At 39.3% G+C, this 72,089-nt stretch overlaps 3 protein-coding genes across 11 annotated transcripts in view; all 3 read left to right on the top strand.

Moving 5' to 3' along the window:
- The window catches only part of lyst (lysosomal trafficking regulator), a 103,816-nt gene extending 82,778 nt beyond the window's left edge, over nucleotides 1–21,038 (top strand). For 4 of the 6 annotated variants that reach the window (XM_061960704.1, XM_061960713.1, XM_061960722.2 and 1 more), the window contains 19 exons: nucleotides 1,066–1,211; nucleotides 1,297–1,393; nucleotides 1,512–1,573; nucleotides 1,650–1,705; nucleotides 1,789–1,941; nucleotides 2,234–2,478; nucleotides 6,337–6,403; nucleotides 6,486–6,642; nucleotides 7,977–8,117; nucleotides 8,219–8,436; nucleotides 8,512–8,742; nucleotides 12,783–12,972; nucleotides 13,041–13,177; nucleotides 13,259–13,357; nucleotides 15,596–15,735; nucleotides 15,806–15,903; nucleotides 18,499–18,655; nucleotides 18,730–18,801; nucleotides 18,876–21,038. In XM_061960704.1, the coding sequence (XP_061816688.1) occupies nucleotides 1,066–1,211; nucleotides 1,297–1,393; nucleotides 1,512–1,573; nucleotides 1,650–1,705; nucleotides 1,789–1,941; nucleotides 2,234–2,478; nucleotides 6,337–6,403; nucleotides 6,486–6,642; nucleotides 7,977–8,117; nucleotides 8,219–8,436; nucleotides 8,512–8,742; nucleotides 12,783–12,972; nucleotides 13,041–13,177; nucleotides 13,259–13,357; nucleotides 15,596–15,735; nucleotides 15,806–15,903; nucleotides 18,499–18,655; nucleotides 18,730–18,801; nucleotides 18,876–19,014 (2,605 nt within the window). In that variant the 3' untranslated portion in view covers nucleotides 19,015–21,038. The remainder of the gene's footprint in view (nucleotides 1–1,065; nucleotides 1,212–1,296; nucleotides 1,394–1,511; nucleotides 1,574–1,649; nucleotides 1,706–1,788; nucleotides 1,942–2,233; nucleotides 2,479–6,336; nucleotides 6,404–6,485; nucleotides 6,643–7,976; nucleotides 8,118–8,218; nucleotides 8,437–8,511; nucleotides 8,743–12,782; nucleotides 12,973–13,040; nucleotides 13,178–13,258; nucleotides 13,358–15,595; nucleotides 15,736–15,805; nucleotides 15,904–18,498; nucleotides 18,656–18,729; nucleotides 18,802–18,875) is intronic. The other 2 variants (XM_061960732.2, XM_072916020.1) reach the window with 2 other exon arrangements.
- Nucleotides 21,039–27,498: 6,460 nt separating this feature from the next.
- On the top strand, nucleotides 27,499–50,729 carry LOC133606595 (guanine nucleotide-binding protein G(I)/G(S)/G(O) subunit gamma-4). The gene is made up of 4 exons (XM_061960694.2): nucleotides 27,499–27,582; nucleotides 27,666–27,720; nucleotides 32,622–32,728; nucleotides 49,168–50,729. Exons 3-4 carry the CDS (start codon nucleotides 32,630–32,632, stop codon nucleotides 49,294–49,296), a joined length of 228 nt encoding a protein of 75 aa, XP_061816678.1. The 5' UTR covers nucleotides 27,499–27,582; nucleotides 27,666–27,720; nucleotides 32,622–32,629; the 3' UTR covers nucleotides 49,297–50,729.
- Nucleotides 50,730–64,252: 13,523 nt separating this feature from the next.
- The window catches only part of b3galnt2 (beta-1,3-N-acetylgalactosaminyltransferase 2), a 57,549-nt gene continuing 49,712 nt past the window's right edge, over nucleotides 64,253–72,089 (top strand). For 3 of the 4 annotated variants that reach the window (XR_009815274.1, XR_009815278.1, XM_061960672.1), the window contains exons 1-3: nucleotides 64,253–64,495; nucleotides 64,755–64,881; nucleotides 65,141–65,241. Coding sequence is in view for 2 of the 4 variants with exons in the window: in XM_061960672.1 (XP_061816656.1) it covers nucleotides 64,387–64,495; nucleotides 64,755–64,881; nucleotides 65,141–65,241 (337 nt within the window). In the remaining 2 variants the exon portion in view is untranslated. The remainder of the gene's footprint in view (nucleotides 64,496–64,754; nucleotides 64,882–65,140; nucleotides 65,242–72,089) is intronic. The other variant, XM_061960658.2, reaches the window with a different exon arrangement.

The following is a 72,089-nucleotide window of genomic DNA, read 5'->3' as shown; positions in this document are numbered from 1 at the left end:
ACTGAAACAATACAAAATGAATGCCATTGTAAGGTCATAATACTAACACAGACACTTTTAAACATTTTAGCATATTAGCTAATGCTTACGATGCTAGCTTTATGACATTGTGATATCATGTACAAATATGCATAAAAACACTCCTAGAGACATCACACATGGGACAGTTTAGTAAGTAAGAATTGTTTTAGTTATTCTGTAAAACGTACAAACATTGCTTGGAGTGATGAATCAAGAATCTTTTCGAGCAAAAACGATATGGACTGTTTCACTTCCGGTTCAAGGCATTAAAACTGGAAGTACATTTTCAACCCTCAACACCTGCAGTCAGCGAACTTGTTCAGAAGTTGGTGCCATAGCACAAACATTAACACACCTTTTTGTGTCTCTGCTTGTGTTTAATGAAAACTATTGAACACAAAACATTACGGCTGTTGGCAAGGAAAAATCTATGAATTAACCGCACTTTTTTACCCCCTGCGAACCCGAGAGGGACAAGGGGTAAAAAATGGATGGATGTTTTATAAGCCACAGGGTGCAAAGCGTAGGAAAAAAGTAGCGTCTTATAGTCTGGAATTTACGGTAAGTTAGAACGATAACCCAATTTGTCCTAGAAATGGCAACAGCGGAAGATGCATGTGCATGTATGAGCCAGTGTGCTCCACAACAAGAGGATATCGAAAAGGAAGGAGCTTATTGACTGCAGCTCAGACTACAACGGAAGACTTGCGCACAACACTTTGAGAAAATTTCTACAATATACTGTATGGAGATATCCGCTGACTTCACAATTGGGAAAACATTTCACTAACGGGGCAAATTCCAAACAGCTCGTTTGAAGGAAGGCAAGATTGTTTTATAAATATTTTTACCATGCCTCCATGGTTTGATTTCAAATTTTCGGGACTTATGCAGATCCCGAATACACAAAAACAGATACCAATATGTGAGAAAACGTTGGTTTTGCATAATAGGTCCCCTTCAAAGCATTGTCTCCTGACACATTGTTGTAGTGTATTCAATGGTCAAGGCTGTGTCCGAATGTCATCAAACATTCCATTGCAGTGCCGTTTGGTACGACCAGACATCCTACCCGACATCCTGGCAGTTGGACCCGACCGAAGGCCCGAACCGTGAACGCCGACGGCTACAAAGATGCTACCTCACCATCCCAAACAAATACTTGCTCACAGACAGACGTAAGCCTGAAGGTGAAAAACCTCAAACGCGTTTAAAGCGTGTCAAAGCTCTTGCATTTAGTCAGAGATCTCTATCTCATCCGCTTGTGTTGTTTAGACACTGTGAAGCCTCCGCTGTCATTCCTGTTTGAGGATAAGACGCACTCGTCCTTCTCTTCCACCGTGAAAGACAAAGCTACTAGCGAGCCCATCAGGTATGTCCCTCGTTTTGCTGGCTTTTTGGAATACAGGAAGATCTACGGAAGACTATTTCATGGCTAATTAAGCGGTTTTGCTTTGAGATGAGAAGAAACGTTTTTTTTATATCCCAAGGTTCACCAGGCGCTGCATCAGTGTTGCCCCCTCCAGAGAGACAGCAGGGGAGCTGCTTCTAGGTAAGACGACGTGTTCAGTAGTGCACAGACTCTGGTGTGTAATGATAAATCTCACTTGTCTTGTGTTGTCTCACAGGGAAGTCTGGAATGTACTTTGTCGAGGACAATGCAGCGGATGCTCATGACAGCCAGGTAAATCCTGAGGGCTGCTGTCGCCTACGCAGCTTATGGCAGATGGCAAAGCAAGAGTTAATATACAATATGTGTTTGAACAGAGCCTCCACGGTGAGACTGAGGCACCTTCCTTCTCTTGGACCTATGAGGAGATCAAGGAGGTGCACAAGCGATGGTGGCAGCTGAGAGACAACGCAGTGGAGATTTTCCTCACCAACGGTCGAACGCTACTGTTGGCATTCGACAACAACAAGGTAAAGCATGAATAGAAAACCTCCGCCACGCTGTCTCTCCCAATAGTAAAAAAAATCCTAAGAAAAAGCCTTGACAATGAAGTGTTGGTATATAATGTGTGCATAGGGCAACTGATTTAAATACTCATTCTCTCCAGGTTGTCCAGCCAAATACTGTATTTAATTCCCTTTTTTTTAAAAAGGCGCAACATGTACATTTGTCTGTCCTGATTTTTTTTTTTCCATCAGCAAGCAATTTCCGAGTGACTGTTTTGTCACTGATAATAACTGTATGATACTTTACTCTCTCAAGTTTCGCGATGATGTCTACCATAACATCTTGACCTCGGATTTACCCAACCTGCTGGAGCACGGCAACATCACGCCGCTCACACAGCTGTGGGGATCGGGACAGATCTCCAACTTTGAGTATCTCACACATCTCAACAAGCACGCCGGCCGCTCCTTTAACGACCTCATGCAATACCCAGTGTTCCCCTTTATACTGCGGGATTATACCAGTGAGACGCTGGATCTGCAGGACTCCACCATCTACAGGTCAGTGCTGTCTTGATTGCACTCGGGTTCCAAATTACCTGGAGTTTAAACTACTGTTTATTATACAGTATTCTGACTTCCATCATAAATATATACCGTAATTTCCGGGTTATAGAGCACCGGTATTTAAGCCGCACCCACCAAATTTTAGAAGAAATAAATATTTATACAAATATCGAACCATAAGTTACAGATATATATACCGGTACGAAAGATTTTGTAAATGTTTATTCACATACTATAATTGTTTCCAAACAGTGCCTTTCACATGGGAAAGGAAAACATTGGATTTAAGAATGGCAGACTTTATTTGAAGTTTAACACTTTTAATTAAAACATAAAACATCAACAACAAGTCTGTCTGCCCGTCTTTGCCTTCATCGCCATCAGTCAAAAAAGAATGGCGGATAGCTACAGTGGCTGAGAAAGGTCACAACAAATGCAAACGCAAGACAGTATCGTAAATTAAAACACAACAATGTTTAGCTACAGGACAATTGCAAAAAGCCACAACAAATACCAATGCCACAACACAACAATACAAAGCCGCAAAATAACTTAAAGCCACAAAGGACGCAACAGTCACGACGGTAGTGACAGCGGACCAAGTTATGGTGACGGACCAACTCTCTAAACATAGTACATTAGTAGTAAAAAAAAAGTTATTTATGACTAAAAAAGTGTTCACACTTAACTCACTTTCCAAACTTTGTTCATTACACTTTTTTTTAACGGTAAGTAGCTGTTAAGTCGCCGAAACTTGTCCGCTGTCACTTCCGTTTCGTCTTTGTATTGTCGTGGTCTGGCTGATAGTTGTTGTGTTAGGGCTTTATGTTGTTGTGTTGTGGCATTTGCAATTGTTGTGACTTTTCTCTGCTATTGTAGCTGTTTATCAAATTAGATGTTTATGCATTTAATTATGGATACAAACAAGCAAGTAAACAACAATTAATGGCCACATTAATTGTTGTTTACTTGCTTGTTTGTATCCATAATTAATTTACACCAAATTTACTTATGAGAAATAACAGGAATATAGGAAACTTCACCTGCAGTGTCCAGTATCCAGTATTTTAGTCACAGTCACATCGGTTGATAATTTTTTTGCAAAAAAGTTACTGAATTGATTTCAACTCACTGAATCACTGAACTGTATCGGCAACCACAAATTCTAAAGCAAATAAAATCTTTGTTAACACGAATCATTACACCCCTAGTGAATTCAATTGAGTTAATTAAGTACACTATTTATTTATTATCGATATAAATATTGCATAAATCCTTCACTCGCTGTTATTAACCTGTAACACACACTCAAACACTTACTACTCCTCTATGTGATTGTAACATATAACAATGGTACTCACAAACAATGAAGAACTTGATGCAGGATGATGAAGGCAACAGTGGCGCCGTCACTTGTTTTCTTCCGAGTGGGAAACAAAGTTATGAAGAGTTGTTGACACAGTCTTTTTAAAAGACACTGTTACCATCGTCCATGTATTCTTTTCCGCTTTGCTTATGTAGGAACCAAGATTTATTGAACTGTAATGGTTGCTAGTAGATAGTAGCTCATAGCTAAGCTACCCTATTTTCGCATAGCAATGAGGAGGTTCACATTTTCTGCGATGCTAAGCTGCTTCCTTTGGGGCTTGGGATTTGTGCCAAAAGCCTTAGAATGCGCACAAAGTTTACACAACATATGGCTTCAAATGGTAACCACAAAAAACTTGTAGCGCACAAGCAGCTGAGCTCCTGTACCTGGAGCTTAAGCAAAGAGAAGGCTTTATTAGGCTGAGCCAATCAGCAGCCAGGACAGGGATCTGTGATTGGTATGTTTTCACAAGATAGTGTGTCGTGTAATCACTGCTGCATGCTGTGGTCGGCTGGTAACATCAAATAGATGTTATAATAGACGTTTATAAAAATACAGAGTTACAGTTTTAAAATCAGCAATCCACTGATACCTTAGTAAGTCAACCGCAAGGTGGCAAGGGAACACTATTGTAAACTACTGATTCACACCCTAATCTAAAATGGAAAAAACTTCCTGCGCCTTTTAAATTGTCTTTTTTTCCTTCATTGAACTCCTGAAATCCCCAAAATGTTGCACAATATTCAAATTTATTGAGACGACTCGCAACTGCTTTTAATCATCCAATTAAGAGATGTTCAAAAAACTTGACTTGTTTGTGAACGTCACATCTCTTCTAGGGTATTGTTTACATTTTACCAATATCGGTGCCAAATCAGTACTTTAGAAATAGTGACCGTGCTTAAGCGGTGTCCAGGTACTAAAAATATTATAAAATCGTTTTAAAACAATGCATTTTATTTATATGGTATTTTTCAACATGCAAGTTGAACATAATTGTAATTTAAATACTGCACTTTTTTGGAATCGTTCACAATCATTATGAAAGACATGACGACGGATGAATTTTGTATTTTTTTTTTGCACTCTAAATATTAAATACATTTGATCAAAAGTCCGCTTACAATGAAGCCTTTAGGAGGCGCTCTATTCTGCCTATAAAGCCCTTAAAAAAACATCCAAACACCTGAATTGGGGTTTTATATATATGATGTAAGTATATACATGTAATGTAGTAACGGGCACATTTATAATAACATTTAATATTTACGTATTTTAATAATTGTAAGCATACGCGGAGCATTAATTTAAAAAACACATGACGTTTGCTTATTTTTTTCTTCATCACCGATTATTACTCACTGCAGTAATTAATTTTTTTGTCCTGTCCAGCCAATCAGGCAAATCATATTGTTGATGGAGATGCCCATATTTGCTGTACAGATTTACTTTACAAAAGAGAAGTGTGGGATACTTCTCTTGTTGCCCTATTTGTATTTGACTTTATTAAATTGATTTATTATAATGGTTGGCACTGCCGGAGGGGATAGAAATAAGAAAAAAGAAAAACAGAGGGGGAAATTGTGAGGATGAGACAGAGAGACAACAGCAGAACAGGATCAGCAAATACGATATGTACAAATATGATACGAAAAGTGATAGCAAAGAAGCAGTCAGTGAAGTAAATATTAATAATACAGAAATTACAATGAACATTATTGCACTACAAATGGAGCAATAAAAATACTAATAAAAATAGCATTATTGATAATGACTAATAATAATAATTACCTCTATTATCGACAATACAATTGTTTCAAATGCAACAATACATATACCGGTATGTAATGATAACTTGAATTACAAAAGAAAGCAGATAAATGGAGGGGAAGAAAAAGAAGTGAACTGTGTTAACATTGTAGATTATGAATGCATTGAACCCTCATTTATCACTTTTACTCAGAATTATTATTATAACTCAAATATTTTCATTGCTAGGGCATAAAAAAACATTCCAAATAAGTGTTTCAACATTATGAGAGATCTGTCGACGTTAAATAACACCCACATGGTCACCTTTACACTTGTAAAGACGGGACTGGATTCTGCCTTAGGCTGAGCCAATCAGTGGCCACAATATTGAACCGTTTGCTCTGATTGGTTTGGTCTCATCCAGTGGCCAATACTATTGTAGTATTGATATCCTTATTTCATTAAGCCATTGTATGTGTATTTGAGGCCAAAAAGATATAAAATATGCTTTATTAAAAAAAGCTATAGAGTGAAGCCGGAAACTTCGAAACACGATGTGGCGACTGACATTTAAAAATGTTGTCAGTAATTGTTTGACAGTCAGCCATTTTCTTGTCATTTCCAACTAAAATGGACCTTAACTCAGTATTTCGTCAAAGCATGAATAGTTTTGTCGATGACTATGACTTTAAAAGTTTTGCATGAGAACATATTCATATTTTGTTGTACAGGAATTTGAGCAAGCCAATCGCCGTCCAATCGAAAGAAAAAGAAGATCGCTATGTGGACAATTACAGAGTAAGAGCAGTCCTGTCTTCATTGGTCACATTTTGTTTGTGAGTGTCAGAAGCTTTGACTGTGTGTGTTTATCATGGTGTAGTATCTGGAAGAGGAGTACAGGAAGGGCATTCGAGAGGACGACCCCATGCCTCCTGTCCAGCCTTACCACTACGGGTCGCACTACTCCAACAGCGGCACTGTGCTCCACTTCTTGGTGCGAATGCCACCCTTTACCAAGATGTTTCTGGCCTACCAGGGTGAGATGCTCTTTGTAGCCTTTTTTTAACTGTTTTTTGAGTGTATTTTAACCCGCCCTGTAAATGTTAAGTAAGTATCCATAGTTCTTCAGCAACAGATAATCATAGGGGACAGTCTACATCAGTTTTTCTCAACTGGTGGCTTGGGGGCCAAATCTGGCCTGTAAATGACACCAGACCGGTCTGCGAGTTCAGTTAAAAAATTTAAGAGACTAACATTTTTGCATTAGATTCCTAAAAACACTGGAGCACTTTTATATAGAGGATCTTTGACAAGCTTTTTTGTAGTAAGTCGTTGAAAACAGCAGAGCGGTCCTTTATGCAACCAAGCAAAAATAGATTTGCAACAAAAATTGTAATTGTAACCAACAAAGTTTTGGTTGCAAATATTTTTTTGGTTACAAATCCATCTTTTGGTTACTTTGCAACTTTAAAGTTGTGGGCGGGGCCTCCCCAAAACAAAATGTTAGAAGCCTTTTTATTGGTCATTTGTGGGAGAAATACAAAAGACTAGTGGTGTCCAATACTGACCAAGTGAAAGGCTTCCAACATATTGTTGAGAAGAGGCCTCGCCCACATAATTAAAGTTGAGTCTGACCAAAAAATAATACTTGCAACTATATGTAACTAAGAAATGATTTGGAGGCAACAATAATGATTTGCAACCAAAAAGTTTTTTGTTTGATATATATTTTTTTATTTTACAATTATTCTTTTGCTCACAAATTTTTTAGGACTGCAAATCTATTATTTTTGGATGTGAATATTTTTGTTTGCAAACATTTTATTTGTTTTTTAATTCCTTTTTTGTTTGGTTGCCTAAAAAGACGCACATTTCTTTCAATAGTTGCATTCACAGGGCTATTTATTTTTTAGAATTTAGTAACGTTGACAAAATAAATCCACAAAAATCAAATGTCCACTGCAGAGGTTGCTGGTTCTCCGGAATATACGAAATAAGGATAATAGTGAAGGGAGAAGTCCGGCCCTCCAGTCTTTCTGGAAATGTGGCCCCCAAAACAATTTAGTGAATAGCCCTGATCTGCACATATTAAAAGTGCTTTTTAGTGCTTACATCCAACCGTGTTTTCCCAGAGTCATGAAAGGTTACTTTGTCTTTTATATTTGTCCTTCATCTCTTCTTCTCCTGTAATTACTTTTTTTCATCCATCCAATCTCTCCTCTGGTCCTTTCAGATGTTGTTTTTTAGTTTTAGGTTTTTTTTATGTGACCGTAAATGTATTCAGCCCTACGTGGCCTCTAAAGTCATGAAAGGGGCATCGTTCCAATCACTGAATCAAATTTCTAATTAGATTGTCTTTGGTCTTAATCAGATCAGAGCTTTGATATCCCGGACCGAACGTTTCATTCCATGAACACCACGTGGCGTCTCTCCTCCTACGAGTCCATGACGGATGTGAAAGAGCTCATCCCAGAGTTCTTCTACCTCCCTGAATTCCTGGTCAACAGAGAGGGTCATTATGTCTACATTCACTGAACAGCTGATCATTAGGGTTTTTTTTCCCCATCCTCAGCCATTTCCTCCAAGCTGATTATTGATCCTTTCTCTCACCAGGTTTTGATTTTGGCGTCCGTCAGAACAGCGAGAGGGTGAACCATGTCAATTTGCCTCCCTGGGCCCGCAACGACCCGCGTCTGTTCATCCTGATACACCGCCAGGCACTGGAATCGGACCAGGTGTCTCAGACGCTGTGTCAATGGATCGACCTGGTATTTGGACTAAAGCAGAAAGGCAAAGCTGCGGTCCATGCTATCAACGTCTTCCACCCAGCTGTAAGAACCCCTTGTTGTTAATCATGTTTAATCAAAAATATTAGCCTAATAAAGTATCTCTGTCAACTTTCATAGACTTATTTTGGCATGGACGTTTCGTCAGTAGAAGATCCAGTACAGCGAAGAGCGTTAGAGACCATGATCAAGACGTACGGGCAGACTCCTAGGCAGCTTTTCAACACCTGCCACGTCAGCAGGGCTGGTCCCAAACTTATGATGGAGGGCGAGCTCCCGGCTGCTATGGGTCTCCTGGTTCAGCTTGCCTTCAGAGAAACCCGAGAGCAGGCTAAGGAGATCATCTGCCCCGTAAGCACAGCGCTAGTTGGCAACAGTTCAGTTCTGTCTTTGAAGTTCAAAGGTTCCATATTACATTATTATATTTTCAACAAATGGTATTAGAGGTTCAAAGGTTCCATATTACATTATTATATTTTCAACAAATGGTATTAGAGGTCCCACAATACGTCAATGGATGTTGGCTGTCATCCATGCAGAGCATTCTCACAACTCATGCTCGTATACTTAGATTGGTCAGACCTAGGACTTGGATTGGAACTACATCTGACAAATCAAAGTCTATGAGCATAAAGTGATGAAGACTGCTCGAATGAGAGACGAAACGTCTTCTAAGGCCAACCGAACACTCCGGTTGCGATCTGTTGAATGCTCTGAGAACGTCCCATAATAGTGTGTTCAAAAACTAGCCTCGATGCTGCAATTTAGGCAAGTGTTTTTAGTTAGCGCTACTGGGAACATGCCGTTTTGTGTGTCTATAGCTTTAATGCTAATGAGCTGTGTTTTTCCATGCCTGTGTCTGACCGCGTGCTACATATAAAAATGTAATAAATGCCATATATCAGGTACAACAACGTAACATTAAGGAGCATCAGGGGCGTCGAAGTGAAGGGGTAAGTGGGGATGTTGTACCAGGGTCCCAAGCACAACGAGGGCACTGGGCTTTTTTTAAGGATGAATATTTTTTTGCTGTCATTTGAATTAGCAAGTCATGACAAAAAGACGTCATAAATGTTAGTGTAAATTAACATAGCTGTGAAAGTTCAATAATAAACTTGCTTGAATCAAACTAAGAACGTCTAACTACTGACATCCGTCATCAAAAATGCAAAGTGATTTGTTCTACCCAGCTAGACCTAGCTTCGAACACTTCACTCAACACAGATATCATAACGCCATCAAAGATCACCTTTAAACATTCAAACAACAGCACCAACATTGAAATAGAAAAAAAGAAAAGTAAAAATATCATAAATCTATCTATGGAAGCATAAGAAAAAGTTATGTACAAGTTCCACTTTTGCATCTTATTGCCCTTATTTTTGGTGTGTTCAAACACCCTAGATCAGGGGTCGGCAACTCGCGACTCCGGAGCCGCATGCGGCTCTTTGACCACTTGGTGGTAGCGGGGGTGTATAATGTAGCCCGGAAGAGTTAGGGATGCATGGGATTCAGGGTATTTGTTCTGTTGCTGATGTTCTCCCGAAATGTGTTTGTCATTCTTGTTTGGTGTGGGTTCACAGTGTGGCGCATATTAGTAAGAGTGTCAAAGTTGTTTATACGGCCACCGTCAGTGTGACCTGTATGGCTGTTGACCAAGTATGTCTTGCAGTCACTCATGTGTGTATACAGAAGCCTCATATAACATGTAACTGGGCTGGCACGCTGCATGTACTGGTTGTAGAGGGCGCTAAAGGCAGTGCCATCACGGCACACCCTTATTATTGTCGTTAGGGTGAAAATCAGCAGACATTTGAGAGAATAGTTGCCCTGAAATTCGGGAGTCTCCCGGAAAAATCGGGAGGGTTGGCAAGTATGACGCTGTCAAGCGCCATTCATATAAAACTCGTGGGCCGCACTAACATTACATTTTCATATTAAGGTGCGGGACGCGTCGCGTGTCTGAGACCCCTGGTTTATACATAGCACAAAGCAAAAGAAAAGTGTTATTTCATTTTAAATTTCAAAAGAGTTTTGTGGCTCACATTGTTTTCTTTAATTTGTGAAACGGGTCAAAATGGCTTTTTGAGTGGTAAATTTTGCCGACCCCTGCCCTAAATTAAAGTTAGACACAGAGGCGTCACTAGTTTTTAAACACATGGGGAGACCTAAACCCCCAGGAGATGCACTAACAATAATATAATCATGATAATAACGTTAGGGCAGCACGGTGGAAGAGGGGTTAGTGCATCTGCCTCACAATACGAAGGTCCTGAGTAGTCTTGGGTTCAATCCCGGGCTCGGGATCTTTCTGTGTGGAGTTTGCATGTTCTCCCCGTGACTGCGTGGGTTCCCTCCGGGTACTCCGGCTTCCTCCCACCTCCAAAGACATGCACCTGGGGATAGGTTGATTGGCAACACTAAATTGGCCCTAGTGTGTGAATGTGAGTGTGAATGTTGTCCGTCTATCTGTGTTGGCCCTGCGATGAGGTGGCGACTTGTCCAGGGTGTACCCCGCCTTCCGCCCGATTGTAGCTGAGATAGGCTCCAGCGCCCCCCGCGACCCCAAAAGGGAATAAGCGGTAGAAAATGGATGGATGGAATAACGTATTATGATTTGTATTATCCACTGATGATAATCACATGTGTATCAGATAGTCTCTACTTCACACTATGAAAAAAGGAAAATGTAGACCTTTTTTTGTAAAATATATCCTTGCAATCATTTTAGTGCATGTACTGTGCATCCGAAAAGTATTCACAGCAGCTCACTTTTTCCACATTTTGTTATGTTACAGCCTCATTCCAAAATGGAATACATTCATTTTTGTCCTCAGAATTCTACACACAATACCCCATAATGACAATGTGGAAAGGTTTTTTTTTTTTAAAGAAAGCTAATTTGTTAAAAAATGAAAATATTAAAAATCACATGTATGTAAGTATTCACAGCCTTTGCTCAATACTTTGTTGATACACCTTTGGGAGCAATTACAGCCTCAAGTCTTTTTGAATACAATGCCACAAGCTTGGCACACCAGTTTCGCCCATTCCTCTTTGCCCATTCCTCTTTGCTGCACCTTTCAAGCTCCATCAGGTTGGATGAGAAGCGTTGGTTTTCATCCAGGATGTCTCTGTACATTGCTGCATTCATGTTAGTCTAGTCAGGGAGGTGACCAAGAACCTGATGGTCACTCTGTCAGAGCTAAGGAATTCCTCTGTGGAGAAAGGAGAACCTTCCAGAAGGACAACAATCTCTGCAGCAATCCATCAATCAGGCCTGTATAGTAGAGTGGCCAGACGGAAGCCATTCCTTAGCAAAAAGTTTGCCAAAATGCATCTGAAAAACTCTAAGACCATTAGAAACAAAAATGTCTGGTCTGAATGCCAGACATCATGTTTGGAGGAGACCAGGCACCGCTCATCACCAGACCAATACCGTCTCTACAGTGAAGCATGGTGGTGGCAGCATCATGCTGTGGGGATGTTTTTCAGCAGCAATAACTGGGAGACTAGTCAGGGTAGAGGGAAAGATGAATGCAACAATGTACAGAGACGTTCTGGATGAAAACCAACACTTCCCAATCAACCTGATGGAGCTTGAGAGGTGCTGCAAAGAGGATTGGGTTACACTGCCCAAAGATAAGTGTGCCAAGCTTGTGGCATCGTATTCAAAAGCTGTGGCAGAAATCAGAGCAAAGTTGTACAAATGATGAATGTATTGTAAATTTGATTAATTGTATATTTTGTAACATTTTAACACATTCTGTATCCTAGTAGCTCCCTGTGGACAGGGGTTGAAAATTAGCATTAAATAAACAAAAGACTTGAGGCTGTAATTGCTGCCAAAGGTGCACCAACAAAGTATTGAGCAAAGGCTGTGAATACTTTAATGTAAATGTGATTTTTTTTTTATAGAATTTTTCTAACCCTTAAAAAAACCTTTTCACATTGTTATGGGGTATTGTATGTAGAATTTTGAGGATAAAAATGAATAGAGCTTTACCACTTTAGTAATAATTTTTGCACTTAAGAAACTTCTTTATGAATTATTCTGTTTTTTGTAATACTGTTATTACAGTACATCCACAAGTGGTGAAAAAGTGTATTACAACTGAGTAATGCTGCAGCCCAAACAGACCACAGCTGAGAAATAGATATTTTTTTGGCAGCCCCAGCACAATGTTTAAGAAACACTGCTCTGTATAACAGAATAGCTGTGATCTAAGGGTTAAAAATTATGTTAGATTTTGTACATTTTACTTAAAATGAGCAAATTGATCTAACATAGAAAATGCCTGGAAATAAGTTTTGTTAGTCCAAAATAATGTTTGATGTTGATTTGCAATGTTGCTTGGCTTTCGGCTTACCTGCCACTTTTTTGCCCACAGAGCCCCCTGCCGTGGATCAAAGGTTTGAAGTGGGGAGAGTATGTGGGCTCCCCTAGTGCGCCCGATCCGGTGGTGTGCTTCAGCCAGCCTCATGGCGAGAGGTTTGGATCATTACTGGCTCTGCCGACACGGGCCATTTGCGGACTGTCGCGCAAGTTCTGCCTCATGATGATTTACAGCAAGGAGCAGGGTAGGAGGCCACACATCGGACACAGGTGCTTTTAACACGGGGTGATATATACTTTGTGTACTACGTAGGTGTTCGGAGCATGCACAGCACAGACATCCAGTGGTCGGCCATCTTGAGTTGGGGCTACGCAGATAACATACTGAGGCTGAAGAGTAAACAGAGCGAACCACCCATCAACTTCATCCAGTGCTCCCCGCTGCACCAGGTGACTGCACGCTAACAACGGCACCAATCAGCTGCTAGCTTCTCTCTATCTTGACGGTGTGTGTCTGCGCGTCTCCTCCAGGTGACCAGCTGCGCATGGGTGCCCGATGGCTGCCAGCTATTTACGGGAAGCAAGTGTGGAGTCATCACCGCCTACAGCAACCGCTTCACTAGCACCACGGTGGGTTTCCATGGCGACGTCCCCCTCTAGCCCTACGCCTCCACATCACACACACACACACACATACACATCCCCCCCTTCCGCTCTTCTTTTTTTAAGAGGCGTGTAGCGCTCATATGCTCAGCCTCATTAGTCACATCACAGTTGCCCTTGAAACACATTTCCAGTGAGCCCGCAAGTGGGATTGCGGGGTTCAAACAGGGATTCTTGCATCCCTCTCTCCGATAATCAACACCAACTAAAATACATCACACAACCCGAGATCAATTACCGTATTTTCCGTACTATAGAGCGCATCATTTTATAGTCCAAACTGCACCCACTATATTTTAGAAGAATACAAATATTTATAATATTATTGAATGCAGCTGAGATAGGCACCAGCACCCCCCCGCAACCCCAAAAGGGACAAGCGGTAGAAAATGGATAGATGGATGGATTATTATATATTTTAATATTTAAAATATCAACCGCACCGGACTATAAGCCGCAGACATATATGTTGTAAAATTAGTTATTTACACAGAAAGATTTTGTAAATGTTTATTTACATACCCTAACTGTTTCCAAATGGCGTCTGTAACACGGCAGTAAAACAGCTGATCAAACAAAACAGAAGTCATTGTTATGGACCCGCTATCTGCGAAAGTCAGCTCTCCAATCAGCTAAACAGACTGAATAACTCCACGGTGACATTTTGATTGATTTACTGAGGAATTTGTAAAAATTTAAACAATAGAGAGTGCCATTCTAAGTTAATAATACTAACACAGACACTTGTAAGCGTGTTAGTATATTAGCTAATGCTAACGATGCTATTTTGATTACATTACGATAGCATGTACAAATGTGCATGAAAATGACATCACACATGGGACGGTTTAGTAAGTATAACTATTTTTACCATACCATACCAACTTTATTCATAAAGCCCTTTAAAAACAACCACAGTTGAAGAACAAAGGGCTGTACACCACAAAGAAATAGAGGCAAAGAACAGACTAAAAAATAAAATTTAAAACAGAAGTAAAATACACATTGAAAAAGCAAATACAAATTATCCTAAGACCAATTTGTTAGGTTAAAAAGTTAAAAACAGTTAAAAAAGTTAAAAACAATTTAAAGTCTCATGCTGGGTTAAAAGCCAGTGAATAAAAAGGGGTTTTAAGAAGGGTCTTAAAAGTAGCCAAAGAAGGGGCCTGTCTCACATGGAGAGGGAGATGGATCCAGAGTTTGGGACCCGCAACAGAGAAGGCCCTGTCCTCTCAAAGCTTGCGCTTTGATTTGGGTACCTCCAGGATCAGCTGACCTGATGGACCGGGTGGGGGCATAGAGGTGGAGCAGCTCAGAGAGGTAAGGTAGGGCAAGACCACGTAAGGATTTAAAAACGAGTCAAATAATTTTAAAATGGACTCTAAAAGTCAGGCAGCCAGTGGAGGGAGGCTAAAACAGCAGTCTTTTTCTTGTGTTAGTTAAAAGTCAGGCAGCTGCATTTTGGACCAGCTGTAGACGTGAGAGGGAGGATTGACTAATTCCAAAATACAAAGAGTTACAGTAATCCAGCCGAGATGTGATAAAGGCATGGATTACTGTCTCAAACTGTTGCCTAGAAAGAAGGTTTTTAACCTTGACCAGCTGACATAAATAAAAAGAGCTAGCTTTCACCACTGTACCAATCTGACGGTCCAATTTAAAATCACTGTCAATACGAAAGACCAGGTTGGTGACCATGAGTTTAACGTGCAAAGCCAAGGGGCCAATGTCAACAGGGGGGAACTCACAGGTACCACTAGGTCCAAACACTACTACTTCTGTCTTTTTAGTTTAGTTTTAGTTATATTGTAAAACTTACAAGCATTGCTTGGAGTGATGAATGAAGAATACATAAGTGTAGGAATGCTATGAATGACTAGAAGACGGAACTGCACTTGTACTTACAGTTGAAAGCATTAAACAAAAGGAAATGCTGTAGATGATCACCCTGCAGCTCCTGCAGTGAGCGAACTCGTCCAAAAGATGGCGACATAGCACAAACAGTAACACACCATTTCAGTGTCTCTGCTTGTGTTTAATGAAAACTATTTATTGAACACAAAACATCATGGCCGTTAGCGAAGAAAAATCCACAAATTAGCTGCACCGGTTTATAAACCGCAGGGTTCAAATCGTTGGAAAAAAGTAGCTGCTTATAGTTTGGAATTCACTGTATTCTCAATGTGTGTCTCTGTATGTGTCCAGCCGACAGAGATGGAGGTGGAGGCTCAGGTTCACCTGTACGGACACACGGGGGAGGTCACCAGCTTGTTTGTGTGCAAACCTTATAGCATTGTCATCAGCGTCAGCACGGACGGCACCTGCATCCTCTGGGACCTCAACAGGTCTGTTCAAGGCCTGCACGCACCTCCTTGATTGGATGCATATGAAGAATAAACAACTTTCTGTTTTTAGGCTTTGTTACGTGCAAAGCCTCACCGGCCACAAGAGCCCTGTGACGGCGGTTTCTGCCAGCGAGACCACCGGTGACATCGCGACAGTGTGCGACTCAGGTGAAGATTCCAGTGCTTGATCCTGGAGATATTTTGCAGGGTGAAATGACAGAAACATAGCAGTAATACAGGCACATTTCAATAAATAAAGGTTAAGTAATTTCAGTAGTAAAATTCAAAAGGTGAGATTCTTACAGATTTTCAGAACTTATTTTATAATAATTTTGATGATTACAGCTAATAAAACCCCAAATTTAGTACCTCATAGAATGTTCAAAATTGTCAAAAAAGTGGGATATAGTAAAATGGTTGAGACTTTAATTGGGTTATTTGTTTTAATTGAGCTCCTGAAATCAGATACAATTAGCACCTAATATCAATTTATTGAGAAGCACTGATGCACTGATTGCTAAAATTCCCACACCTTAAAAACAACAGTCAGAGTAGTTGCCTCTGTGTCACTTTACTAGTGATGGGTAAATGATGCTTCAGTGAGTGTGTGGCACTGTTTTGTTGTGATTCTGACAGTCCCTCATATGATTCTGTATTGAAATGAATATTTGTTTACGTAATACTTGACACGATCCTTATTGCAGGCAAGACAGTATCTTTATGCACGTACAATTCAAATTGTTTTTTTCAAATAGTTATAATTTTCTTACATAGTAATTTCTTAATAATAACAATATTACAATCAAGTTCTGAGTTTTAATATTATGACTTCACTCCAGTAAAATACAACTATTTCCTGTGAAAAAGGTTATTCTTGTAATACAATTACATTACTCATAATATTACTACACTAGTACTTCATTAGTACTACTGCTTGGTCCCCAAAAACAACACAATTTTGACATGGAACATGCCTTTTGAAAAGAAAAACACACTTTTAGATAAGAAATACTATACAACAACAAGACAATAGAATGTACTACCATACTTTCTGGGCTATAGAGTGCACCAGTATTTAAGCCACACCCACCAAATTGTAGAATAAATAAATACTGTATTTTCACATATATTAGCTGCACCGGACCATAAGCCACAAATATATACTGGCACGAACGATTTTATAAATGTTTATTTACATACCTTAATTGTTTCCAAACGGTGTCTGTCACTTGGCAGTAAAATGGTTGATCAAAAAAAACGAAAGTCATTGTCATGGACCCACTACCCGTGGAAGCTAGCGCTCCAATCAGCTAAACAGACGCAATAACTCCACAGTGACGTTTTGGTGAATTTACGAAACTCAAACAATACAAAAAGAATGCCATTGTAAGTTAACATTACTAACATAGACACTTGTAAACATGTTAGCATATTCGCTAATGCTAACAACGCTAGCTTGATTACATTACGATAGCACATTCAAATATGCATGAATACACTCTTACAGACATCACACATAGAATGGTTTAGTAAGTATGAATTGTTTTAGCTATATTGTAAAACTTACAAAGGTGCTTGGAGTGACAAATGAAGAATCCTTTTGAGCAGAAACGTGATCAACGTATAGTAGACAAAACGGGATATAATTCCTGTTCGAAGCACAAAACAGGAAGTACTATGACAACCCGCAGCACCTGTAGTGAGAAAACTCGTCCAAAAGATGGTGCCGTAGAACCAACAATAACACACCTTTTCAATGTATCTCTGTCGTGCTGTATGAAAACTATTTGTTGCACAATACAAATACAAAACATTATGGTCGTTAACAAATAAAAATCCATAAATTAGCCGCACCTTTTTTTAAGCCGCAGGGTTCAAAGTGTAGGAAAAAGTAGTGGCTTATAGACCAAAAAATACGGTACTGACAACTGAAGTAGTTTTATGAAGTAATGTAATCATAATATACAGTATTTACCTTGGAGAGCAGACTTCTACAATATTTCTTTGAAGCTGCTTTTCCGTCAAACACACCATCAACATCTTCAACATATTCTGCAGACGAGCAGTGATTCACTCGAATTGCTTCGCCAAGTTGGCGACATGCTACGTCATGTTTTTAATACATTATTTCTTTAATTCAATTGTTATTATCCACTTCTTTGCACTCGCTTTCTTCCCTCCCATGGTTGGAAAAAAGTTATGTCGATCAAATGCCAGCGATTCCGACCGGATGTTTTGGTTGGATCGTACGTGGTTCAGTGTGACATTCGCTACACCAACTAATGGCATGGATGCTTGGAACTCAAATTTCTGCTTGTAACAATTAACCGAGAGATAACACTTATCTCAAAACACTAAGTTGAGGTACTGTACCACTGTACTCTGATTGTTTTTGTCTTACCCTCATTCTCCACAGTGATTATGTTTTGTGTATATTAATTATCTTCGTATAGACTTAGACTTAGACAAACTTTATTGTTCCACACAGTAGCTCAGTTACAAAGGATGGAAAGAATAAGGATGGAAAGGATAATGCAGGTATAAAGTAGACTAAAAATGTACTATAGTAGCAATATAAAATATTACATATATGTAATATTTACATATTATATATACACAGTATATAATATACACCATATAATATATAGTGTAGTATTTGTGCGTTCTATTGTATTCTCTAGTGTTGACTACATCCTTCCTGTTGCATCGGTTGTGTTGTTGGCTAAAAACACAATATTTACCCCATATTGTTTGTGTGTACAGTGGGCGGCGGTAGCGACCTGCGTCTATGGACTGTCAACGGTGACCTCATCGGTCACGTGCACTGCAGAGAGATCATTTGCTCCGTAGCTTTCTCTAATCAACCGGAAGGCGTCTCTGTCAACGTCATTGCTGGCGGGCTAGAAAATGGCGTCGTCAGGTGAGTTTATTTTTCATTCTTTTATCAATTTAGTGCCATTCGTCTTTTAACCACAATCTTCCTCTCTCTTTCAGGCTTTGGAGCACGTGGGACCTAAAACCAGTGCGAGAGATCACCTTTCCCAAGTCCTGCAAACCCATCATCAGGTAGTATTGCGTTTGTGCGTATGCTTTTGGTTGTCGTAGCGATTGTGTGACATAAAGTCTCCTGTTTGCCGAAGCCTGACGTACTCGTGTGACGGTCACCACCTGTACACGGCCAACAGCGAGGGCACGGTGATGGCATGGTGTCGGCGGGACCAGCAGCGCATGAAGCTGCCCATGTTCTACTCGTTTTTAAGCAGCTACGCCGCAGGTTGAGTGTGCATGTGTATATAAGTGAGTGTGCGTGTGTGTGAGAGTGAGAGACGTTTACTACCATCCAGGTGTGTCCTCACTCCTCCTCCCATGGAGAGAAACAAATGACAGCCTCAAACACCCTGCTTGACTTTTACCTCAAGCCGTCCCAGCCATATATATAAATACATATGATATATTATAAATATATAATATACAGAGGAATGTTTGGGACGCTGGACATTTGACTGGTGGCTGCAACAGACACTTTATACACAATGCATTTGTGCATGTGTTCTTTCCTGCTTTTTCTCTCTCCCTGTTAAGCTGCTATTTGGCTAAGTAGCCAAACGTTCCGCCTCTGGACTTGTCTGCTCCTCTCTTCAGCGCCCAAAAGGAGGAGGAGCCAAGGTGTCCGACTACCGCATGCCAGAATGACGCTTGACTGTATCGAGGTGATACGCTCCTCCTTGCAACTGTCCTTTATATTTATTATTGTGTGATATCAATATCCTGTTTATTTATATGAACTCATCTGCTGCCTAATGCACTACACATACATTGCAACCTCTCTGCAAACCGGTGGTGAAGTGTTGTTTTCCTCTTGCTCCGATCATGCCTCGTACTCTCTAAGAGGTGAGTAAGCACCTCTCTGCTTCCATGTAAATGTTCTTTACATTCCCTCTCTACTTTGCAGCACTTTCTCATCTATTACGGCACTTTTTTTGTTTAATATTCGCAAGCCTGTCAACTTCAACTTCAGTCTTAAAGAGAGCAATATCAGACTACATGCAATAGGTCATCTTTTTATGTATTTCTTTTCTTTCTGCCTTTTGAGCCTTCTGTCTTACATTTCACTCTTGTTTACAAGAAAGGGAATATTTGTTATGAATGAGTGTTACTATACAGTCTTGATTTCCTGTTTACTTACATGTACATACTTTTTAACACAACCATAGCTCATCTTTTTTCTCTACAAAAAGCAGCATGAAGGAAGATCCGGTATAATGTTCACACAAAAAAGTGTTTTATTTCCTCTCGATAAACTTGAGCTATGCATAAATGAAGCTTGTTGTTGTAAAAAAAATCAAATAAAATGTCCTGTTGGATCAAATTTAAATCATTGGTCTTGGTTGTGCGGTTTGGACTGAAAGTTTGTAATATCTGTGTGCGTTTGTCAACAAACCAAGTGATGAATATATTATATGAAATATATCAATATTAGATCTTTCCTGTGATAAAATGGCAACCAAGGTAATCAAAAAGGTCAACCAACGAACAAGATTTCTCTATAGAATCTCCTCTCTGGTCAACAAAAGCACCATGAAGATTCTAGCGGGAACTCTCGTTCAACCCTTTTTCGATTACGCATGCACCTCCTGGTACCCTAGCACCTCCAAAACCCTCAAATCTAGACTCCAAACATCCCAGAACAAGCTAGTCAGATTACTTTTAGACCTCCACCCCAGATCACACCTCACTCCTACCCACTTCTCCAAAGTGGGCTGGCTCAGGGTGGAGGACAGAGTAAAACAACTTGCACTGAGCCTAGTCTATAAAATCCGCTACACCTCCCTGATACCGAAGTACATGTCAAACTACTTCCTTAACGTAAATGACCGCCATAACCACAACACCAGGGGGAGCTCCACTAACCACGTTAAACCCAGATTCCGATCTAACAAAGGTCTTAACTCATTCTCTTTCTATGCCACATCAATGTGGAATGCACTCCCAACAGGTATAAAAGAAAGGGCATCTCTATCCTCCTTCAAAACCGCACTAAAAGAACACCTCCAGGCAACTTCAACCCTAAACTAGCACCCTCCCTTCCTCATCATACCTCCTCGGATTGTAAATAATCAAATGTAAACAATCAAATGTAGTCACTTTTTCTTATAATTTCTGATCTCTCTCTCTGTGTCCAATACTTGCTGTACATATCCTACCAAGTCAGTCCTACACTGTTCCAATGTCATTTTCTCTGATGATGCAATTGTTGATGACTGAAGTGTTGATTCCAACCAAACTTACCCCCCCGCCCCCCCTATATCCCACACCCCGGATTGTAAATAATGTAAATAATTCAATTTATATACTGTGATGATTATCTTGTGTGATGACTGTATTATGAAAATAGTATATATCTGTATCATGAATCAATTTAAGTGGACCCCGACTTAAACAAGTTGAAAAACTTATTCGGGTGTTACCATTTAGTGGTCAATTGTACGGAATATGTACTTCACTGTGCAATCTACTAATAAAAGTTTCAATCAATCAATCAATAGAAGACCTATTTACAAGGCCTTTGTCAGTTTCTTGGTGGACCTGCTCTCAAAGGCCACAGCACTAACAAACCGTAAAAAATGTGGTCCCTGTAAACAAGAGTAAACCTGGAAGCAGGGTTGAATTGATTGCATTGCTTTGTGGTGCATTAGAGGCTACTCCCACATCCTAAGGACAACCTAAAATCCTTCGTAATTCAACATCGTCCATCCATCTTTTATCAGTGACATATATTATCTATATATATATATATAGAGAGAGAGAGAGAGATGCAATATAGTATCTACAGATACATATACAGTATATAGATATATGAAGGGAAATATATTCAAAAAGTGTTTTTTTCTCTAGAGACTCAAAGCACTTTACATTGTGAAACCCATTACTTACATTTTTAAGTTACATTTAAACCAGTGCGTGTGGCACTGACAGCAGCTAAGGGAAAGTGTCTTGCCCAAGGACCAACGGCAGTGACTAGGATGGCGGAAGCTGGAACCCTCAAGTTGCTGGCACGGCAGCTCTACCAACTAATCCACACCGCCCCGATATATATATACTGTATATATCGATATACAGATATTAATACATAATACAATATACATTTATATTTACTAGTTGTATTAGTGCTTTTAGAATTAATGAGTTAACTCGAGATTAATCACAAAAAAAATATAGTGTTAAACATGAACACACTTGGATTAATAATGCCATTTATTTTGATCCTACAAGCTCTGTTACGTTAACCGTTATACAGTCAGTGATCAGATCAATGATGTACAAAGGTGAGTGGGGAGACTCAGACTGGTGTGCTTGCTGGTAAATTCACTCCAAAATACACTGAACAAAAAAAATAAACGCAACACTTTTATTTTTGCTCCCATTTTGTGTATATAGTAAACGTGTTAGATCTTTGAGTTCAACCCATGAAAAATTGTAGCAAAATCAATAGTGTTGCACTTGTATTTTTGTTGAGTACACATTTTGAAAAAAACTTTTATGTAAAAGTGTTGCCACATTTTATGCGAATAAATGACATGCATTCAAGTAAAACTTTTGAAAATGGTCTTGATGACATTCTGACAATACAATTGCATTTGTATACAAATATTTTCTAAAGCAAATTTTAATTATGCAAGTGAGTAATCACCTGTGATTAATCATGATTAAGCAAAATTCCAAAGTGCAATTAATCTGATTGAACTCTGTGTATGTATGTATGTGTATATATATATATATATATATATATGTGTGTGTGTGTGGGTGTGTGTATATATATATATATATATATATATATATATATATATATATATATATATATATATATATATATATATATATATATATATATATATATATACATACATACATACATATGTGTGTGTGTGTGTGTGTATATGTATATATATATATATATATATGTGTGTGTGTATATATATATATGTGTGTGTATATATATATATGTGTATTAGGGCTGCAACAACTAATCGATTAAAATCCATCCATCCATCCATTTTCTACCGCTTATTCCCTTTGGGGTCGCGGGGGGCGCTGGAGCCTATCTCAGCTACAATCGGGCGGAAGGCGGGGTGCACCCTGGACAAGTCGCCACCTCATCACAGGGCCAACACAGATAGACAGACAACATTCACACTCACATTCACACACTAGGGCCAATTTAGTGTTGCCAATCAACCTATCCCCAGGTGCATGTCTTTGGAGGTGGGAGGAAGCCGGAGTACCCGGAGGGAACCCACGCAGTCACGGGGAGAACATGCAAACTCCACACAGAAAGATCCCGAGCCCGGGATTGAACCTAAGACTACTCAGGACCTTCGTATTGTGAGGCAGATGCACTAACCCTTCTTCCACCGTGCTGCCCCTCGATTAAAATCGATTATAAAAATAGTTGGCGATTAATTTAGTCATCGATTGGTTGGATCCATGCTATGCGCATGCGTAGAGGCAATTTTCTTTTTTTTTATAAACTGCAACATGTACAAACAGCTGAGAAACAATAATCAAAATAAGTATGGTGCCAGTATGCTGTTTTTTTTCAATAAAATACTTGAAAGGATAGAAATGTAGTTTGTCTCTTTTATCCGATTATTAATCGAAGTAATAATCGACAGATTAATCGATTATCAAATTAATCGTTAGTTGCAGCCCTAATGTGTGTGTGTATATATATATATATATATATACACACACACACTTATGTATATATATATATATACACACTTATGTGTATATATATGTATATATATATATATATATATATATATATATACATACACACACTGATATATATATATATATATATATACACACACACACTTATGTATATATATATATGTATTTATATTGATATATGTACGGTATGGTCAAAAGTTTACATACACTTGTAAAGAACATAATGTCATGGCTGTCTTGAGTTTCCAATAATTTCTACAACTGTTATTTTTTTGTGATAGAGTGATTGGAGCACATACTTGTTGGTCACAAAAAACATTCATGAAGTTTGGTTCTTTTATGAATTTATTATGGGTCTACTGAAAATGTGACCAAATCTGCTGGGTTAAAAGTATACATACAGCAATGTTAATATTTGGTTACATGTCCCTTGGCAAGTTTCACTGCAATAAGGCACTTTTGGTAGCCATCCACAAGCTTCTGGTTGAATTTTTCTTTTTTCTTTTTCTTTTTCTTTTTTTTTTGTCCTGTCCAGCTTCTCAGGCAAATCATATACCGGTAGTTGATGTAGATGCCCATATCGGCTGTTCAGATTTACTTTACAAAAGAGAAGTGTAGGATATTTCTCTTGTTGCCTTATTTGTATTTTACTTTATTAAATGTATTTATATTATCATTTGGTGCAGCCGGGCCGGAGCAGGAGGGGATAAAAAGACAAAAAAAAGAAGACAGAGGGGGAAATTGTGGAGACAAGAGGGGGATTAGACAGAGAGACAAAAACAACAACAGCAAACACAACAACAATAGAGCAACATCAGCAAATACGACATGTACAATAATGATGGTGAAAGTAATAGCAAATAAGCAGTTAGCGAAAATAAAAAATAATACAGAAATGACAATGAGCATTATTACACTACAAATGGAGCAATACAAATACCAATAGAAATAGCGCTATTGATAATGAACAATACCAATACTTTACCTTTATTATCAACAATACAGTTGTTCAAATGCAACAATACATATACGTAATGATAACTTGAGATACGAAATAATGCAGAAAAATGGAGGGGGAGAAAGAGAAGCAACCTACATTAACCTTGTAGATTGTTATAGTAACAATAGGTTAAGCTTTGTCAGTGTGCCATGTGTTATACCCAGTTTACCCTAGGGCAACAACGTTAATATATGTTTGATGAAACGTGATTATGTGCATGAGTGTACGTATGCATGTGTACTTGTATATGTACAGAATGTGTATATGTGTTTGTACAGTGAATGTATATGTACAGAATGTGTATATGTGTTTGTACAGTGAGTGTATATCAGGGGTGGGCAATTAATTTTTACCGGGGGCCGCATGAGCAACCCGAGCACTGCTGGAGGGCCACATCGACAATATTTCAATTAAATTTTACTCAATATTATTTTTGACATATACCGTAAGATAAATAATAATAATAATAATAACAATACTTTCATTTAACCTAACTTAACTTTATACCAAAAGCACTGCTTTGGAAATCATGTGTACCCCTTTCAGAGATCACATTTAGTTCCCCTTAAACATCCTCATGTTGCACAATGAAATGTAAGCATAGGATGAAGTGTGCATTCCTGTAACTTTCTCTAGTAACAGCATTCCATGATTAATATAAATAAATTAACATTAATAATAAATGACAGTAAAATAAGCACATGTATGACTGATGAGTCATAATGTAACTTTGTGTGGTGTTTGAGTTGTCCGACTTTTTGTGTGGCAATAAACGCACCAGTGGTTTAGTAGTATGCGTGTTGGTGACAGATGACAAGTTGGTTTTGGCCTGGTTTGTACGGCAGAAAATGACTAGTTTTTCGAGATAGAAGTTTTTTACTCATGTTTTTGGTGTGGTTATGGCCGAATATAAACAGTTTTGCTCAATAAAGTGATCGATATAATTCCTGGCCTCGAAGCATCTCGATAGACGTTACAATAATTGAACGGTGTTGACGAACACCGTTTGGGACGCTTGTTGTCACTGTCACTCAAAGTTGCATTGCAAAATTACACAGAATAAATGTGTTTATTTTGTTTAGAATTCAGATGGGTTTGATTTGGTGCGCGGCATATATTTGCTGTGCGCAGAGGACGCTTGAGCAGTGCGCAATTGCGCAGGCATGCACCTTAGAGGGAACGTTGCTTGGCAGTCCATGTCTTGTTGAAAACACGCCATTCGTCATCAACTTTTCTCTTTTTAGCGTCTCGGGTGTAAACCGTGCATCACTTGTCGCTGTGCACCTTCACTCACAGGTTACACACGGACATACGCCCATAAATAACACATTTCAAAATAAATGCAGCACAGTTGCATAATAGATGTTTTTTCAACTTTATTTTGTAATTTGTGATTGCAGCTGTTCACATTCACTCACAATCACGCACGTGCATACGTCCACACGGAAGAAATACAAATAACGCTTTTCAAAATAACAGCAGCACCGTTGTATTGCACACTCGACATAGATACTTTTTAAAATGTATTTTGTAATTTATGATTGGCCTCACGCGGGACGGACAGGGACGCACAAAGGGCCGGATGTGGCCCGCGGGCCGCAGAATGCCCAGGTCTGGTGTATTTGTACAGTATGTGTATGTTTGTATATTGAATGTGCGTGTGGATGTACGAACTTTAAGTATGTAAATATGTACTGTATTTGTGTATGTATGCGGGAGCGTAGGTACCTATGTATGTATGTGAGTATATGTGAATGTGTATGTACAATATATTCGACTCCCAGTGTGCGTGGGAGCCAGAGCACGGCCCCAGCCCCCCCGAGAGCCCAACCCACAAACAGTAGGCGTGGTGCCCAGGGAACAAGGGACCACCGCCCCCACGCAGCCAAGATGGCCAGCGACAGGAACCCCAGAGCCCGGCCCACCGCGCCACCCACAAGGGTCAGCAGCAGGCCGCAGACAGATGCACCCGGCAGAGGACAAGGCACAAGAAAAGCAGGGGACAGCCAGACCCCAAGCCAGGAAGACCGCCCTCGCCCCACCGGCAACCGGGCCCCCACGATCCCACTCCCCACCCTCGGAGAGCGCGGCTAGACCACCCCACCCAAATCGGCCACCGCAGGACCACCCGGCACGGTGCCACGGGAACCACCCACCTCACCCGCAGGGACCCCAACGATGGAGATGGAACAACCAGCAACCGCCCTGCCGAGTTCCCCCCTGAGGGAGGGGAAAATTAAAAAATAATATTAATAAAATATATTAAAAAATAAATAAATAAATTAGAAAAATAAAAAAAATAAAGAGAATTAAAAGAAGATCACAGACATGCTGACACACAAGGTCACTACCCCAGCAACTATATATATATACATATATATATATATATATATATATATATATATATATATATATATGTATGTATGTATGTATGTATGTATGTATGGCTCCAGCACCCCCCGCAAACCCAAAAAGGACAAGCGGTAAAAACGGATGGATGGATGTATATATATATACACGTATATGTTTATGTATATATAGTGTGTATACATAAACATATCTATCTCTCTCTCTCTATCTATATATATATATATATATATATATATATATATATATATATATATTATATATATATATACATATATATATATTATATATAGAGAGAGATAGATAGATAGATAAACAAACATAGAATAAGTGCATGGCAATCAGTTCCGGTTGGTACAATGAGGCGGAGGCGGGTGTGGCTGTGATGTGGAAGAAGAAGAAGAAGAAGGGAAAGCCTGCACATCATTGATGTTTCCTGCTGCTGCACCGACGCTCATCAAGGAAACATCGCTGCTGCATTCAGGGTCATCCGTGCGCGGTGGGAGAACACACACTCCGCCGCTCCGACACCGCTTGAATCTCGTCGTCGTCACACGGAGGTGTCCCCCTCCCCCCCTTTTTTTTTTTTGCTAGCATATCTCCGAGCCTTGCCGCGGTGGTCTTCACCCATATCTCGTCCTCCTCCACGTCTTCTTCCCCGGAACACGCACGACTCACGGAGCGGACCTGCTGCCCAGGCCACATTCCAGCCTTCCGACAGCGGCATCCACCGCTTTGACGAGCCTGTGGGGGGGATTCCTCCTTTTTTTCCCCCTTTTTTTTTTCACTCTCTCTTCAAATTTGACAGTTCCTCTTTGTGTGCGTGTAGGGTGGAGTCAAGCCCAACCTCACATTTGGGGGGGAAAAGCAGCAACACATTTCAGGTAAGCATCCGTCATTGTATTGAACGTGTCCATTTTTTTTTCTCAATTTGCTGCTCGTGCACTATCGTCCATGTTTGTTTCGCCGCCTCTGTGAGGATGAATGGGGAAAGCCCAGGATGAAAGGCAATATTTACATTAACCTGACGTTCCTTTCAATGGGATCCCCTCTTTCATATACAACATAATATGATTATTGCAACCAGCTGCACCGCACCCATGATTTAAAATGCATTTGTGCTCAGGTGTCATTTCCTGTGGAGGCTGATGACCACGTCATTGGGAGGAAGGGAGGGGGTCAAGCCTGGGCCTTTAATTAGGAGCAGGGAAGATTTGCATGTATATGTCACAAATACATCTACAACTAGATGAGGCAATTCCTGAAGGAATTGTGTGTGAATGCTCCAATGCTGACGTTGAACTGAAATCCCGGAATTTGTTTTAGATTTGTTGAAGTAGAGCACACAATTCCCAAAATATTTTGAAGTTGGAACGGTTTGAATCAGATGAAAAATGTGGGAGTTGTGGAACTTGGAAGAATGGCCCATTGATTCCAATGGGAATTTCCAAAAGAATTTGGGAGTTTTGGGAAAAGAGGGAATTTTTTTGAAAATAGTAAAAAAAAACTTGAATGGTCTGAATGAGTTGAAATGGTTGGTGATAGAATTTTTCCAATCGACCGAGAAATGTTGAAGTAGTAACACGTTGAATTGAGAAATGGTGGTTACGGAATTTCGGGAAAACCGGAAATGTTTCCGGTTTAAAAAAACAACAACTTAGTTTTTTGTCCTGATTAAGAGAAATGTTTTGACGGTAAACCGTTTGAAATGCGTTGAAAAATGTGGAAGGAGTAGTCGCCAGGAAAAAAAGGGTGGAAATAGGGCTTTGGAAAACCAGGAGTTCTGGAAAATCCTGGAATTTTTTTGAACTTGGAAAAAAAGTTGTTTAAATTTCCAGGATGGTAGAATGTGTTGAAGGTGGAACGATTTGAAACAGTTGAAAAATGTGGAAATGGTGGAAGTTTGAAAAATGGCCAATTCATTTTAAATGGGAAAAATGTCCCGGAAAACCTGGAATTCTGGAAAATCCTGGAATTTTTTTGAACTGGGAAAGAAAGTTGTTAAAAATGTGTTGAAGGTGGAACGGTTTGAAACGGTTGAAAAATGTGGAAATGGAGGAAGTTTGAAAAATGGCCAATTCATTTTGAATGGGAAAAATGTCCCGGAAAACCTGGAATTCTGGAAAATCCTGGATTTTTTTTTTTAACTTGGAAAAAAAGTTGTTTAAATTTCCAGGATGGTAGAATGTGTTGAAGGTGGAACGGTTTGAAACGGTTGAAAAATGTGGAAATAGTGGAAGTTTGAAAAATGGACAATTCATTTTGAATGGGGAAAAATGTCCCGGAAAACGTGGAATTCTGGGAGATCTGGGAATTTTTGGAATTTGTCAAGGGAAAGCCCGCGATTCCCGAATAGGCTGAACAGTTTGAAGTTGGAACGGTTTGAATCGGGTGAAAAATGTGGAAGGTAGAGCGGAAGAAGTAGTTGAAAAAGTTTAATAAATAGATGAATTTTGGTGTAGAAAACCATGTGTGTGAATGCTTTGAAGCATTCACACAATAATACAAAAGTGCTGTACTGTGCACCTATATTAATGCACTGCTGGTATGGGGAGAATGGGGTTAGTTGTCCAACTTTTTACTCAAGTGTGCAAGAGTCATTCTTACACTCAATTGAAGCTAAAGTGTGTTGGCTTGAAATGTGACAACCCCACACTGACTTTTTAAAAGGCAGAAATAAATGTGAAAGTTTAATTGCATAGGCCAGCGTCTTGTACAGTAGGAAGAGAATGCGGCCCCATTCATCGCATCGTTTACCTGACACATGAAACGTGTCGTGCATGATATCCACTTTAGCCACCAGACAGCAGTAAAATGTTGAATATTTTGGCCCTAGTGTGTGAATGTGAGTGTGAATGTTGTCTGTCTATCTGTGTTGGCCCTGTGATGAGGAGGCGGCTTGTCCAGGGTGTACCCCGCCTTCCGCCTGAATGCAGCTGAGATAGGCTCCAGCGACCCCGAAAGGGACAAGTGGTAGAAAATGGATGGATGGATCTTGAATTGTGTTTTGTGGCAATTCTAACTTTAACCACAGTGTCAGTTTTTATCTAGAATGGCGCTTTCAATCATTTTTAGCAGACTGCATTGCAAACTGATTAACTCCCCCCAACCTTCTTCTCACACAAGATCCACCCTAGAATAGGGCCAAATGAATCCCTTCCCAACTGTATATGTAATTTATGAATGTATGTGTATATGTGACCACTAACCCCAGATGCCTTGCTAGCATTAAGGCTAGGTAGCAAATAGCTAGCTAATAACAATCTAGACTAGCTTTTCTGTCACACTTTTTTAAGGTAATTTTTCATGTGTGTGAGCGAACATAAAAACTTACCCAGCAATTATTGGAGCACATGTGAGCAATATCAGACGTGCACACTGTGGCCACACCAGAAGCACACCTGTCCCACACCTGTCATCATATCAAGTTAAATGTCTCATTATAGTAATCAAATGACAGCAGTCATTTCCATGACATTATTTTGTAATATATATGATTTTATGTCTGCGTGGGTCCTACTTTGTAATCACATTTAGTTGCCCTTAAACATTCACATGTTGCACAATGAGATGTAAGCATGGGATAAAGTGAACATTCTTGTGACTTTCTGTCTGTAAAGAATATATTTAAATGAGCATTTTCGTAATCAAAAACAACATTACATGATTAATATCTATAAATTAACATTCTTCATTAATTAATAGAATAAGAATACATCTGATTGGGAAGTCATGTAGCGACCTGGCATTTACAGTTTATGTGTGGTGTTTGAGCTGTCCCACTTTTTGTGTGGCCATAAACGCATCACTGGCTAAGTGCCATGAGTGTGTGTGTGTGTGTGTGTGTGTGTTGGTGCAAGCGCCTGCTGTTGATATGACAGATGACAAAGAGTTGGTTTAAGCCTGTTTGTACGGCAGACAATGACCAGTTTTGCTAGATAGTAGTTTTTAACTAATGTTTTGGGTGTGGTTATGGCCAACAATAAACCGTTTTGCTTGTTGTCACCTGTCACTCACAGCTGCATCGCAAAATCCTCCAGAAACAATTGTGTTTGAAGTGAAGAGGTTCATTTGGCCTACCGGTACTGATAATAAATGTATATGAACAAGGTTTGTCTATAAAAGCCTGAATAGTACGTGTATTTGTACCTGACGAGTTTAACTTATCAGGTGCCGTCACAACAACATCATGTGACACCTCTGATGAAGGCTGCAGAGGAAATTGTCAGGTACAAACAATTTTACTATTTCGGCTTTTATAGACAAACCGTGTTTTTATAAGTATTATGTTTATTTTGTTTAGAGTCCAGATTTTGATTTGATTTTGTGCACCGCATACATTTGCTGTGTGCAGTGAGCACTTGCGCAAGCGCGCACCTTAAATGGAACGATGGTAACAACAATTGTTTGGTATAACACACAGATGTCAAACTCAAGGCCCGGAGGCCAGATGTGGCCCGCCACTTCATTTTATTTGGCCCTCGAAAGCCTGCAAATAATATGTATCAATAAAGTACTGTAACTTTTCTAACTAAATGCATTCTTTCTTTTTATTTTGGGAGAGAGAAAAAATATGTACTCCATCTAATCGCAAATTATGTTAACTTAAATATTGTCTAATTATGCAAAAATATATTATCAAACATTCAAACCATTTTTTAAATAGAAATAACTACTACTATTAATGATTTCAAAGCAAGTTATCCATCAAATTGTGCAATGTAAAAGAAGCAATAGATTTTATGGTAAAATTGTGAAATTTACTGTGGTTTTTACAGCATTTTTCTCTAAATGAAGAAAAACAGTACTTTTTTTTTTTTTTACTGTAAAACTGGTGTCGTTTTGGCATTTACAGTAATACACCGAAAAATCTACATTTGTTGATGTGCGGTAAAAAAACAAAACAAACTGGCAGCTCAGATGTCAAAATTGTACTGTAAAATTGCAGGCTTTTTAATTTAAAGTAAAAAAACAAATGTAAATGTTATTCTGGCAACTGAGCTGCCTTTTTTAACCATAAAAACAGCAGTACTGTTTTTCCATTTACAGTAATATACACTAAATTTTGAGGTGAAAATATTTCAATTTACCATATATTTTTTTTAATTTTAGTTTAAAAAAAAATCTACTAATAAAATGCATTTAAAAATGGTGTAATAATAGTATTCATTGTTAGAACCGGCCCTCTGGGGCCAAACATAACTGTGATGTGGCCCTCAGTGAAAACGACTTTGACACCTCTGATATAACAAATACTGAGCAGATAAATATTTACTTTTTGACATGTCCTCTCATCTCAAGTGTAGCTGGCTTACTTCAGGGAAGACTATGTAGGTGAGCTCTGGTGGCGAAGCGTAACTATTGTGACAATGAAGCCCATTCTTCCCTGGTATTTTTTGGACAAAAATAAAACTACCGGTACTCACCCTATGAAGGCATCCTTCGGAGCTTTAGAGGCATAGCCATCTTTGGAGATTTGCTGGATTATTGCAATCCTGACTTTGTGGCTTATTTTTAATTGTTCAGGTGTGCAAGATGTCGGCTGTCCTTAATTATTAAGTAGGAGCGATTGTATGAATTGAATGACACGTCTTTATTACGCACCTTTCGGGACGTAACGATAAACGGTATAATGATAAACAGCGGTACAAATCCCGAAGGTTAGTATTACCGTTTGCTGGCACAGCCGCTCTACCAACCGACCATCAGACAACAACTTTTAGCGTGTTCCACCGTAGGTGAAAGAATTATGAGCAAATAATGATGCCCACATGTTGCGTGACAGGAAGCACCATGAAGGACGGTATCGCCAACAACAGCACAGCCAGCATCTCCCACGCTAGGAAAGCTGTGGAGCAGCTCAAGATGGAGGCCTGCATGGACAGGATAAAGGTACGGAGCTTTAACACTCTTGTTAACACTGAAAAATTATTTCACCTCTTCCACTAAAACATATCAAATATGCGCTTTATAAAAGCAACACATTTGGTATTGATTGGTGATTATGACCTAGCTTAGCTTAGCTTAGTTTAGCCTAGCCTAGCCATTTATGTCTGAACAGGATCAAAAATATGTTATTATATTATTGTTATTATATTTTGTTGCCACAAACAAAAGAACCAAATACCGCTCTGGCTTATCACGGTTGTCCGTTTTTCCATTTACATTTCCATGCCAGCTGTTTTAAATGCAGAAGCAAAATGGTGACATGCGGTTAAACACCAATATCTTTTGGGGTGCTGGTCGGGATTTAAAATATTTTACCTCATAGGACTTTATGGAAATTTAGTAGCCCGTTCTAAGATCAAAACGCCACCATCATAAAATGTTATTACCAGCACAAGCACTGTTTTTATGTAGCATTTTTACATCATTCGTATATTTTTCACAGTTACTAATTATAGTGGGTCCGGAAAGTATTCACAGCGCTTCAATTATTCCACATTTTGTTATGTTACAGCCTTAATAACAAATGCAATAAATATATTTTGCTCTCAAAATTCTACAGACAATACTCCATAATGACAATGTGATTTTTATTTTTATATTTTGCGATTTTATTAAAAATAAAAAAATCACATGTACATAACAATTCACAGCCTTTGCTCTCAATACTTTGTTGATGCACCTTTGGCAGCAATTACAGCCTCAATTATTTTTGAATTCGATGCAATAAGCTTGGCACACCTATCTTTGGGCAGTTTCACCCATTCCTCTTTACAACACCTCTCAAGCTCCATTAGATTGGATGGGAAGCGTTGGTTTTCATCCAGGATGTCTCTGTACATTGCTGCATTCATCTTAGTCTAGTCAGGGAGGTGACCAAGAACCCGACGGTCACTCTGTCAGAGCTACATAATTACTCTGTGGAGAGAGGAGAACTTTTCAGAGGCACAACCATCTCAGCACCAAACCACCAATCAGACAGAAGCCATTTCTTAGTATAAAAAAAATCCCCAAAATGCACCTGAAAGACTCTCAGACCATGAAAAACAAAATTCTCTGGTCTATTGAGGAAAAGATTGAACTCTTTAGTGTGATACTAGTAGTCATGTTTGGAGGCACCACTCATCACCACGCCAATACCATCCCCACAGTGAAGCATGGTGGTGGCAGCATCATGCTGTGGGAGATGTTTTTCAGCGACAGGAACTGGGAGACTAGTCAGGATAGAGAGAAAGATGAATGCAGCAATGTTCAGAGATGGTGCTGCAAAGAGGAATGGGCGGAACTGCCCAAAGATACAGTAGGTGTGCCAAGCTTGTGGCATCATATTCAAAAAGTCTTGAGGCTGTAATTGCTTCCAAAGGTGCATCAATAAAAAGTATTGAGCAAAGGCTGTGAATAATAATGTACATGTGTGTTTTTTTTAATTTTTATATTAAATATGCTTGCAAAAAAAAAGTTCACATTGTCATTTGTAGGTATTGTCTGTGGAATTTTGAAGACAAAAATGAATTTATTCCATTTCGGAATAGGGATGTAACTAAAAGAAAATGTGGAAAAAGTGAAGCGGTTGCATTTTATAGTTAAGTAAATTTCAAATGCAAAATATTTCAAATCAATCCATACCTTTTTAAAAACATTGGAACAAATGTTCCAATGGTACTTAAACCATTGTGGTAGGCCAAATATCAAGGGAGCTATGAATTGTTGAAGTTTAAGAATTGGTCGCTTTTTTTGTCCGAAATTATTCATTAAGACAATAGAGAAATGTATGACCTATGTTTTGAAAAAATACCTTCAAAACATCATAGCTCCCTTCTTATTTGTCATAAATGCATGAAGTAAAAAGCAAATTGATTAGTTCAGTAACCCAAAGAAAATCTCTTAATGAAAAAAAGCTAAACTTGATTAATTAATTAATTACTATTTAATTTAGTTTATTAGAGGCACGAGTACTCTTACGATATAGGCATACCATTTTGAATACAAACTGTGAAAGGTTTAATAACATCATAAAACACTAGTGAGAGCGAATAATTGTGCATTAAAGTTAAAAGTTAAAGTACCAATGATTGTCACACACACACTAGGTGTGGCGAGATTATTCTCTGCATTTGACCCATCACCCTTGATCACCCCCTGGGAGGTGAGGGGAGCAGTGGGCAGCAGCGGTGGCCGCGCCCGGGAATCATTTTGGTGATTTAACCCCCAATTCCAACCCTTGATGCTGAGTGCCAAGCAGGGAGGTAATGGGTCCCATTTTTATAGTCTTTGGTATGAGTATGATAATGTCTGACCATAGTGGAGTTTTCTGGATGAAATGTTACACACTTTTTTTGTGGATTTTCATGGTGGACAGACAATTTCAGCTAGCACAAAAAAACATATTTCAATGCTTAGATTGATTTCTTATTTCAGGATTATAAGAACAGATATGAATACAAACATCTTAAACTATAAGTAAAGCGCTGCAAACATACCTTCGGGTTTAATTTGTATGATATTGAGATGTAAAATTTTGCGTGCTGAATTATGGCACTTCAAGAAATCATACCCAGAAATTTCAAAGTCGCGGCACTTTGGGGAAAGCCATCGCTGCAATGGAGATAAGTAGGTCAGTGGCCGATTGTCACATACCTACTAATTACAGTACAGGCCAAAAGTTTAGACACGCCTTCTCCTCTTTCAATGCGTTTTCTTTATTTACATGACTATTTTCATTGTAGATTGTCACTGAAGGCATCAAAACTATGAATGAACACATGTGGAGTTATGTACTTAACAAAAAAGGTGAAATAACTGAAAATATGTTTTATATTCTAGTTTCTTCAAAATAGCCACCCTTTGCTCTGATTACTTTTTCGCACACTCTTGGCATTCTCTTAAGAAGCTTCAAGAGGTAGTCACCTGAAATGGTTTTCACGTCACAGGTGTGCTTGAAGCTCATCGAGAGAATACCAAGAGTGTGCAAAGAAGTAACCAGAGTGTTCATTCATAGTTTTGATGCCGTCAGTGACAATCTACAATGTAAATAGCCATGAAAATAAAGAAAACACATTGAATGAGGAGAAGGTGTGTCCAAACGTTTGGCCTGTACTGTATATCGAATGAAAATTGCTTGTCAATCTGGGAAATTTGTTTGACGTTCATGCTTGTGTACACACATCAGTCTGACAAAAGCAACTAACAATTTGCAGTCACGTTTTTGCTTAAAAAAAAAAGTAGCACAAACAAACTGGACACATTTGGGGAGATTTTGACGCAGTAAGGGTTTAGTCATGATTATTAACACGTTAATTACGTGTTAATAACATAAAAAAAAAAACTAAAAAAAAAAAGTAACAGCACAAACAAAAATGTTTGCAGCATAAACGTAGCACAAACGAATGGGACAAGTTTGGGGAGATTTTTACATAATTGGGGTCGTTATGATTAATAGCACGTTAATTACACACTAATAACATAAAACCATAAAACGTTAACTTAAAAACTATGATAGTTAGACCATATATTTTGCAGCACCAACAAATAGGACACGTTTTTGGGTGATTTGGACAAAGTGGGAGGTCTGGATGACATCACTAGTCAGAAAATGTATTTTGGAATAATTTAAAAACCGTAACGGCACAAACGAAAAAGTTTGCTGCACAGACCAGCACAAACGTTTGGGACAAGTTTGGGGAGATTTGGACAACTCGACACAGGTGGAATACAATGCTTCAAACACATTAGAAAGTTTTAGCGCCCTCTAAGCAAACAATTCTTTTAACCACTGTATGGCGTAGTTTTATTCAGCGAGGATTTATTCAGGGTCCAGGGTGTTCTGAGAAAGCTGAGATAGGCCCCAGCTCACCCGTGGCGAGTAAGAATATAAGATGGTTACAAAATCAGATATGATGGAAGATTTGGTGTCTTGTGGATCCTTTGCTCTGGTGTGCACAGCGGGAAGCTGAAGAAAAAAGATGACAGAACATTCCCCTCGCTTCTCAGTGACAGCAGTTAGTCTTCTCTGCGAACAATAATCGATTAGCACTTTCCTGGAAGCTTTTTTATTGCAGCGTAAGACGTTATGTGGTTAAATATTGACTTTTGAAAAGCTTGTAATAACTATTTCTATAATCTTTAGCTTGCAATATTTCAAGTTTCAGGAGTGCGATGTAGAGTTTAATGTTTGCGTCATCATGTCATTCCTTATGCCCGCTGTGTGTTCTGAGAAAGATTTCCCCATAGTGGCAAGAAGGCTGCTCGCTCAGCATCACAGACAAGGCTGAAACCCTGCCATGCAGCTTCATCACCACTCATCACCCTTCAGCCATACTCAGCACTACTAGAGCTGCTTGCAGGAAGGAACCTCTCTGCATTTCAAACATAGATTATCCCAAACCTTACTTCAACATTTACTAGCCTCATTAATCTGCTTTTTGACTTTTTCCTACAATTTCATGTGGCAATAGTTATTTTTAGTCTATATTGTCAGAGGGAACTATTCTTCACCTTTAGTGGTCCTCGTGTGATTTATACAGTAGTTAATGTAATAGTCTGCAAACACAAAAGAACCGAATGCATTCCCGTTAAAAGTCTTATTTGCTGACAAAATATCTTATTTTGTTTATTAAAAAAATTTGAAATAGGGTTAAACAGCTCTTGAAAGAAACTCTTCAAAGAGTCATAAATCCTATCTCTACTAGTTACGTAACTTTAGGTGTAAATTATTCTCTTCCTATCAGTGTTGCGCGATATAGACAATATAAATGATATACATTTGGCCCACAATACAACCTTTAATGCTATCATTATATCGTGATAATAAATGTTGATGACACACTCTAGCTCTGTCCAGCAAATTTGACCGCGACCAGAGAACAAACGCGTCCTCAACGCAATGTAGCATTCCTGCGAACGTCCCTCCACAGTGCAAAGCCGCTTGGAAGTCAGTAATCCTCACCTCCATGGCGGCAAATAAAGTAAGTTTCCTACAAGTGCAGGGTTCCCCATCCATCCATCTATCCATTTTCTAGCGCTTGTCATTCTCGTGGTCACGGGGGTGGCTGGAGCCTATCCCAACTGCATTCGGGCGGATGGCGGGGTACACCCTGGACTCGTCGCCACCTAGGGTTTCCCCTAGAATGCCACAATACCTGTGGCGGTGGGGGCCGTGGTTAGGGGTGTGGTTAGGAGCTTGGTCAATATGACGTTGTCACATTATTATATATTGCTTATATTGTCTTTATATATGGCAAAACAAATTATACATACATTTAAAACAAATCTGTTATTGATTGCATAATATGGTTTGGCTCCATTTTTCAATTGTTTCTGTTTATTGTATAACGTACTTTTAGATTTAAAACAAAAAACACATCTAGCATCTATTTCCGATGTTATTGTAGACTGTACTTGTGTTTAGAGACTGTGTTTACTTCTGTCACTCCATGTCCGTGACGAAAAGCGACTCGAGGTGCAGAGAGCATGATGTCAGACTTGCTTCACGCTGCTGGGGGCCTTCCTCTCTTTAAAAGCCAGCATTGTCATCTTAAATTTTGAAGATTGCTGTCCACGGGTATATGTCAGTGAAGCACTGGAGGACGAGGACTAGATAAACATTCTACATGACACACTAAAGGAGGATATGCTCACCGCTAAGCTGGAGCTCTTGAATGTAAACAAATGTGGGTGGATCATCACAAATATCACCTATACCAGGTATAGTATCAGTATATGTGTTATGACCTGTTACGCCAGGTCATTCCTTGTTTTTTGGGGTGTTTTTTCAGTTTTTGGTTCTCTTCCTGTTTTGCGATCTTATTTTGTCTCCACTTCCTGTTCCATTTGTCTTGTTCTGCATTAGCGTCACCTCTGCTTTTGAGCACGGTCATCCACCATGTGGGTGATTAGTAATTATGTTTTCACCTGTTGCTAAATCACCAAAATGATTCCCGGGCGCAGCCACCGCTGCTGCCCACTGCTCCCCTCACCTCCCAGGGGGTGATCAAGGGTGATGGGTCAAATGCAGAGAATAATCTCGCCACACCTAGTGTGTGTGTGACAATCATTGGTACCGGTACTTTAACTTTAACTTTATTGAGCACTTGAGGACTATTGAATCCTGTCTCTCAGCTTAGTTGGTTGTTGGATCATTGTTGGAGTTACACAGTGGAATTACATGGTCATTGGTGTTTGTTGGTCTAGTTTTTGTATTTTTTTTTCTGTTAGCTCTCAGTTAAGCTTAGCTTTTCACACACAGCTTCCCCTGTGCTATTATGTGCCTTTTTTCTGCTGCACTCTATTTTTGTTCTTGTACTTTCTGTACATTTAATACTCTTTCAGCTGCACGCTGCCTTCTGTGTCCTGCCTTTTTGAGGTCACAATCCCCACGACAATGAGCGAATGCAACTATATAGTCTATACTACATGCAGTGTGTTAGATTGATACTTTTCATTTTTTTAAGATCTTTTGTCATTTTTATTATTGTTTACAATCTCAGGAAACACTGTAAGGGCAAAACCAAAGGATTTTAATCACAACCAATAGAAGGAAATAATTTCAATATTTAATTGGTATTTTTACACCGTCCTTTGTTTTTGTCTGATTTATTACTGTGATCAAAAATGTAATCATTCAATGAATTACAATATTTTAAGTATCAGCATTGGTACGATCAGTACTGCCCTTGTAACTACTTATTGGATTAAAACCCAAATGTGTAGTATTGCCCAAAACTAATGTAAACAGAAGAATAAGTGCTTAGTACATTTTAACAGACATGTGGATAGAACCATGTTGAAACAGAAAGTCACCAGATATTAACAGTAAATTAGCAAGTAGATTAATAATAGTTTTGACAAAATAATGCAATCGTCACGTTGGGGTCGCATCTTTCTGCGGGGTCGTTCTCCCGGGATGCAGACGGACAACTCCGGACGAAAGCGTGAGGTAGGAGATTATTTATTTCTCATAAATCATAGCTTAAACCAAAAACAGGAAACAAGTAAAAGGAAAACGTGCCGGTCGCACGGGAAACTAAGGTAACCACTTAGCACTGGAATCATGAACTAGGAAACAAGAATACCAACGTAACTGTTGCAAATGCAAACAGTGAAGCCAGACAGAGTGTGGCGAGCAATGTGAATGAATAGCTCTCTGATTAGTGCTTGACAGCAGGTGAGCGTGCCGACCACTAACCAGAGGCAGGTGAACCAAATTAATCCCCATGGAAACCAAAACAAACAGAGGTGCACAAAACAGGAACTAAGGGAGTGCAAAACTAACAGAACATAACTGAACAAAACATGATCCGGGACACGGAGCATGACAACAATTGGAATTGAACCAATATGTTACTGTATACTGTATGTCAGCAGCCAAATTAGGAGTCTTTGTAACCTCTTAAAATGGTTGTATTATCATTTATATACCAAATAATATATAGATATATATCGTTATCGCAGTAGGCCAGTGGTTCTCAAACTTTTTTTGTCATCCCCCACTTTGGACAAGGGGGAGTTTTCAAGCCCCACCTGCCCCCATCGCCCCAACAGAGCGCTAATGCCAAGCTTTAACATTTTCAAATTTATTGAACATCAAGATGTATACATTCGAACTCAATAACATAAAATAACATTAAGTTCAATAATAAATAAAATAACTGTGCAGCTGTGGTATAACTTGCATCAAGTTCAATAATAAATAAAATAACTTCCATCAAGTTCAATAATAAATAAAACAAAAGTGTTATAACTTGCATCAAGTTCAATAATAAATCAAAAAAAGTGTTATAACTTGCATCACGTTCAATAATAAATCAAAAAAACTGTTATAACTTGCATCAAGTTCAATAATAAATCAAAAAAAGTGTTATAACTTGCATCACGTTCAATAATAAATCACAAAAAGTGTTATAACTTGCATCAAGTTCAATAATAAAGCAAATAAAAGTGTTATAACTTGCATCAAGTTCAATAATAAATCAAAAAAAGTGTTATAACTTGCATCAAGTTCAATAATAAATCAAAAAAGTGTTATAACTTGCATCAAGTTCAATAATAAATCAAAAAGTGTTATAACTTGCATCAAGTTCAATAATAAATCAAAAAAAGTGTTATAACTTGCATCAAGTTCAATAATAAATCAAATAACTTGCATCAAGTTCAATAATAAATCAAAAAAAGTGTTATAACTTGCATAAAGTTTAATAATAAATAAAACAAAAGCGTTATAACTTGCATCAAGTTCAATAATAATAAAAAAAAAGTGTTATAACTTGCATCAAGTTCAATAATAAATCAAATAAAAGTGTTATAACTTGCATCAAGTTCAATAATAAATAAAAGAAAAGTGTTATAACTTGCATCAAGTTCAATAATAAATAAATAAATAATTTTATAACTTGCATCAAGTTCAATAATAAATCAAATAACTTGCATCAAGTTCAATAATAAATCAAAAAAAGTGTTATAACTTGCATCAAGTTCAATAATAAATAAAACAAAAGTGTTATAACTTGCATCAAGTTCAATAATAAATCAAAAAAAGTGTTAACTTGCATCAAGTTCAATAAAAAAAAAAAAAAAAGTGTTTTAACTTGCATCAAGTTCAATAATAAATCAAACAAAAGTGTTATAACTTGCATCAAGTTCAATAATAAATCAAATAACTTGCATCAAGTTCAATAATAAATACAATAAAAGTGCCACTTTGCAATCTTTGCAAAAAAAAGGAGGAGCTATGCATTTGGCAAGACAGGGCAAGTGACAGCACTTTCCCCCAGGAGAGCCACCTTGCTTCACTGTGAAGCAGCACGGCTGTATGATCAGCTCCCATTTCCTCACACAGTGCAGAGAACAGTCGCGCTTTCAGTGGTCGTGTTTTGATCAAATTTACCGCGCTCACAACATCTGTTAAAACCTCATTGAGTTCGGGGCTGAGCTGCCTTGACGCGAGTGCTTCCCGGTGAATGACACAGTGTGTGCCCGTCAGATTGTTGTTTCTCTGCAGGCGCTGGCTCTGGCTCGATGACCTTTGAGGTGCGAGTCACAAATGCATATATTTGTGTAATTGTGATCCACATATTAGCCTGCTACCCATCCGCGCGAAAGTTTGTTCCGCTTAGCCCCGCCCCCATTAGTTACTGTTGCTATGTCTGTCAAACTTTCGCTCGTACCGAGAAATATAAAGCCTACAGTAAAACTAAGTACCGGTAATTTCCATTTATTTATATAGCGGATTTCACAGACAGAATCACAAAGTGATTTACAGTGTGTATAGAAAATGAAAGCATAGTAAAAAAAATAATCTAAGAATATAATAATTAAAAAAAAAAATTTTAAGTGAAATTTCCTCCCGTTCCTCGCGCCCCACCTGTCATGTCTCTATTCCCCACCAGTGGGGCGCGCCCCACACTTTGAGAAACGCTGCAGTAGGCTGTGATATATCTAACACGGTATACTGTAGATTTTATTTTATGTTACTAGTACAACCCTAGTACCGAGTCAACTTGCCATGAACCCACTCGCTAATAGCACTCCATTTACAAAAGCAGGTGCTATTAGGTACTACATCTGGTACCATATGCTGAGTGAGTCGACTTGTGCATGTGTGCTCTGGGGATCCAATTGGAAGGCAGAAAAAACTGCAAGACTTAAAATAGGACACATTGCTATTACCATTTTGTTTATGTAGCACTTTGGAACTAGTTGAAACTAGGAACGTAGTGATAAATGGTTATAATGATAATCGTGGTAAAACTACCGTTGGTATTAAATTATAAATAATATAATAACTACTATAATACTCAGTGGCCTAGTGGTTAGAGTGTCCGCCCTGAGATCGGTAGGTTGTGAGTTCAAATCCCGGCCGGGTCATACCAAAGACTATAAAAATGGGACCCATTGCCTCCCTGCTTGGCACTCAGCATCAAGGGTTGGAATTGGGGGTTAAATCACCAAAAATGATTCCCGGGCGCGGCCACCGCTGCTGCTCACTGCTCCCCTCACCTCCCAGGGGGTGATCAAGGGTGATGGGTCAAATGCAGAGAATAATTTCACCACACCTAGTGTGTGTGTGACAATCATTGGTACTTTAACTTTAACTTTAAAATTATCAAAAAACTTTGATAACTGCACTTTGATAAACTCATGCTAACATGAAAACAAGAGACGTTCATTTCTATCCCCATTAAGATACGACATACCCCAATCTAAACTTATATCAACAGATTGCTGTCTGAGCAACTAAGATATTCAGTTGTGTACATTGAACCTACAAGCTGTGCTCTCTTAGTACAGAGTGATTGTTCTATACCCGGAGGAATACAAGACTGAGGTACGTTCAAGGACCGCTGAACAGAGTAGGACGCCACAATGTAATAATAAATGATCTGGCAGTTCTGTTGCCGCATGTCTGTTTTGTGTTGCACACACATCTGATACCCATTTCCTACTGACTACTTAAGCTCTTCAGTTCATTCACTCGGCGCCAGTAGATTCCTGATGGTTCACCCTTCCAATCATTTTACCTCCTCCTCTGCTCTGGCTCCACTCACGCTCCTTGTTGCTGTGACACTGCCCCGATTCCCGTTTTCTCCACACCTTTTGTGTGCATCTTTTGTTGTTTCCCTCACGCCTTTTTGAGTGCACTTTTTGTCATTGTTCTTATTCGTTTCATCTCTGCGTTGCAATCCTACTCCGGTGAAGGTTGATTGTGAAAGATAGATTTATTTTTACGCACTTTTCTTTGAAATAAATCTTTTTTTTTCTTACACTTTTTATTGAGATAAACCTTACAGTGCTACAGTACAAACCAATATTTAAAACAGTAAAAGCTTAGCTATTCAAGCAGATAAAATACTAAGCCTAAAACACTCGAAGTGAAGCATAAGAAACAAAACATGCAAAATAGTAGTGTTTCTATTTATTTTAGTTATTTGAAAAAAGTACTTGGTCAAAATATTTCAGTGTGTGTAAGCACATTCAACAATACAGTGATAATAATGCTAACAATAATAATTTTGGTCACGATAACCGTGATATAAAATGTTTATATCATTATGTCCCTAGTTGAAATGCATTCACCCATTTATTCATCCATTAACTGATCTGTTCATCCACTCACACATCCATCGACCCATACATCCTTCATTAGTCCATCATGTGTCCACTCACTCATTTGTTTACCTACTCACACACCCATTCATCCATCTGTCATTGAATGAATGCATCCAATTTAGAGAGAATTTTCTGTTTGTATGACTGCTGGTTGCGCTAATAATGATACACCATGAATAGAATGGAAATTGTATGCATTTTTTTAAAACATTTTTTATTTCCGTCTCATGTCTCCTGCTAACTTAGATAAGCAAATGTTTATTATTTATTCAATCAAATAGCTTGTGAAGATGAGTGCATCTGTGAATGAAAGCAGAATAAAGAGCGGAGACGGACGCGGTAGGGAAGCAGTGTTGTCAGTGTCTGCTGATTCTGTAGATTTAATTAAGGGACGTGACAACTCGGAGTGTGTATCAGTGACAAGAGCGGCGGCTCATTCAGGGACCTTCTCATTAATCGCTCAATCAGCCAAAGGAACATGAACTGTGTTAATTGCAAGGACTCTCTGTGCATCGTGGGACTGTAGTGTAATTACAGCCAGTCTGGACACTAACCACACACACACACACACACACTGTCTTTCTCAACAGAAAACCTACCCACATTTGCACTATAATTCACTTTGATTATCAGAGTAATTATGCAGTTTATCCTTATCTTAATGAAAGTCTTTGTTAATATTCTCATCTGTGCAGACTTGAGTACTGTCACGATAACTAAATGAGGTCATCTGGAGGAGGGTATTGAACAATAACTACTATTAGTAGTATTAGGACCACACTGAAATAGTATTCAAATTTCAGCGAAAAGCCACACGAACTACAGTAGTTTTATAAAGTAATGTAATAATACAGGGTTTCCCATAAACTGCCAAAATACCTGTGGCGGTGAGGGCGTGGTCACCATGACGTCATTGAGTAATTTGCCATGATGATATGATTTTCTTTAAAAAGGCTAAAAAAATGTAAACATACATTTAAAACAATTCTGTTATTATGAATTAGTATTAAGAAAATGCTTTATCGTTTTGCTGTATTCAATTGTTGCTCTTTTTTGTACAATGTACTTTGAGATTTTTTCAAGTTTTTCCAGACTTTTAATGACTTTATTTTGTTTAGTTAAAAACAACTAGCAACAAATCGAGCATCACAAATCTTCTGGTGTTATTACAGAATGTACTCGAGTTTAGAGACTCTTAACTTCTGTCCCTCGATGTCCCTGACGAAAAGCTAGCGTGACATTACACTTGCTTGGCGCTGTTACTCTAGTTGGACTTTCTCTTCTTAAAAGCCACCACTGTCCTCTTAATATTTGCACATTTTGTAGATGGCTATCCACAGGTATATCTGCATTATATATAAAAATTAAATTCACATTGCAGACATGCTGACAACGCTCTAGTCTAGACAGTCACAGTGGCATGTGTTTTGTTTACATCCGGTTTCTGTTGCACGATTCATACTATAACGACAAGCTAGTGATAATGTTTTATGTGTGTGTGTGTGGTTTGGATTTGATGTCAGTTTTTTCCATTGTCACAAACGCACCATCCATGCCTGAAAGGTGATTGGCGGAGAATGAGGAAGTGTTGTTGTGTGTCCAGGGAAGCGCGGACTCACAAGACAAAAGTGTTTGCACGGGAGGTAAAACCTGTTGGAATTGTGCCGTTTGTCATAAGATTGGTAATACAATTGTAATATTACCAGTTCATTCTCATAAAAGCAGATTATAATAACATATCTTCTCATATTATGAGTAGTTTACTCATTAAACCATACTTGCCAACCCTCCCGAATTTTCCGGGAGACTCCCGAATTTCAGTGCCTCTCCCGAAAACATCCCGGGACAACCATTCTCCCGAATTTCTCCCGATTTACAGCCGGATTTAAGGCACGCCCCCTCCAGATCCGTGCGGACCTTAGTGAGAACAGCCTGTCGTCACGTCCGCTTTTCTTTCATATAAATAGCATGCCGGCCCAGTCACGTTATAACATCTACGACTTTTGGCGAGTGCACAACTGCACACACAACAAGGAGACGAAGCAGAAGAACGAAGAAGAGACAGTCATGGCAACGACGAGTGACAGGGAATAGAACGAGGATGGACAATTCAACCCTAAACTCACTCCTTTCCTGCAAATTAAATTTCACAAATGCTGCCTGTAATAGAGTGATCTAAGTTGTTTGTTGCCATCTCCTGGTGAATTTTGGGTATAGTGTTCAACTTTTTGGTTGGCCAACGGTTTACCTTGTATTGCGCACCCTGACTTCAAGTGTGGGAGTCGGTTCTGAAGTATGAAGTAAAGAGATGTAACTTCATCACCTCGCCTGGTTATTGACTCCAACCCAGAATATTACACTGCCCATACCTATGCTCCTTCAAAGGCTGTGCTACTGGCTGAAAAGCATTGCACTTACAAATACAACAATGAGTAGAGGAGTGTTATGTGTGTGTGTATATGTGTAAATAAATGAACACTGAAAATCAAGTATTTCTTTTATCTATATGTATATATATATATATATATATATATATATATATATATACACATATATGTATGTATGTATGTGTGTGTGTGTGTGTGTGTGTGTGTGTATATATATATATATATATATATATATATATAAATATATATATATAGCTATAATTCACTGAAAGTCAAGTATTTATTTTATTTATATATAAGTATATATATATATATAAGAAATACTTGAATTTCAGTGAATTCTAGCTATAAATATTTGACTTAATACTGGGAACAATGTAAAGGTAACACTTTTGTATAATAATAAATATTGTAAATGTTCATAATTTACGTGTTTTTCCTCACGTTATTCCCCTAATATTGCAACATCTTAACTGTAATACCACTTACCGGTAATTCTTACAAAATTCTTCTCATGCTATGACTATTTCTATTTTTTTTCACAAAAAAGTAAACAAAAATAGTACAAAAGAAAAAGTTATTGTACTATTAGATTGTCTTGTTATACGGTGATACATTGTTGCTTTGAAGTCCCTCATGTCTTTTTTCCCAAGTCCCTCTAGAGTCCCAAACAGTCCTACTTCATTTGTTAACATTTAATATTGATTTTCTTCTGCGCTGTCTTGGGATATACAAAGGAAAAAGTTGTGAAAATGTCACCTATTACCACTATACAATGACATGCGCTGCATCAAAAATAATGGAACGATCTTAATGATCAGTTTTGATTGAAAATGTCAGGGAGGAATTAATTTACAAATATGTTATTGTGGTTGCAGTGGCACAGGCTGTCCTACATCACGCTGAAAACTGTTTTGTAATATTTCGACCCGCTCATGCACCTTAATGAGGTAACCCAAACGTTAGAAACAGCTCTCAGCATAATGCAGTGCACTTCTCCTCCACTCACAATGAAGATATTGTTAAATCAATACCACTCCCACGATGTCAATCACAAGTGAGTACTAGCACTGCGTCTTTAATTTTTTACAGCACCACTTTTCCACTTGTTATCCATTGCACACACAGTGTTGGTAGATCACACGCAATGTAGCGCCAGTTTTTTAACGGAGTTTAGCACTTATTTGGTAACTTAATACATCAGACGCATAGTGTTTACATGGTTGTACTCAGCCCAGCTTCCAGGAAATCAGATGTCTGTGTTCTCCATGTAGATCATTAAGATACGGTCATCACGCTAATGCAGCTGCTCTACTTCTCCATTTGCGAGTGGAACCTTGCCTTTATTTCCACTCTGAGCACTCTGCAACATCTAAAGTCATTTTTCCACTTAGAACAAAGCCTCGAGGCAAACAAAGCATGTTTTAAAGTTTGATATTCTCCTCAGACCACGTTAAAGGATGAAACAAATAACGCCCCAATGGACACAAGGTCAGATACACATGCACAATCTAAAGAACTGTTTTCAGAAAGATAGTACAGTTGTACCTCAACTTACGAGCTTAATTGGTTCTGTGGCGTAGCTCTTGACTCAAAACACTTGTATCTCAAATCAACGTCTCCCATTGAAATTAATTTAATTGGTGCTTCCCCCTGCCAAGAAGCACACCTAAAAATGCTGAGAAAATCCCTCAAATTAAGGTATTTTCATTTCATAAAGTAAAGCTTATTTTGTTCGATTTGTTAAATTGATTGCTTTTTGGGGTCAAGGTTACACAACACCTACAGTAGGGAAGGTATTCATGTGGCCTCATTTTTGGGTGGATCTGGGGTTATGCATTTTGCAATGCAGTCTACTGAAAAAGATGGAAAGGGCATAACAACTGACGCTGTGGTCAAAGTTGGAATTGCCACAAAACACATTTTAAGATATTCAAAACTCTACTGCCATCTGGCAGTTAAAGTGGATAGCGCACCCCCCCCCCCTCCCCCCATTGTGTCACGTTTCATGTGTCAGGCAAACTGCAACTAATGATGTCATCATACATACAGTAGGTATCCCTTTGCTACTGTAAAACCTTGATAAACAAATGTGTGAAACCACAAGCTGATGCGATTATAGATTCCTAATGAAGCCTTTAGCTTGACGCTCCTCTACTTTCTCCCTCGCTCCGCTTGCTTCGGCAACAACAAACAAACTCCAGACGCTCTTCGTTTTGTATCGTTTACTTGTCACTTAATTATTCAAAAACGTAAAACAATAACGATGTGGGAACAAATGAATGGCAAAAATAAAGAGAGTTTGTTACAGTAGGTGTTAGAAAAAGCAAGACTAAGAAAAAGTAAGAGTGAGGTCAAAAAACTGTGTGGCTCAATTCCCCTGCACCTGACTGTCATTACCCATAATGCACTGTGTCCAAAAACCAACCTACCACACAGATCCTTCCGCCATACATGCAATCAAACAGTTACGTCATCAAATTATTTAGACAAATGTAATAATTACAAATAAAGTGTACCTTATAATTATTCTAAGCATGCAAATATATACATTTTCGTATTATGCAAATAAAGTAAATAGTTCCGTTTTTGCTGAATAAACATAAAGCACCTTCCATAAAATATACATTAACTTAAACAACATTTAGACTCCTACAGCGAAGTTGCTGCGACTTTGTGAAAAAGCAGCTGCCAAATCAGGCATTTTGGGCCACAACAATCACACACAAAAAATCCAGTGAAATCCTGGGTGGACTCAGTTACTGGTGAACAATGGAGCAGATCCAACAGCTTTATTAAAGTCTACCAATTTCACTGAAAAAAGACGAATTTGTGCTATATTTCTGAGGGTTGTCTTCTATCCAGGCCATAACTTTGCCTGTCTGTTGTCAACAGGTGTCCAAAGCCGCCGCAGACCTGATGGCGTACTGCGACGCCCACATACGCGAGGACCCTCTCATCGTGCCCGTACCCGCCTCCGAGAACCCGTTCCGGGAGAAGAAGTTCTTCTGCGCCATCCTCTGATGAGCTGCATGCCGAGCGCCACAGGCTGCAGGCGCGCCGTCGCCTGGCTTCTCTGTTTTCACCGCACCTGAAGCCACTTGCCGTGGGCGTCCAGTTGAGTGTAACCAGGTGGACACTGGTGTTGGTCGGCGAGATTCCGCGGGCGGGGGAGCCCGGTCTCATGTCTTGTTCAATAGGTTTGTTATTGCTTTGTTATTAGAGAACAGCCTTGCTCAGTGCTTCATGAGATGAGAGGTGTTTGGTTGTTTTTTCGAAGCTTTTATTGTGCTAGATCTGAACATGCCTCAGGAAACAGACATGTGCCCAGTACATCGTCCATCTCTGTATGGTGTTGAACATCCGTAGTGCCTTTCAGTGAGCAAGCTTTAAGTATTTGCACTGAAAGCTACAACGTGACATTTCACTGCTTCCACTAATGAAAAATTGGAGTAGAGAGCCCAAACCGCCATCCAAGTCACTTATGCGGTGAGAAGAACGCTCATCTGTTTGTTGAAGCGTCACAGCATCACTGTGCAAGCCTTTTGCTCCAAATTAGCTCATAAACCTTCTCAGCCGCCATCCTGATGCTTTCTCTGTACCTGTGTTGTTTACTTCCATTTAAGCTTCTGATTAGAATACTTTCTTAAGTTCCAGGCCATGGTGTGTTTGCTGGGCATGTTTCCTGAGTGAATGGCGCGGCCTTTGACGCCGAAACAGAGGCGTGCATGTTCCTCTGCTCCTTCTTCAGTAAGTTTTTTCCGTGCCAATCCCCGTGAGAGCCGTGTCACCGCCACACCGGGCTGAGCACACTTTTTAAAATGTGTTCTGGGTCCTAGGGAAGAAAAAGCACACTGTCGAGACATCTCCTTTACATGGTATTTAAATAGCATTTACAAATTTTTATGATGAATTGTCAACGATGGTTTGTTAATATAGTTATTATCAGTAGTTATTCTTGAATATGTGTTGCACAGCACTGACTGCTACATGGCGTTTAGTGCTACTACGCTTGTACAAATCATGCAGTTGTATGTGAGTATTTTATAAAAAAAAAAAAAAAAAAAAGACATCTGTGAAATTTAAGGTCATTGCCTCCAGGTACTTGAAGATCAATCTTTTTCAATTAATTTCAGGATATTTCTTTATATACGGCTTTGCGGTTCCCTCGCTGATTTCTTAGGATGGTGCCAAATTTGAAACAATAAATTTAACAGCTGAAGATTAATATTGCATGATTTTATTTGTAAAAGAATTGGCTCGTTGCTGACTTTCCAGGAGGCCTCTCTCTGCACATTGCATCACGCTGGTCTGACATGTTGACAATGTGCAGCTGTATTCTCTTAATTCAGTCGTTATATTGTTTTTGTAAAAAAAAATAAAAAATACTGCGTTTAATTCGCAAGCTTTGTAAATCCTTTGATGGACGAATGAATTAAAGAAATATATCCAACGTGCCTCATTTCTCGCAATGTCAATTTTATGACAGATTCTGGAGGTGGTACAAACATGCATTCTATCAAACGGCCACAAGAGGGAGACTCCAAAAGTAACAGATTTAAATGGGATCAGATATTGAATTAGATAGAATTGTATAGGGGTTAGTGCGTGTGCCTCAGAATAAGAAGGTCCTGGATTCGATCCTGAGCTCGGGATCTTTCTGTGTGGAGTTTGCTTGTTCTCCCCGTGACTGCGTGGGCTTCCTCCCACCTCCAAAGACATGCACCTGGGGATAGGTTGATTGGCAACACTAAATTGGCCCTAGTGTGTGAATGTGAGTGTGAATGTTGTCTGTCGATCTGTGTTGACCCTGCGATGAGGTGGAAACTTGTCCAGGGTGTACCCTGCCTTCCGCCCGAATGCAGCTGGGATAGGCTCCAGCACCCCCCACGACCCCGAACGGGACAAGTGGTAGAAAATGGATGTATTCATCGCCAGGAAATAGCAACACCATATACAGTGCAGAACATTAACATATGATGGATCAAAAAGAACACTAAAGTATGGTTAAAAAATATGAAAAGAAAACATTATTTCGCATCGTCCATGTGACACCCCTGCCTTCTAGTGAAGGGTTATACTTGTTGATGGTATTGGGAACAAAGGAGTTTTCATGTCTGTATCTTGTGCTGTAAATGTAATGTATTAACACCTAAAACAACACGGATAAAGCTTGATAATAAAACACTCTAAAGCAGGAACATCCAACTAAATAGACTTCTCCCTTCACTATTTTTCTTATTTTGTATATAAAGTTAAAGTCCCAACGATTGCCACACACACACTAGGTGTGGTGAACTTCTGCATTTGTCCCATCCCCTTGTTCACCCCCTGGGAGGTGAGGGGAGCAGTGAGCAGCAGCATGAGCTGCGCTCAGGAATCATTTGGTGATTCAACCCCCAATTCCAACCCTTGATGCTGAGTGCCAAGCAGTGCCAATGGGTCCCATTTTTTTGTAGTCGTTGGTATGACTCAGCTGGGATTTGAACTCACGACCTCCCAGTCTCAGGGCAGACACTCTAACCACAAGGCCACTGAGCTAGTATATTCCGGAGAACCTGCGTTCTCTACAGTAGATATTTGATTTTGATCTGTTTATTTTGTCCGAGTTATAGGAGTGCTCTGCTGTTTTTAAGGAGCATCTGCAAAAAAAAGGATAGTCTCATGACAGCACACTGGTGTTTTTAAGAATCTACTGCAAAAATGTTAAGTCTTTCACAAGTTTTTTTAACTGTACTCACAGCCCGCCACATCGGCCAAATGATGAAAAAGATAGGACCTAAAATGAAACTACTGCTATGAAAGAGGTTGAACATACTGACTGCTTCTTAAGTCAAATAAATATGTATTTTTTAAAAAGCTACAGCAAGACCTTATGAATCACATTACAAAAAAAATTGTAAAAACTAAAAAGGAGAGGACTTAAAGGGTTGCTTTGAGAAACGCCTCAAGTTATGTAAATCCCAAGTTTGGACCACATTGTTGTAGGGTTGTACGGTATACCGGTATTAGTATAGTACCGCGATACTAATGAATCATATTCGGTACTATACCGCCTCTGATAAGTACCGATCCATGTAAAGTATCCAAACAACAGAAGAATAAGTGATTAATACATTTTCACAGAAGTGTAGATAGAACATGTTAAAAGAGAAAGTAAGCAGATATTAACAGTAAATGAACAAGTCGATTAATAATTCATTTTCTACCACTTGTCCTTAATAATGTTGACAAAATAATAGAATGATAAATGACACAATATGTTACTGCATACTAAAAGACAAGTTGTCTTGTATGTTCACTATTTTATTTAAGTTAAAGTTAAAGTACCAATGATTGTCACACACACACTAGGTGTGGCGAAATTATTCTCTGCATTTGACCCATCACCCTTGATCACCCCCTGGGAGGTGAGGGGAGCAGTGGGCAGCAGCGGTGGCCGCGCCCGGGAATCATTTTTGGTGATTTAACCCCCAATTCCAACCCGTGATGCTGAGTGCCAAGCAGGGAGGTAATGGGTCCCATTTTTATAGTCTTTGGTATGACTCGGCCGGGGTTTGAACTCACCACCTACCGTTCTCAGGGCGGACACTCTAACCTCTAGGCCACTGAGTAGGTTGGGGACAAACTTGCAATAAGAAACATATGTTTAATATACCATAAGATTTGTTGTTAAAATAAAGCCAATAATGCAATCAAAATCAATTTAGTACCGGTACCATAATATTGGTATCGGGACAGCACTTACGGTAAACACTACATTGTTGTATGTTTACTAGCAAGGTTAAAATGTCAATGCAAGGATTTTCCAACGTGTTTACAGTTGTCCAAGTTCCTCTATACAACAGGATCACTCTTTACTGTTTTTTAGCAATTTGCTGCAAAGATGTTTGTCTCCCAAGTGTTGGCCTAATAATGCCATCGTACCAACATGTGTCCATTTGAATAGTCCTGCTCTAACGGGTGCAAATTGTACTCTCTGTAGCTGATTTGATGACAACTTATCGATTAGGAATGCAAACAGAACCAAAGCAAAGTCAAGTGCATGTCTCACGAAATGTCCCCCCCCAAAATTTATAGTTTGCTGATGACAGCGATACCGTTTTGATTTGTTTCCACAACTTGAGCAAACACTCAGTCATTCTCCTCTCTTGTGGATTTATCATCTCACAGTCAAAAGTGTTTGGTCAAGTATTAAACTAAGAGCTGCTCCAGACACTACTTTGTTCAAATGTACTTTTTACCATAGAAAATGATCAGTTCCAGGGTCAAACTGTCTTAAACACCTGTGTAAAAAAAGTTAGTTGCTGGTTAGTTAAAACATATTGTCATGTTTAAATGATGAGGCGTTACAAATGTGCCGTGGAAGCGAGTCTCAACGCAATATTACATTCTTAATGTCACCTTAGCCATATTGTACTGAGCAGTCAAGACAGTATTTGTATGTCCCAATAAATTCCCCCGCTGGTCCTCTTTTATGGTAAATGACAATTATTTACTTAAATTGATTATTTCAAATGCCTCAAACTTTTTTCAATTTTATTATTATAATAATTTTTTTAACTACTGAAATATAGTCTACATTTGACATCTATTATGGTAGATGAAAGCGTAATATTAGTTATGGCCAACAAATAGAGCAGAAATGTACCTTAAAGGACAAAGAAGTCCCCAATGTAGTCTGATGATGGTCATGTAGTTTAACATAATAGTAACACATTTTATTAATAATAGTGAATTTTGTTTACAACGCACTTAATATTTTTAGCATCTCAAAGTGCTACAGAGTCAACTGTCGGCTTTATTATGAGAAAATGGAAGAAATTGGGAACAACAGCAACTCAGCCACGAAGTAGTAGGCCACGTAAACTGACAGAGAGGGGTCAGCGGATGCTGAAGCGCATAGTGCAAAGACTTTCTGCACAGTCAGTTGCTACATGTGACCTTCCAATTAGCCCACGTACAGTACGCAGAGAGCTTCATGCAATGGGTTTCCATGGCCGAGCAGCTGCATCTAAGCCATACATCACCAAGTCTAATGCAAAGCGTCGGATGCAGTGGTGTAAAGCACGTCGCCACTGGACTCTAGAGCAGTGGAGACGCCTTCTCTGGAGTGATGAATCACACTTTTCCATCTGGCAATCTGATAGACGAGTCTGGATTTGGAGGTTGCCAGGAGAACGCTACATTTCGGACTGCATTGTGCCGAGTGTGAAATTTGGTGGGGGAGGAATTGTGTTTTGTTTTTTTCAGGAGTTGGGCTTGGCCCCTTAGTTTCAGTGAAAGGAACATTAAATGCTCCAGGATACCAAACATTTTGGACAATTCCATGCTCCCAACCTTGTGGGAACAGTTTGGAGCGGGCCCCTTCCTCTTCCAACATGACTTTGCACCAGTGCACAAAGCAAGGTCCATAAAGACATGGATGACAGAGTCTGTTGTGGATAAACTTGACTGGCCTGCACAGAGTCCTGACCTGAACCCGATAGAACACCTCTGGGATGAATTAGAACGGAGACTGAAAGCCAGGCCTTCTCGACCAACATCAGTGTGTGACCTGACCAATGCGCTTTTGAAAGAATGGTCAAAAATTCCTATAAACACACTCCACAACCTTGTGGACAGCCTTCCCAGAAGAGTTGAAGCTGTAATAGCTGCAAAAAGTGGACCGACATCATATTGAACACTATGGGTTGGGACGGCGTGGCGCAGTGGAAGAATGGCCGTGCGCGACCCGAGGGTCCCTGGTTCAATCCCCACCTAGTACCAACCTCGTCATGTCCGTTGTGTCCTGAGCAAGACACTTCACCCTTGCTCCTGATGGGTGCTGGTTAGCGCCTTGCATGGCAGCTCCCTCCATCAGTGTGTGAATGTGTGTGTGAATGGGTAGTGTCAAAGCGCTTTGAGTACCTTGAAGGTAGAAAAGCGCTATACAAGTACAACCCATTTATCATTTATTTATTTATGGGTTAGGAATGGGATGGCACTTCAAGTTCATATGTGAGTCAATGCAGGTGGCCAAATACTTTTGGCAATATAGTGTAGTTTTTAACATATAGGTTTTAAATTGGACCCTTAAACACTTATGGATTTACTGCTTTCTTAATTTAAAGGAGGCCTAAAAATAGGATTAATATGAGATGCCCCACAAATGAGAAATAAACTGACAACTATGCCTCTCATAGTCATTATGCACATTTTACACATAAAGAAACAATTACGGGCATATAGTAGCAGTTGTCAAGACGAGGTCTATGGGATGTTTGTTTTCCCGAGATGCAAGTAAAGTTGGACTGGACATGGCGTGAAGGTAGATAAATATTTATTTTAACACTAACAAACTACAAAAAAAGGGAGCAAACAAAAGGCGCGCACAATGGCGAAGAACAAACTTGACTAATGCAACAAAAACTAGCACTTAGGCAGACTATGGGCAAGAAACAAAAACACTTACTGTGACATGAAACGATCAGCATGAACTATGGTACCATGGGTACATGGGTAGCAGAAGTCCACAGTAGCAAGGGTAACAGAGTTAATGTCGCCAGGCTGACTTCCTGGCAACAATGGGCTTAAATAATACAGACATGATTGACAACAGGTGCGCGAGTGCAAAACGTGAAACAGGTGAAACTAATGGTCGCTATGGTGACAAAACAAACAAGAGTGTACAAAGAGTCCAAAAACCAAACCGAACATAACTAAAACAAAACATGATCACACAGACATGACAGCAGTATTTATTGTACTTAAAAAAACAGGCAGGTACACAACATCGCATCTTGTCAGAGCATCTTCCTGCTGGAAAATGTTGGGTAAATTGACTTGTGAGGCAGCGCCCTCTGGGGCCATCAAAACATTGTATTTAAAGTTAGAAAAAATATTTATCATTCAAAACAAAGTATAAGTAAATGCCCACTGTATACTATACATAAAGTTTCCCAAGAAATGAGGAAACCAGATTTCTGCCTTTGAATCGAATGAGAAGAGTACAATGATACTTTAGCAATGAGAATTGAGAGCTCTATCAACAAACTTGAATAAGACATCAAAAACCGAGGAGTTAATTTTCTTCAGGTAGGAGGTGCAGTAATAAGTCCTTGCAACATGTATATTTATGAATATGACAGCAATTATACAAGGCACAGGAAAGTCATCCTCCCCAGGCCATCAGGTTATCCCACAAACAGTGTCAAATTGAGCATGAAATCCATGCAATAATTGTTGATCAAATGCAAAATATAAACTACCTGCGGGCCGTTTTGTGGATTATTTCTGCTGACTGAGATCAGATAAGAGTTGTTGAAAATCAAACTTAAAGTGAATGAGAAGCATGGAGGAAGTCAGTCGTGATGACCCTCGCCTCCTCTCCAGGACAACAGCTGGCAGTCCGTCAGCAGACATTTGTCTCCAACGTCGCTTTCTAACACACTGGATTCCATTTCAAAGATTTACATGCAGCTTTCAGACAGTCTAATTGTTATCTGAAGCCTGCGACGTGTCCGCGGAACTGCTGATTTATTTTGAAAGAGATCCCCCCCCCCCCCCCCCCCCCCCCCCCCCCTCGTTACAGATGTCACATAAAACCTTGAAACATGTACTTCGTAGGTGACTGACAATGAACTGAAATGTCAATTCTGGTGATTTTGTTTCAGAGATGGGTCTTTACAGACATGTGGACCACCGTCTTACTGCTGCACGGTGCATTATGGGTCGTCGTATACTGTAGCTGCGTGCCACTGTGCTAGGAATGTTTTCATGTAAATGTGTTGAATGTGGCCGCCACCGAGTCTTCAAAAGCCCTTGAAAGGGCGCAATGTACATAAAAATCAGTTACGGTAGTTTTGCTTAAAATTTCGTTGTACAATGTACAATGACAATAAACATATATTCTATTCTAAAAAATAGAATTAATTACAGTAGTACAGCAATTTTCACTCTTTATTTGTACTATTTTTGTTACGTACGGCGGGAGAAGGAGACGACACCAAAACAAGAATCAGTTCAAAAGTTTATTGAACCTCTTGATGAGTGTGTGGGAGGTGTATGCTACTCTATGTGTTTGGTGCAAAACCATGTGTAGAATGAACAATGTAAATGTTACCAGAGTTTGTTGTATGTGCGTGTTGGATGAATCCTTTGTCAGACCAGAGGGGCAAGGCAAGAAGGCAGTCCGTGGGCAAGCAAGCGGTCGGGGGCTGGAGAGAAGCAACGAGGTCCGTGTCCGAGAAGGGGTCGAGGATCGAGGGAGGCAGTCCAAAATCCAGAGAGGAGTCGAGGCACACAGCTCGATCACGGGGAACAGGAAAGGCACTGCGGGGGACACAAAGGACATAAGACACGGGAACTGAGAAGTCACAGAGAGACAGCAAGTACGCAGGAGGGAAGCCAGAGATGGGAGTGAACTATGTTCCGGCACAGGATCTTCGGGTGCGCTGGTCTTTATGCTGCTTGTCTTCAGGTGCGCTGATTGCTGATTGCCTGCAGCTTTGCCGGTGCGTGGCCGCGCTGCGGTCAGAGCGAGCAGGGGCGTGTCCTGGCGGGCTTCCAGCGGAGGTGCCAGCCGAGCATGCAGCAGACGGAAGGAGGGAGTGCGCATTCGCCGTGACAATTTGGTCGTTTGAAACAAATCCTGGATGTTTTTTAAAGGTTGCACTTGGCCACAATTTTTGTTCTTTTTTTTTTTTTTTTTAAATAAAAATAAAAAAGGCAAAAAAAACCCATTAGGGAACAGTCCTGAATAATGGACAAAATAACCATCTGCCGCTAATTTCAGCTGGCAGATAGAATGTGATTTATTTAATGTTTAGATTTTTTTTCAGTAATATAGATCCATCCCTCCATCAATTTTCTACCGCTTGTCCCTCTCAATAAGGTAAAAACTGACAGAGACATTGTATAAATGACCAGTTCAATGTTCTGTACTTATTCTTAATCATGTTTAATGAAGGCATTATTTACCATGTGTTCTGTATTGATCTGGTTCATTGTACAATGTCTCTGTCAGTTTTTACTTATAGCCATTTAGCTACAAACTCTTATTAATGTCTTTTTTTCCTTTCATTCCGTATCCCAAATTGCTACCTTTGTAATCAAACATATGATAAATAATACCTTCCTTGAATATGTTTCAGAATAAATACAAGAGTAAAAAACTAAATGAATGACTAAATGGCTAGCTTGCTTTATACCCTTGTTTATCTCTGTTAATTGACAGTGGTAAATACATTTCTGTAAAGTAGGAATTGCTAATTGTAAATGGAATATTTTCATAGCAAAGGGTCCCATTGTTGGGCCGCCAAAAAATATCTCTTTCCCAGCTCTGTTCCGCATGGGCAGCAGCAATACTCAGTTGTAATACACTTTTGCACCACTTGTGGCAGTAATGACAATATCAAACAAACAGAAAAAGTCTGGAGTTAAAGTCATAGTGAAGTTTCTCAAGCGCAAAAATTATGACAAAAGAAGTGAAGCTGAATTTTTATTTGCACTTTAATTTTTTTTGACACTTTAAAAAACATTATTAATTTAGTTTATACATTTTAGCACTAAATAATGTAATCAGTGTTTTATGAGTCCTTCATAGGCAGTATATTTGATTAGTTTTTGTTGTTTTTTAATCAGCCTGACCTGAGGCTAAGGTTTATGTGTAAAATAAATAATAACCGTTTCGATTAACATGCTTTCATATCATTTGACAAGGTTTAGCCTGTTAAACTGTGAGTAGGTTAGAGATAATTATTTAATATGATTGAAATTGAAAGTAAGATTTGTAATTCAGTTTTAATATTTGAGTGGGCCCCAGGACCCGCTGTAGTGGAAACGTTGGGCGCCGGGGTCAAAAAGGTTAAGAACCCTTACTATAAATAACACCAACATGGTCACTTGCTGCATTTTTACATTTTTCTTTGTTTCTTGCATTGAGCGAAGGAAGCACAGCGCCAATTCAAACTATTTGTAAGTTAAACTACTTGGTTAATAAAACTGATTCTGGTTCTGGTTTTGATTTTGCACGATACAGGCGGGACTGGATGCTGCTTGAGGCTGAGCCAATCAGTGGCCGCAATATTGAACATGGCGTTTATTGGTTTGGTCCAGTGACGTGCGGTGAGGTTGATGGCTGGTGAGGCACTGACTTCATCACAGTCAGATTTACAAACATATGAACCCTAAAGAGTATCTTATTCACCATTTGATTGGCAGCAGTTAACGGGTTATGTTTAAAAGCTCATACCAGCATTCTTCCCTGCTTGGCACTCAGCATCAAGGGTTGGAATTGGGGGTTAAATCACCAAAAATTATTCCCGGGCGCGGCGCTGCTGCTGCCCACTGCTCCCCTCACCTCCCAGGGGGTGAACAAGGGATGGGTCGAATGCAGAGGACACATTTCACCACACCTAGTGTGTGTGTGACAATCATTGGTACTTTAACTAAACTTTAACTTTACACATACAAACTGTAGCACACAAAAAAGCACATTTAATTAAAAAAACATTATTATGGTCTTACCTTTACTTATAAGTGCGGGAACAGTGGTGTTGGTGTTGGAGGAGTTGTGAATGAATGAAATATGAAATCCGTGCTGCAGTCTGCAGGTGTACCTAATGTTGTATCCCTGCAGTCGTTCACGGCTCCTCCGGCGCGAGCAATGTTGTTTTTGCACTTTTTGGCTTCTTGTTAAGTGACTTTTTTTGGGTGGATTCGGTCTTGCACGTGGAGGGTTTGGGTGTGGGCTTTGGTTGGTGTGGCACTCCCGTCGGGGGGTGCATTCTGCGGCGGGGGTGCATTAACCGGCACCAGGAGGCGGGATTACTGCGAGCCTCACACAGTGCGTCTTCGCAGCAGTTTTATGATTGCTCAGCACAAGAAATACTTTACACACATACAGTTGTTGACAAAATACACTGTATATTATATACCTCAGCTAACTAAACTATGGAAATGTATAATTTAGTTTATATAGCAATACGGTCTCACTGCACAGCAGGCCAGCAGTTAGCCGAGTCATTGCACAATCCATGTTGAGGCACAACTGAGTGACGTGCCTCAACTGGCTGCTGATCACCGCACCGTCTCTTCTCAGTATTTGAACGGCAAATGTGAAAATTCAGCGATTTTGAATAAACATAATCTAAAACTGGTGAAGTTAAATGGAAAATAACTTTATAGTATAATCACTGAATATATATAACAATTTAATTTTTTTTTTTTTCTTTTTACATTTTTTTTCTTTCCATGCTCTAGTGACCGCACATCACTGGTTTGGTCTCATATAGTGGCTAATATAGTTTAGTTAATAATAATATAGTTTGATATTCTTAGTTCGCTTAGCCATTTTAATGCTAGAAAATGCTTAATTTCGGCCCAAAACACATTGAATATGCTCTAAAAAAGTGATATGACATAGCTGTATAACTAAATAGATAACATTGTGTAATCTGATGTATATTGTACAAACACAAATATTGTTTTGTTATTACTATTATCATTGGATTAATGGTTTCTTGAATAACACATTTATTTATGGTCTGTACGAATAATTTCATTATTATTAATGTTCTCTTTGGTTTAATGGTTTCTCTTAAATAATGTTTTTCGAGCCACAAGTGGCTCTTTAGCGCCGCCCTAGTGGCTCCCTGGAGCTTTTTCAAAAATGTATGAAAATGAAATAAGATGAGGAATAAAATGTATTTTTTGTTTCAATGTGGTTTCTGTAGGAGGACAAACATGACACAAACCTTCCTAATTGTTAGAAATCCCACTGTTTGCATTAAACATGCTTCACTGATGATAGTATTTGGCACGTGCCATTTTGTCCTAATTTCGGAAGTCCTAGAACGCACCGTAGTTTGTTTACATGTACAACTTTCCTTGACGCTGCCACAGAAAGACGTGTTTTATGCCACTCCTTCTTTGTCTCTATTTGTCCACCAAACGTTTTATACTGTGCGTCAGTGACGTGCAGTCACTAGAGGCAGGTGAGGCGGGGCCTCACCTGCCATCATGGAAAGAAAAAAAATGTAAAAAGAAAAAATATATATATTAAATTGTTAAATGTATCCAGTGATTATACTATAAAGTTATTTTCCATTTAACTTCACCAGTTTTAGATTATTTTTATTCAAAATCGCTGAATTTTCACATTTGCCATTCAAATACTGAGAAGAGACGGTGCGGTGATCAGCAGCCAGTCGAGGCACGTCACTCAGTGCCTCAACATGGACGGACTCGGCTAACTGCTGGTCTGCTGTGCAGTGAGACTGTATTGCTATATGAACTATATTATACATTTCCATAGTTTAGTTAGCTGAGGTATATAATGTACAGTGTATTTTGTCAACAACTGTATGTGTGTAACGTATTTCTTGTGCTGAGCGATCATAAAACGGCTGCAAAAGACGCACTGGCTGAGGCTCGCCTCCTGCACACCCGCCGTAGAATGCACGGCAACCCCTGACGGGAGTGTTATATCAACTAAAGCCCACACTTAAACTTTCCACGTGCAAGATTGAATCTATTTAAAAAAGTTATTTCATAAGAAGCCAAAAAGTGCAAAAACGATAATGTTTGTGTTGGAGGAGTTGTGAATGACTGCAGGGACACAACATTAGGTACGCCTGCAGAATGCAGGTGTACCTAATTCACAACTCCTCCAACACGAACATTATTGTTTTTGCACTTTTTGGCTTCTTATTAAATAACTTTTGTAACCTATTTTTATGGGCTTTCCTCTTTGTGATGTTAAGTTCCTGTTATGCGCTGTTATACAGTATATGCCTTGAGCTCTTATTTTGAAGGCGCTAAGAGTGGAATTTTGACACGTTGGAGTGGAGCGGAAGTTTTTGAAAGAAGGTAAATAAAGTGGTCCTCGTGTAAACTGGAGCCTAGCTCCATGTTTGTTAATTTGTAGTTTCATACAGTATAGGCGACATTTATAAACCCTTGGTTACACTTTTTTAAATAGATTCAATCTTGCACGTGGAAAGTTGAAGTGAGGGCTTTAGTTGATATAACACTCCCATCAGGGGGTTCATTAATCCAGCACAACAGCGGCGCATTTATAAGTAAAGGTAAGACCATAATAACGTTTTTTTTATTAAATGTGCTTTTTTGTGTGCTACAGTTTGTATGTGTAAAGTTAAAGTTAAGTTAAAGTACCAATGATTGTCACACACACACTAGGTGTGGTGAAATTTGTCCTCTGCATTTGACCCATCCCCTTGTTCACCCCCTGGGAGGTGAGGGGAGCAGTGGGCAGCAGCGGTGCCGTGCCCGGGAATAAATTTTGGTGATTTAACCCCCAATTCCAACCCTTGATGCTGAGTGCCAAGCAGGGAAGAATGCTGGTATGAGCTTTTAAACATAACCCGTTAACTGCTGCCAATCAAATGGTGAATAAGATACTCTTTAGGGTTCATATGTTTGTAAATCTGACTGTGATGAAGTCAGTGCCTCACCAGCCATCAACCTCACCGCACGTCACTGCTGTGCGTGAATCCACAAAGAGCTTTATTGACGTTATTGACCTGTGTGGAGTGCTAATCAGACATATTTTGTCACTGCATGACTGCAAACTAATCGATGCTAACATGCTATTTATTCTAGCTGTATTTACATATTGCATCATTATGCCTTGTATTTTAGGTATATTTGAGGTCATGTTATTTGTAGTTTCCGTTTCCTTCAACTTGAACACACACATCTTTACCTTTGGCCATTCTAAGCCAGTAATTTCCAGGATTTATCACACCCTCTGAAAAGCCTCCATTTTAGTAATGTTTTCCAATGTTGTAAAAATGTGTAGAATACATATTACATTTCAACAATTCTGTCAACGAAGATTTGCATCAGCCTGCGACACATTCATTTTAATAGTAGTTTAATACAGTCTTTTTCAACTACTGTGCTGTGGGAGATTATGTAATTTCACCTAATTGGGTTAAAAATATTTTTTGCACACCAGTAATTATAATTCGCAATGAATGTGCCGTTGTGTCTGTACAGCGCAGGTAGCTAATTGCTTTGTCGTGTGAGACGACGATGATTTGTCGTGATCACAACATGCAGACGACAGCGGGAGGCAGCGTGCAGGTAAAAAGGTGTCTAATGCTTAAACCAAAAATAAACAAAAGGCGAGTGCCGCTAAGAAAAGGCATTGAAGCTTAGGCATGGCTATGCAAAACGAAATTAAAACGGATCTGGCTGCAAAGTAAACAAAACACAAAATGCTGGACGACACCAAAGACTTACAGTGTGTGGAGCAGACAGCGTCCACAAAGTACATCCGTACATGACATGACATGACAATCAACAATGTCCCCACAAAGAAGGATAGCGTTAGATAGTCTCGATTGCGAAAACAAAGCAGGTGCGGAGATTGGCGCTCAGGGAAGAAATGAAACTGCAACAGGAAAACACCAACAAAACAGGAAAAAGCCACCAAAATAGGAGCGCAAGACAAGAACTAAAACACTACACACAGGAAAACAGCAAAAAACTCAAAATAAGTCACATCGTGATGCGACAGGTCGTGACAGTACACCTACTTTGAGACAAGAGCTACATTGATGCATGCTTGGTTATGGTTTGAATTCATATCCAACAATTGCGAGAACAACATTCAAGTTTCGTTTTTTTATGATTTCTGTAGGTGGTGTGCCTCAGCATTTTTTCAATGAAAAAAATGTGCCTTGGCTCAAAAAAGGTTGAAAAACACTGGTCTAATATAGCTAATATATACACTTACATCATGTGTTGCCTCCATTATAACACTTATTAATGGCTTTACATATTTTGCGGCTCCAGACAGATTTTTTTTGTTGTATTTTTGGTCCAATATGGCTCTTTCAACATTTTGGGTTGCCGACCCCTGGTATAGTATGACGTATTGCATAAAAACTTCATGTCCCACAATGCACCTCGGGAAGATTCCTTCCCTCCCATTGGTGCAGCTCTCTCAGCCGCGGAGGCAGACATGAGGCGGTGCTGTGGACGCGGCGGACTGGAGAGAGCTCTCATTCTGAACACTTCTTCGCTACGGTGGACTTCAACCCGGGAGGAAACTCTCCTCCGCTCAAGCCCGACACCACTCCGGGTGAATGAAGGTCTCCGTCCATGCGGAGGCTAGCGCTGGTTCTTCTGCCCTGTGCTGTCGCCGTGCTGGTGCACTTGTGGTTCGCTCACCGACGGTCCTACACCCCGCTGGACGACGACACATTCCCGGGTACTTTTTACGCTTGACGGCCGGGCTTTAGCTCCTACTTTTGAAACGCGCACTTGGCTAACTTTACCGACCCACTTGGCGTGTTTTTAAGTTCGTGTCGCTGGCAGTGTTTAGACAGTTACTATGTTCACGTGTTATTAAAGCATAGTGCTTGTTTTAATTTGTAAGATATTGTGGCGAACCTCCCATGAAATAAGGTTTTTAATGAGTCAAACGCAAGTTAAATATTTCACTTGGCTCATACTTGTGTCCAATATAGATGGGGTGGTACCGTTCTATGAAGTTCTGGTGGGAGTTTTATCTGCCAGACATCACCAGGAGCTGCGACAAGCTATAAGGGACACCTGGCTGGGCTACCTGCGACGTCACCCTCACTTCCAGCACAGGTCAGGAAAGATGATTTCCACCTTTTTGTATTCATTCTGCCCCTGGGAAGATTATTCAAGTGGAAAACAAAGCTTGTAACAAATGACCAAACTTGTTTTCTTTACTCGACCGGCGAACAATATTGTCCACATCCTTCACCCTGTGCAACCTGATCACAGATGTGATGGCCAAAAGCAATCCCTTCGTAACCATGGTAACAGGGAGCTGATAGATAGATGAACACTTTTTTTCAAAGCCAATTTTGTGCCCTTGTTTCAGAGTGGGGGTGAAGTTTATCGTGGGCAAACATGGGTGTCCCATCCCAGAGGAGGACAGAGAGGACCCTTACTCCTGCTCTCTATTCAACATCACAGAGCCAGGTAACAGAAATATTGCTGTTAAAGGGCCCTATTATGCAAAACCAACTTACCTATTGGTACCTGTTGTTGTGTATTTGGGACCTGCGTAAGTCCCTAAAATGTTTAATTAAACTGTGGAGGCATTGCATAGATATTTATAAAACCATTTTGTCTTCCTTTCTACTTCCACCAAACGACCCGTTTGGAATTTGCTCCTTTTGTGATGTGGTGCCACATGTGATGTCAATAGAGATCTCCATATGTGGTATAAATGTACTCAGAGGGCCTTGCTCACGTCCGCCATGGTAGTCCGACGCTGTAGTAAAAAATATCCTCATTTTTCTCTATCTTATTGTTGTGGGGCAGACTGGCTCGGACATGCGCATGCATCCTCCACTGTTGCCTTTTCTAATACAAAGCCTCGTATAGTTCGAACTGTCATCTGTCAGTAGAATCAATATTGAATCGCTAAAACTACTTGTATTTTTCAGCCCAAAGGTCACACCGGATTATAAAGCGCACTGCCGATGAGCGGGTGTATTCAGGTCTATTTTCATACAAAAGGTGCACTAGATTATAAGGTGCATTAAAGGGGAACTTCAAAAGGGGAATCCTAATGAGAGACAAGAAGACAACATTATTATTTTTTTTGCTTTCTAGTTTGTAATAATGGGCTTGTTCCAGGTGGCGAGGAATTCAGCTAAATTGTGCCTCTAAATCACTTTAAAAATGCATCCAAAAACCGCCAACAATACCTTATTTATGTTACGCATAATACCCAACATTTAATTAAAAGAGCGAACACTGAGGAACGTTTTTTTTTTAGAGTATTAACACATCGCACACAATGCAAAGGACACCAATCTGTACTGACTGAAAAACCTGCACAATCATATTACAGTATCTGCAAAGTATTAGCCCACATTTCATGGTTTGTTTGCACACAGCTAGCTTGACAGTTTATGTAGTTGTACTAACAAGCATGATGGGCTGCATGTATCATGATCAGTATTATAGTGTCTCACTCATTAGACAGTTGTCTGTTTGGTCAAGCTGACTGGGGACGTTTTTTTCCAGTTGATTTTGGGTAAGCATTACATTTATGTCGCATAGCTTGACTCTAAGTTCCACATTTGCAGCGTCAAAGTGACGCCGACCTCACTCTCACGGCTTCTGTCTGCTCCAACGTTTCACCCTTTCTTCATGACCGCTTCTATAATGAGTATTTCATCCTCCTAAAATTCAGTTTAAAAAAAGTTTGGTTGTGAATCCACATTTGTCCAAAAATAGCATTTTTTGTCACTAACAAGTCTGCCATGATTACAACACACAAGTGTTTGTTTGCGGAAGTAGAAACACACATTTGTTGCTGGAAGTCGGAAGTGCGCTGCTATGGAAACAGAAGTGAATGCGCTGAGGAAAGAAGTTACGGTGATTCTTAAAATGACCATCAACACACATCAACAAGTACCAATAGGTAAGAAAAGTTGTTTTTGCAAATTATTGCGAAACAAAACGTCAGATAATACGTCTCCTAATAAATGCTATTCTAATGTCATTATACAAAAACCATAATACCGATATGTCTATGGGATGTTCTCATTCATTCAGGTCATTGTATTTTCAGGGCATTCAATCAATTGCAACTGCACTGTTTGGTTTGTTGTAGAAGACGTTTTGCCTCTTATCCAAGTCATCTACTAACAAGTCTGCCATGATTATAACACACAAGTGTTTGTTTGCGGAAGTAGAAACACACATTTGTTGCTGGAAGTTGGAAGTGCCCTGCTATGGAAACAGAAATGAATGCGCTGAGGAAAGAAGTTACGGTGATTCTTAAAATGACCAAAACACGGTAGATATTGTCTGTTACTACATCCTATATATATATATATATATATATATATATATATATATATATATATACAAACATTGCAGTGTCTATATAAAACGTTGATGGAGGTTTTTGAAGTTGTTTTAGAGGGCTCTTAAAGCTACAATGGTGACTCCCGTTAGCCACATCTCGCAAGCGTTTATCATCTTTAGAATCCTAAAAAAAGACGTGTGTTCTTGTCTCCCATAGTGATTGTGAACGATAGGCAACATTCCAAAAAAAGGGCAGATCCCCTTTTAAGGGGTCATATTATGATTTTATTTCTACATTTAAAACACTTCCTTGTGGTCTACATAACATGTAATGATGGTTCTCTTGGTCAAAATGTTTCACAAATTATTTTTTACAGACCATCTTCAAGCTGCTTTTTGTCCTTCTTTTCAAGCCATTTTGTGGGCGGTCTTATTTACGTGACTCCACTTCGACAAAGTCTTCTCCCCGTCATCTTTGTTGTACCTGGTAGTTTTTAGCGCTTCCATAGCGAGACCACTGAAATATATAAGTTAGAACTGTACGTTACTTTATATTGGAAATTACAACAGCGCAGGATGAATGTCCCACAACAAGAGGATAGAGAAAAAGAAGGAACTTATTGACTATGGCGCTGACTACAATGGCGGATTCACGCAAATTTCCGGGACTTATGCAGATCCCAACTACACATCAGCAAGTACCAATAGGTAAGAAAAGTTGTTTTTGAAAATTATTGCGAAACAAAACATCAGATAATATGTCTACCAATAAGTGCTATTCTAATGTCATTATACAAAAACCAATATACCGATGTTTGGGATGTTCTCATTCACCCAGGTCATTGTATTTTCAGGGCATTCAATCAATTGCAACTGCACTGTTTGGTTTGTTGTAGAAGACGTTTTGCCTCTTATCCAAGTACCGTAGGCTTAATCAGTTCATGCTGATAGTCTTAGATTAGTCAGATCTAGTCTAGCAGCTGGTGCCAAAACCCCAACTATTTATACTTCACCACAAGGAGGTTGTGCCTGGGCCAGGATAGTTCCTCCCTATTGTAATGAGAAAAACAACTGTTTTTCTCACTACGATCTAAGACAAACTAAACAGCCCAGTTGCGATTGATTAAATGATAAATAAAATGATAAATGGGTTGTACTTGTATAGCGCTTTTCTACCTTCAAGGTACTCAAAGCGCTTTGACACTACTTCCACATTTACCCATTCACACACACATTCACACACTGATGGAGGGAGCTGCCATGCAAGGCGCTACCAGCACCCATCAGGAGCAAGGGTGAAGTGTCTTGCTCAGGACACAACGGACATGACGAGGTTGGTACTAGGTGGGGATTGAACAAGCGACCCTCGGGTCGCGCACGGCCACTCTTCCACTGCCCTAAGAATACCGGTTGAAGCACAATACTTCTGACTTCGGTAGCCGTAAGGCTCAGCGTTCCATCAAGCGGTGCGGCTTTGTAGCATACCAAAGTTATACTAAAACATTTTGACATTTTTGAGCGCCGTGTGTAATGTTCTATATTGTCAATCAAACATCAAAGTTTTGGTGTTGCTTGCTTACCGGTAAGTGTTAGCGTCTTTTATTGAACAGGCGACACCCTGCAGTCCACACGTGTCTCTTATGTGAGACCGTTAGAGGTGGGTTGAGTAGCCAGAAATTGTACTCAAGTAAGAGTACTGTTACTTTAGAGATTTATTACTCAAGTAAAAGTAAGGAGTAGTCACCCAAATATTTACTTGAGTAAAAGTAAAAAGTATGTTGTGAAAAAACTACTCAAGTACTGTGTAACTGATGAGTAACCTGTTCGTTTAATGATGACGGCAACAAATAATGCACAAAAACATAAAAATAGCAATGAACAAATTCAGAGCCAGGAATATCTCTTAAGCAACTAAAACAATAATATATATTAAATAATAATACATTAAAATAAAAAAAATTAAGGCAAATTGAGCCACGAGGATGTCGTGGTTTGTGCAGCCCTTTGAGACACTTGTGATTTAGGGCTATATAAATAAAGATTGATTGATTGATTGATTGATTGAATAACTTAACAGCACCATAGGCACAGTAGGCAGAGATTACAAAGGAAAATAACAAGTTAGCCTTAACGCAAACTATAAACTGATAGGTGTGGGCTGCACCTGGGAACACACTGTGCACTTCTGATTGGTGTGTGTGTGTCTGTGTGTGTGTGTGTGTGTGTGTGTGTGTGTGTGTGTGTGTGTGTGTGTGTGTGTGTGTGTGTGTGTGTCTATGAGGCTGCAGTGCGTTAATAAATGTCTCCACACAATGTACATTTGACAGTGATTAATAGCAGGGAAGCTAACATCAGCCTACAGTGACAGCCAAAATATCTACTAACATTACTTACCGCGATGTGCTTCCTCAAATTTGACGTTGAGTTCATGTAACCTGAAATGTCAACTTGTTTGGGGAGACACATATGACAACGCATTACATAACTGTTTTTTTGGTTGTCTGAACATGGATTTTATGTGAGGCCAGGGGTGTTTGCGTTCGTTGTTGTCTCTGCCATTGTTGTTGTTGTTTGCCGCTGAAACTTTATGTGCAGTTAATCATATTTATGTGCAGTTAATCATCTGTTTGATTGGTGAAACGGAGTCAAACGTCACCAGTGACTGCATTTGATTGGTGAAACACAGGCATGCGATAGATCCTACTTTGAAGGTCTGTCTGACAAACCAAAACAAACAAAGCGTCCATTAACAGATCGATAAAAATCAGTAGCGAGTAGCGAGCTGAATGTAGATAAATGGAGCGGAGTAAAAGTAGCGTTTCTTCTCTATAAATATACTCAAGTAAAAGTATGTTGCATTAAAACTACTCTTAGAAGTACAATTAATCCCAAAAGTTACTCAAGTAGATGTAACAGAGTAAATGTAGTGCGTTACTACCCACCTCTGGTGACCATCATCTTCTGGTCACACTTAAGATTACACCATGTGCCAAATAAAATTGCTTCGAGGTTGGTAACTACAATTAGTAAGTACGTCAAGAACACCAGATTGTAAGGCACACTGTCGATTTTTGAGAAACTGAAATGATTTTAAGTGCGCCTGTATAGTCCAACATATATGGTACAACACAGTGAGCGGGGAGAAGACGCGGTCGAAGTGGACCCATGTAAATAAGACTGCCTGGAAAACAGCGCATTTTGAAGAGAGTCAGAAAGCTGCTTGAAAACGGTCTGTGAAACATAATCCATTTTGACGAAAGAACCACTGTTAACATTTTATGTAGACCACAAGGAAGTGTATTAAATGTATAAAAAAATCAATGTATGACCTCTTTAAATGCATATACTGTAGGTGCAGCCTTTAGCCCGGATGTCCAATTGTCAGTATTGAGCGAAGGCGGGAGTCTAAAGAAGCAAATGAATGCATGTTCTGAATGGAAGTAAAACAACCCTTTATTCCTACTCCCCTACAGCTCAAGGACATCATGCTTTTCCTTTCCATAGCTATGGAAGAAAATACACACTCATTGTTACACTTTCAGCTGTGACGTACAAAGTTACGCGCTGTAACATTGTCTTATGAAATAACAGGCTCGCAGTTAGAAGGTAACTGTTTCTGCTGCATCACTACTTGGCTTCTCATAACTGCGGCTCGTCAAAGCCGGCTGTGTCAGTCTTGAGGGTCATGGCATTAGCGTAAAATTTGGCCTTTTTCTGCTCTGTGTTGATGCTTGGGTGGGAAAGAAAGCAAAAAATATGTATTTTAGCTTTGCGTTAAGATATTTGACTCTATAAATAAGTGCACTGCTAAAATGCTGATAGAAAATGATTGTGCTGCATTAATCACAAAGATGTTTGGTCAGAACTAGGCCTAGGCGATATGGCCTAAAAATAAAATCTCTGATTTTGTTCACAAAAAAATAACATTTCCTTTTTTTTATTTTTATTTCTTCCCTAGTTTGAAAAAAAAAAAAAAACATTGAATGCAAATGATAGAGATAATTAAAGACAAGTTTTTATTAGATTTTATTAAAAACTAGTATTTTGAAATGACACTGTATACACTGCATCTACTCTCAGCAAAATTCTAATTTGAATAATGTTGTTCTTTTTAGACCAGATATAAATTTTGCTTTTGTGAATTATTTTTAAAGAACTAAACTATGAGCTTCCTCTGGGTAGCAATCAGTGTTGGGTTAGTTACTGAAAACCAGTAACTAGTTACAGTTACTAGTTACTTTATTTCAAAAGTAACTCAGTTACTAACTCAGTTACTTACACCAAAAAGTAATGCGTTAGTGTAAAAAGTAACTATTTAGTTACTTATTTTTTTCTTCTTTTTTTTTTAAAGCTCCCATTAATGCCCTTTAAGCCTTCATTTCAGTACTGTTATTGCACTGGAGAATAATACAATCTGTTGATCAACTTGACATGCATTTTTATTCTCCTTTTAACATAATTAATGAAAAACAGTGCAACATAAAAAGGCATTTCTCTTTTCTTTAAACTTGGACCAATGACCATTAATAAAAAACAACTTAAATTGCAACATAAGAAGGCACATCATCTTCCTTGAAACATAGATAGTGAAATAAAGCCTGACATCCGGAGTGATTCTGTTGTCTTCCATACTTGGAGCCATGGATTGTAGAATCCTTGTTTTCAGTGGCAGGATCATTGACACAGATGGTGACGTTTCAGTGCTCAGTAGAGATGTAACAGTTTTGAGGGGTTTAAGCACCTGGAGGACCTCCTCTGCCACTCTCACATCATCATCAGACAGGTTGATGATGTCTTTGACATTTGTCTTCAGGATCTTGTGGGTCAATGCAGAGCATATAGCTGCCTGCTGCTCCAACATATCATAAGTGGAGTTCCACCTTGTTGGGAGATCATGTATGAGCTTATGAGTAGGCAGCTTTAGCATTTATTGCTTTGTCTTAAGCACATGAGCAGCTGTTGTGCTTGGGTGGAGTAGGTAACCTCCTTCCTGATCCTCCTAA

Source organism: Nerophis lumbriciformis, linkage group LG02, assembly GCF_033978685.3.
Source record: "Nerophis lumbriciformis linkage group LG02, RoL_Nlum_v2.1, whole genome shotgun sequence".
Taxonomy (NCBI): domain Eukaryota; kingdom Metazoa; phylum Chordata; class Actinopteri; order Syngnathiformes; family Syngnathidae; genus Nerophis; species Nerophis lumbriciformis.
The sequence above is the reverse complement of the archived record's forward strand: the minus strand, read 5'-3'. Positions and strand labels throughout refer to the sequence as shown.

Bases quoted from the DNA above. Each gene is read 5' to 3' on its own strand.
- LOC133606595 (XM_061960694.2), top strand. From the start codon at position 32,630: ATGAAGGACGGTATCGCCAACAACAGCACAGCCAGCATCTCCCACGCT. The intron at 32,729-49,167 runs GTACGGAGCTTT...TGTTGTCAACAG, and splicing joins CCTGCATGGACAGGATAAAG to GTGTCCAAAGCCGCCGCAGA.